This window comes from Leptinotarsa decemlineata, unplaced genomic scaffold, assembly GCF_025532065.1.
Source record: "Leptinotarsa decemlineata unplaced genomic scaffold, Ldec_3_MD MMD2_tig00000505_RagTag_RagTag, whole genome shotgun sequence".
Taxonomy (NCBI): Eukaryota; Metazoa; Arthropoda; class Insecta; order Coleoptera; family Chrysomelidae; genus Leptinotarsa; species Leptinotarsa decemlineata.
The window spans coordinates 18162906-18234994 of record NW_027412549.1 but is presented as its reverse complement, the minus strand read 5'-3'; the positions used below and the strand labels follow the sequence as shown (position 1 = coordinate 18234994).

The following is a 72089-nucleotide window of genomic DNA, read 5'->3' as shown; positions in this document are numbered from 1 at the left end:
CACCAGCCATAATGGTTCCTGTGGGCGTACTGAAACGAAAAGGTTGGTAACAAGTTTAGAAAAATTTTTCACGAATTCCTGTACATTTGATTTGTTTTTACAAGGTTCAAATAAGGCGAAATCAAACAAAAGCGTCATGTTTTGTGATGGTATTCGCCCTGGAAGTGATCTGACGAATCTGGACAATGATTTCAATTATAATAACACAAAAACAAAGAAACTGGAGAAAAATAATTCATCTATTGGAAAAGTCAACATAAATTTGCCCATCATTGATTCAGAAACAAACACATTTATCCCTAAGAGTGAAAACAGCTTACCACCTCTTGTGACAAGATGTAAAACAGGTTAGTAATAGTATGTTTTAATTTAAAAGGAATTTACCTCAATATACATATAGAAAATTATTTAGAAAAGAACCTAATTTCCTAATTGGAGGTATTATGTGGGCTAAAAAATTCGTAGGCTAACACACAGATGACGTTACTAGTATTTAATCCCAATGATTTTCAGTTAACCCTAAACAGCTGTCGGACAGCTGTCGGACTATTAGTTCATGGGATAGAACATTTTTAGTGAAGCAATATTTGTTAGTTTGAAGAATGGGTACAAAGGAATTTTGTGTGTTGATAAAGTATTGCTATTTGGGGAAAAAATAACTTCGGGGGAAGTATCCAAACTGAATGATTCACATTTTACAAAGTTGAAAATACCTAATTCTTTTGTCTTGTGAACATAAAGTAAATTTAGAAATTTTGGAGATTGATTATAAAAATTTCAAATAATAAAGGTCTGAATTCAAAGGCCTGTGAAACTCCGGAAATAATAAAATAGTGAGATTTGTATAATTCATGTACTACTTTCTGACTTAAAAAGTGATAGAACATTTGTAAAAACTGTAATTGGTCAAATAAACGATATATTTGAACCAAAAGCTTTATGAAAATCTAAATAAACATCTAGTTGACTTACTGGAAAAAAGCCATCCTGAAACAGCTACTTTCATATAATCATTAAATTACACAATTATTTGAAACAAATACTTTCATATGAACACTGAATTATACAAAAATTACCTTTCTCTACTCTGTGTCTAAAAGTTACTTCTATGCATGATCTACACATCTATGTATAGTGTTATTTCTTCTAAAATTGATTACTTCCATCCTTTCTTTGGAAGATTCCCATATTTTTTTGTATTGAGATGAAGTAGTAGAAGGCCAAAAACTTTCTTTCCCAAAAAAATAATCACTCCTAAAAATATAACCCTTTCAATTTAATGAATATTTATTGAGATATGGAGCTACAAAAACACATGACATTAAAACGGATTAAACTTTTGACACAACCAATAACAATAATAATATAATATATTAGAGGGTATGCTTTACATTGTTCTGCAACATAAAATGCAACAACGTCAGACAGATTGTACAAACATTAAAAAGAAAAACTATCAGTATACAGTAGGAATAAAAACATCTTAATATAAAATGAAGTTAACTGTAATTCGGATATTCCTGAATTGAATATGGTTCCAAGTTTATAAGGAAATCTTTCACATATTTTTCAAATTGTTTAAAGCTCTCACAGAATTTGATATTTTGTGGTAATTTATTAAAAAACTTGATTGATGCATATGACGGATGCTTTTCTGTTAGTGTTAGTCTAAGAATAGGGAAACATATATTTGCATTCCGCAAAGGGTAAGTATGATTTGATCCTGCTTCCAAGAACTTATATTTCTGTTTGAATAAATACAATATACACTCATAAATGTATAATGCATGTATTGTCATTATATGTTATCCTTGAATTTGCTCCGACAAGATTGGCGGTACAAATAATCCTTATACAGTAGCAGATTTGATTCAATTTTTTTCCTAAATTTATAATGTGGGTATGCCAGAGAAGATGCTCATTGATGTGTATACCTAAAAATTTGGGATGATTTAGTAATTGAATTTCGATAGTTGCAGCTAGGAACCAGTAAAGTTGTGTCATCGGCATAATTAGTCATAAGTTTTTCCAATAAATATGTGTGATTAAGGCAGTCATATGCTTTAGAAAGGTCTAAGAATATTCCAAGAAGTATTTCGTTATTTTCAAATGAAATGACTCAATAATGTTTTCAGTAAACTGTATGATTGCTGTGTCAATTGATCTTCCTTTAATATATCCGTGTTGAGTTGGGTTTAAGAGATTACAATGTTTCATGAAGTTAATTAATCTGTCACACATCGCCATTTCAAAAAGTTTAGAAAACGATGGCAAGACACTTATAGGCCTATAATTTTCAAACAATTCACAATACCCTTTTTTATATTGGAAACTTTCCATATTTAAATGAGTTATTCATTATGTAGCAAATTATTTTGGAAATATTATCTATAAATATTTTTTTCAGACCTATTGGTATTTCGTCATCTCCACATGTGTGTTTGTTTTTTATTTTCCGTCCCAGATTCTTAATTTCTTCTTCAGTGACTGGCCCAAATAAGTTAACATTCTGAAATTATTATTCTCGTCTCCTTCAATCGGGCAAATTTCCTTTATGGATTGTATAGTTTTTTTGCACAGTAATGAATGCCATATCAATTGCTTATTACTTGTGGAATATCTTCGAATGTTGATCATTCATAATGAATAAATTATTGTACTATGTGCTCCACCATATGCACCAGTATTAGAATACGTTCACTGAACTTTGTTTCGTTGCCGAGAAGTATATTTTTTAAAGAGCAAAAAATAGCGCTATCAACTTTTGTTTATATAATGACAACTGCTTTTTCTGATATTAAAATTGAAGATGGTGATTTGTTGGTACGTTAAATAGATCTGAAATTTCAAATTGTTTGCTGAAAGGTGAGACCTTTATTTGAATTGAAGAGGTTATATTTTTTAGGAGTGATTAGTTTTTGGGAAAGAAAGTTTTTGGCTTTCTACTACTCCATCTTGATACAAAAAAGAAGGATGAGGGAGTCTTCCAAAGAAAGGAAGGAAGTAACTCTATACATGGATGTGTAATCATGCAAAGAAGTAACTTTCAGACACAAACTGAAAGAAAGTCCTCCTGAAACAGCTACTTTCATATAAACATTCAATTATACGAAAGAAAAAATTCTTTCGAAACAAATACTTCTATATGAACACTGAATTATACAGAAGATACTTTTCTCTACTCAGTTCGTATTTCAAACATTCATTGTGTTAAATGAATGGTAACAAAAATTGCACTTACATAGAACACTGCCATCCTCACTGGTATACACCGATGTTTCGCCTTAAGACACTTGCCCTAAGGCTCTTCAGTACCAAATTGGATAACATTATAGAAAATACACACACTTCAGTCATGAATTACGATTTTTTATATAAAAGTAGATGTTTCAGGAGGACTTTCTTCCAGTTTGTGTCTGAAAGTTACTTCTTTGCATGATCTACACATCCATGTATAGAGTTACTTCCTTTCTTTCTTTGGAAGACTCCCTCATCCTTCTTTTTTTTGTATCAAGATGGAGTAGTAGAAAGCCAAAAACTTTCTTTCCCAAAAAAGTGAGACCTTTACTTTCACAAGTTTCGAATTCTGAAAGTTGATTGACAAACAAAAACGTTTTCACCCATTCCGTTATGCATTATTATTATCATACAAAATACCTATATTTTTTGCAGACATCACTTATACAGACTGTTCTAACAATTCTGCAACGGTTGATATGCTGAAACAAGGTCAACATACATTCGCAGTCCATCTCAGTTTATATGTACATGCTAAAATAATTGATATGAGCTGCTGCATTAATAAAATGGCCTGGTGTTTTTGTACCGAAGGAATGATAAATGTTGGACAAGATGAAATTGTAATATTATTAGAATACATAGACGAAGAATCATTTGTACCCAAAGATATTTTTTATCATATCAATAATATTTACACTGATGCAGTTAAAGGTTAGTATGGTCATTTGTGTTGTCGCATTTCACAAATTTACATTGTTTCAGGCAGTTCTGTGAAGGAATTGGGATTATCATTACACAATTCTACAAATTTTTTAGATTCTAAAAATCATGCAGGATTCGTCTATATCCGTCCAACTTTTCAATGTGTGGAAAACATCATAAAACCCAAAGATCCGTACTTGATAGGTATTTTAATTCATCGATGGGAAACACCTTGGGCAAAGTTGTTTCCTTTAAGGTTAATTCTCAGATTGGGAGCAGAATATAGGTGAAAATAATGGCAACCAGTCGTTTAATGAATTTATTGCAATAATTTCATTACAGATACTATCCAAGCCCCATCATATCCACGAGACACAGGGACAGTGTTTTTGTGGAAATAGGACACACTATCATCAATTTGCTAGCTGATTTTAGAAATTTTTCTTATACTCTTCCTCAGATCAGAGGGTTAACTATCCATATGGAAGACAAAAATACCACTGTGACCATCCCAGTCAATCGCTATGATCAGGTATGAAAATTACAAATGCATTTTCCCGGATACATTTTCCCCATAAATATTAAACTGATTCGGCTTTTAAATGTCTGGATAGGAACGGTCAAAAGGTGTTTTCTAGGTCTTGCATATAAAGACTTACTCATTCGTCACAATTCTTTTGATAAGAGATGAAATATGTTTAAAGAACCAGCTAGGCTGGTCAAGGGAAAAATTTGTTTTTCCTTGGTAAAAATGTTACTGACCGGATTTGAAGAATATTACGGAAACACAACGTGAAACCAATTATTAGGGCAACAAAAACTATCAGACAAAGCCCATAGTCAGCTAAGGACCCTAGATAACCTTTACGGGTCGGTCTACATTTGAACCACAAAAAAAAGTGTTGGTACCGCCCGAGAATACCTACCACAGAGAAGCGACATTAATGTGGGATCCTTTGATGCTTGGTGTCCCAACTCCGAACCGAGGATTTTGAGTGATAAACAAGCTGGTTCACTGAGAAAAATGACCTCTCAGCGATATACACTAATAAAAATACATACCTACTCTCATATTCTAGTATAGTACGTGGGCACACTGTGAAATATAAAATTATAGTGTGAAGGGAATCTTACTCCATTAAATTTTTATATTGCTAATTGAACAACTTTCGCAGTAATAATAGAGAATATTCAACTATGTTGCAATTTATTATTATTTATGATGAATTGGCTTTTAAGAAATGAATTAAATTACTTTATTTTGTAAATCCAATTCATTAGATAGAAAATTAAAATAAAGTTACGATAATTGAATAATGCTTATATTATATAATTATTTTATATCCTCTGAAATAAATAAGTCCACTAAGGATGAAATGAATAGAAGTGACTTTTGTTATTTTATGTAATCTTAACTTAAACTTTGATTAACAACATCAATACAATCTGAGGGTTCTAATTAAGTGAGGTTCCGAATGAAAAAATAATGAAACAAGATATTTTACCAAAACCTCTTAATTTTAAAATGTGACAAAATCTTAAGTTTCCTTTTTACAGTTTCACCTTTGATATTTTTGATATCTCTATTAGTATATTTGATACTATAAAAAATTTTCATTCTTATGAATAGCTTAATTATGTACATTTTTGTAAAATTTTCACAAGGATGCAGAAAATCTACATCCTTCATTAGGTTGAATAATTGCATTTGCATATGTATTGAAATTTTTTTTTTCTGTTTTAACAGATTTCATTTCACAATATAAAAAGTATACAAACTTTGAACAATAAATAATGAAATTTGGAACAATCATGAAATACAAATCAATTCAAAGAACTAAGATTATAAAAAAAAAGGAAAGAAGAAAAAAAAATCACATCAAAGGTGCTGCTTCGTTCCCTCCTGTTCATAAAAGAGGACATATGCCTCATTGCTCACAAGTGATTTTGGCGAAATTGGGAACACGTGTGAATCGTTGTATTCATGCCACGTGCCACTCTATGGGTGTCTGCAATATGCTGTGTAATGCCCGTTGTAAGTAGTTCCACTGTGATTTGAAAGAGCATATAGATTATAACGACAAGGAGCCACATTGTCTGCTGCATAACTGCTCATATCTAATCCATCTGAAGAAAAGTCAATGGAAACTTTCAATTTGCCTCTGAACCTTTCCGTCGGAGAGAATCTTTTCAAATGAATTACTAAAATACGGGGAAACTTATAGATTGATAAGGACTTTGTACATTTTCTTCTTTGCTTGCACCTCGAACACATTGGTTTTTCATCTCCATCCAGAGTTTCCTCTCTTGTGAAAGAATCCAAGCAATGTGACAAACTCACTGGGCCAGATCTTTTTGGTATGGGAAGGGACAAATCCCAGAAAGGATCAAAGGTTACTGATGAGTGTCCACAGTGTGTGCACTTCATAGTGGATTTTAATTGACCAACGAAATAGTCTACAATCTTGGAGTTGTTCATATTCAAATATATCTGCCAGGACTCTTGTGCTTTTCCGTTATCGCTCAATTTTTCGTCAGTCTCAGTTTAGATCGGTTCAGGTTTCTCAGTAATTTTGTTGAGGTCCTCATGTAAACCTTCTAAAAGATATCGAAGGAATTCGTGGGCGTCTTGATGGGCAAAACCCATCTATCGAGGGGCTAATCTTTGAATCTGATTTTTGAAGTAGACTGTGTTAATTACTCTATCAGATGAATCTTCTGACCATAATTCCTTGATAACTTCTGCGAACGATTTGATTAAAACACCTTTCATACTAGAAATACTAGTATTGATATCTTCCATGTATGCATCCTTTTTTAGGTATTCCAGCAACCATCCCGTGTTTGATAAACATTGGAGTATACTGTTCATGAAACAGGTGTTTCCAAGATTTTTTAAAATATATATTGAATAATATATTCAAAACTGCTCCCCCAGTAGAAATTTCTGTAAATCGATTGTTAAATAAACATTTCAACTGATATATAAAATTAATGAATTCATCTGGTGGTGAGCGCAAATTTCAAAACATGTTTTTTTCCGTAGTATAAGCTTTAAAATAGTTCAACAGACGATTTACATCCAAAGTCCTGCACTTCCTGCTGAAAGAGTAACACACATAACATGTATGAACTTGAAGAGCTTTTTTAAAAATGTATCCACAAACGTAAATGAATGAATTCTGAGTACATACATCTTCATTTTTATAATCATAATCCGGAAGGGCAAGGCTGGAGAAAAGTGATTCTTATCTGATATGAATATATCATTTATTTTTGTGGATTGTATACTGATTAATAAATCATCTAAATCATTCTTACAACTCATATGATTGGAATGAAAATAATTTTGGCAAAACAACTTCCGGAATGCCCTTTGAAATTGTATGAAAGCTTAACTGCAGATGAAAAATATTCAGCTTTTATTTCAACTTTCAGCTATTTCCATAATATATATTTCACTCCAAAAAATGCAAGACCATCTATCAGGTCAACATCACACTGGCTGACACCAGAAATTCATGATGCAAAAAACAGATTAATGTTCCTACACTCTTGGCAGAAACAACATCCAACTTCTGAAAACTCGAAAATATATAATGACTATAAAAAGAATTATTACAAACTGTTGGACAGTACCAAACGTACACTGAACAATAAACGTATCATGGAATCTGACAACAAACAGAAGACAGTCTGGAGTATTGTCAATAAAGAAATTGGCAGAAACAGAAAACATGTAAAACCTGTTAACTTAAGTGAAGATGATTTAAATACCTTTTTCGTTACTTATGCCGAAAGCATTGTCCAAAAATTAGAAAAAATAAATATTCAACCTGAGACTTTGATAAAATTACCCCCATTACAAAATTCATTATTTTTCAAACCAGTCACCCCATCAGATATCAAGTCTGTTATAGTTAACTTCAAAAATAAAAAAAGCGAAGATTTGGATGGTTTTAATATGTTTATCGTTAAAATATGTACTCCTTTTCTAACTGAACCACTAGCCGATGTTATTAACGCGTGCTTGACGGAAGATGTTTTTCCCGAAGGTATGAAAAAAGGCAAGGTGTGCTATAAAAAAGGAGATCCTTCATTGCCAAGTAATTTTAGACAAATTGTTATTCTTCCTGTTTTCTCAAAAATACTAGAAAGAGTAGTTTACAATTCATTAATTAGCTTCCTTAATTTAAATAATATATTAGGTCCTTACCAGTATGGATTCAGAAAAGGTTTGTCTACAACTGATGCCCTAAAATCGTTGACTGAATACATTGAGAACTGTTTTGAGGAGTATAAACACTGTTTGGGAATCTTCACTGACATATCAGCTGCATTTGACTGTGTAGACCACCAGATTTTATTATTAAAACTAAACAGATACGGGATACGTGGTACCTGTCTTAATTTCTTCAAGTCATACTTATCTCATCGTAGCCAAGCAGTAGTTGTTGACAATGTCATGGGTTCGTATATGTCTGTAACGAGAGGGGTGCCCTAGGGTTCTGTACTGGGACCACTCTTATTTTTGATATACATAAATGATATGCCAGATTCCATATCCTGCAATAATTTACTAACAAATATGTTTGCCGACGACACAACTTTCTGTATACAACTTGAAAAGGGGACTGATCATTTACCTATTTATCAAGATACTATGGCACATGCTAAGATTTGGTTCACAGCCAATGATCTTTTTTTGAATGAGACCAAAACCCGCTGTGAAATCTTTAGTGTAAATGGTACAAATAGTTTGGTTGAAAATGAGCACATAAAATTTCTAGGTATAGTTTTAGACCCACAACTGAGGTGGACAGCTCATATAAACTGTTTATGTAACAAGCTGTCGCAAGTGATATTTGCACTAAGAAAAATATGACGTGTCACAAACATGGAAGCAACAGTATCTGCGTATTATGCATTGTTTCATAGTCACTTGATGTATGGAATACAGTGTTACGGTAATGCAGTATCTACACATATTACGAGAATTTTCACATTGCAGAAATCGGCAATAAGATCTATTTTAAATGTACCATGGGATACCAGTTGTAGAGAACTATTTCCTTCATTAAAAATCATGACCATCTACTCACTGCTCATTTATCAAAGTATAATAACAGTTAAGTCAAAGATAAATGAACATACAACACACTCGTCAATTCACCCTCATGATACCAGACACAAACACAATTTGTTGGTGCCATTATGTCGTCTGCAACGAACGCAAAGAGACGACATACGGCTCTTCGACCTTCTTCCCACAGAGTTTAGGAATAGACCCTCGACGCAATTCAAAAATCAATTAAAACAGATAGTATCAAATAACTGTTTCTATAGTATAATCGAATTCGAAACATTCATCAAGAAAAACAGAAATATCTTCATGACCCACAGAAACCTGTAGTTTTATTTATACTGATAGCACAATTCATCATTATCTATATACATACTTTATATATTTATAATATATAATGCCATTGTTTTTATGTATTATTTAGCTTTTCTATTGCATTATACCTTCTATTTTTTATCATTAACCAATTTTAATGTATGACCTTATATAAATTTTTAAATGTATTTTTCTACTGACCTGTCTACGAACTTTATGTTTCTTGAGACCAATAAAAATTATTATTATTATTATTATGGGGGTCGGGTTAACATTATTTCCGCATTGTTGTCTTACAGCACCAAAAAAATTTTCAAGACAATCTGAATTGAGTCGTCTCGTTTTTAAATATTTATAATTTTATTTGGAAAGCTCATCCCATATTTTAATTACACTATTCATGGAAATAATCCAACATTATCTAAATCTGACTCGATTTGTGACATTTTTGTCCTCTGAATTGACAATTTCAGGATTTTTGAAAAACTTCAGAGCCTCTTCAAAAAAATCTAATTGGAATTTCGAACCTTCTAAAACGTTTTTGTATTTATAGGAATGTCGTAAAGAACACGAATTCAACAAATAAAAAAGGTTATTGAATGTCTTTATTACGTGTATTGTACCAAAAGAAGAAGCAGGAAGTAAGTTCATTGCCACGAATGCATTCATTCCACTGGCAACTGTACGGTTTAGAACTTGTGTTGCTAGACTCATTTTCATTTTTTTAAAATTGTTTGGATTGATATGTGATTTGGTAAGATTTGGTGCGAATCTATAAAATTGCCCTATGTCTTGCTCATAAAAAGAGCACACAAAAGACCAAGATGTACTTTTGCCTTCAAAATGAAATGAATGTTTGAAAAATTGTTTCTAGTGGCTTTTATCAAATGACTTGGATCAAAAATATAAACAAGTTTTTACCACCGAGCTCAAATTCAGATTCTTCTGAAGTGACCCTAATAACTTTGACAATTCATAAAAGTTAGAGCCCATGTCACTCACAATGCCATCAATAAGCAGACCTATATTGGATAATTTAGAAATGCACTTATCCAAAATATCACGTAGATTTTTTGCTGGTAGCTGTGATGCAATGAAAAAAAAAGCAGTCGGTTGTTTCCAGGGAGAATAAAGTCCTCTAACCATAATAACGAGAACATTTCTACATATGGAATTCCTCTTATTTGCCTCTCCAATATCTTCGAAACCAATAATTTCATCACATCCTGTATCAAAAAAAAAATGGATTTTAAAGCCATCTCATCTATAGATATCACACATCGCTTGTCCTGTTCGAGCATTGTTTTAATTTTAATTTCTGAATTTTCTACTGTTTCTCTCACGATGTATTCTTCAAAACTAATTATCTCCTGAAAACTCTTGCATAAATAGCATAATTTTAATGCATACTGAATTAGGTAGGTACCTTTTGTAACTAACTACCTATCTCATTATGTTTGCTCAGTGCTCACAAACTAATAAAGACAACTAAGCCCGAGAATGACGTGGAGACAACCAAGTCGACGCATGCGTCTACGAGAAAGGGGCACAAATGGCCGTCTTTGTCGCTTCTCTGTGGTAGGTATTCTCGGGTACCGCTCTCTCTGAACACAAGAGAAATTGTCGACTCGAACAAATCGACAAATCAGATGTAGCGGAACTTCAGTTATCTCATTCGAAGATACAGTAATACTCGACAAAACTCAAAATTACTATCTAGGATATCCTAATATCTATGCACTTATTGAATCTGGACTACGTTATGGAATATCTTCTTGGGGAGCATGCAACTCATCCCTTCTCTCTTTTGTATTGATGTTACGGAAGAGGGCACTAAGATGTCTCTGTAAAGTAAACCCCCGTGCAGGAACTTGTTCACTGCCAATAAAATTTTAACAGTTGTCATACTTTTTATCCTAGAGACTTTTTGCCTTATTTGCCTTATGCTTATTTGAAATCCCTGAAAGAATATGTAAAACATTGAAAAGATTAGCTGAAAAATAACAATTAGGAATTACCAGTTAGGAATTACACGTTAAAAGGTAAGGCCCCGTTAGTCCTTAGCTTTTGACTTTTGAGAGTTGTCATTTAGAGAGGTGCGATAGCTGGTTAACGGAAAAAACAGATTTAAACAGATATTAAGCAAAAAAACTTAAATTACAGTGAAATAAAATACAAGCAACAACCAAAAAATAAAAAAATATATTAAAATTAAAAAAAATTATTAACAAGAAATGAAAATTCAAAATTAAAATATTCCAAACCAAGTTTCTTCACGACGTTTCGATTGTTAGTATCCACAATCGTCTGCGGGTGATAACCCGAATTGTGGATACTAACACTATCATATAAATTCTGTTAAGTAATAAATCAATGGGTCCGAATTAATTTGAAAACTTTTTATCTTCTTTTTAAAGCATGCTAATAAAAAGTTATATTTAAAAATGTGTTTTACTATTGATTGATTATAAGTACTTGTAACTAATACAAGAGTGACAGGTGTGTCTATGGATTTATATTTTGTTTAAGTAAGACCAAATGTTGAATAATACGAACAGACAAATCTTTGTGCAGACGAATCAAAGAGGTCATTCGATACATAAAACACCTTCCAACAATGGAATACATTTGTCTTTGGTTTCAGGTAATAAAGTCTCTCAATAACACAAGTGATCACATATTGGCATTTGCTGGGGTGTTCAGTCAACAAGCTGACTCACATTTGGTCTGTATACAAGATACACAGGGAAATGAAAACTGTTACTCTACACACGCAATCAATATTCACAATAAACCAAGAAAAGGTAAGTGTTTAGGATGAATATATCATTTGAATTAATTGAAGGAGCATTGCCCAAACTACTACAATGGGATTGTTTCATGATTTTTTGTTTATAGTTCACTTGATAGAAATTTTATATTGAAAAACAATGCACTTTGTTTCATCTCTCTAAGTACTGTACTTTTCCCGTAATTAATTATTAAAAATATCAACATTGCCAAATCGTAAAATTTACGAAGCCTATAGTTATCAATTTAATTATGGACGTATATATGAACCTGTTAACGTTTCAATTAATGGAAAATTCTCCACATGTAATGAAATGTACACAAAAAAATCATGTTTGCAAATAAGTTCTATATCTAAAATCAGTACACAAAGTCGATAGATCACAAAATATTTACCTACCTAAACTATGATTTTATGCATTTTTTAATAATGTATAGTTATGAAAAAAAATTAAATATAGCGAACTGGATTAAAAAATCATTTCAAATATTCAATTTATTCTACAATCCTCAATCTGTACAACTGCAATTTATTGAATTTCACTAGTTCAGACTTCCATTGTCTATTATATAAAATAATTTGAAATCCCTGAAACAAATAAAAAAGAAGAATTGAAAATGAATGGCTGAAAATAACAATTATATTAACCAAAATAAACCTGAAATGAAATAATAGTGAAATAAAATACAAGTAAAAATAGAACAATTGAATAAATTAAAATAAAGAAATGAAAAAGGAAATAAAAATAAAAATTGGAGAGATTCCAAGTCACGTTAGTTCACGACGTTTCGGTTGTTAGTATCTACAATCGTCTTCGGGTGATGACTGGACCAGTCATCGCGAGCTGTCAGCTAAGAAAAAGTTGAAACTCAGTGTTGCAAAAACAAGCAGAATCGATCCAATATGACATACATTTTCAATGCCGAATAAACCAATAAATTGTGATATGGGTATTCCATTTTACTGAGAAAATGAACGATCAATTAAAATTTTCTGTAATTATTCATTCATTTTTTTCATGAATAAAGCCAGCAAACAAATAAATATACAATAATAAGATCGCTCGAATCCACGAATTAAGCATAAAAATGGACAATAATATTTGCCTCGATAACTGATATAGTACAAGATATATCTAAATAGTATTAAACCAACTGTATTTTCAAATGGTTTTCGATTGCTCATGAACCCTAATAAAATAAATCAATTATGCATTCATGCCACCCACCAAAAATTAAAAATTCAACGTTACTGGTATATTAGCCATTAGTGTCCGACCGAAAGTTCGGTTTCGGTCGAGTTTCGGCAAAAAAACTTTCGGTTTGGTTTCGGTTTCGGCGGCAAACCTGCCGAAACTACGACCGAAACCGAAACTGCATTCGGGAGTTTCCGCGCTGTGATCGGTCATGTTCGGCTCGTTAAATTTCATACAAGTGATATTAGGTAACAACTCAAATAAGTAATTTTATGTTTAATATTTTTGAAAACCCATTAATAATATTCAAAAGAAGAATCTATGCCTACTCAATAAACACCTCACCTATTTTAATTGTATTTTTGAAGTGTCATTAATATTTGTTTTTCCGTCAAAACATAATCCTTGTAAGGGAGTTTCGGTTTCGAGACCGTTGCCGAAATTCGTTTTCGGTTTTAGTCGTAAAAACCAGTTTCGGTCGGGCACTAGTTCTAACATACAAAACAAGTTGATAAGGCATTTCAAACTAACGTTGCCACGAAAATTATTTCAAGTTTTTTAAAGGAAGCCATTTAAAAAGAACATTACTATGGTTTTTACTTGTTTTCTTATTATCAATACCTCAACATGAAATAAGTTTTGAGTATATTGCAATAAGATTTGAGTGTATTTTATCGAATTTCGGTAACCACATGGTTTTAATTTATTTTAATTTAATTGTTGCAATAAACTTGAAAACAATAACATTTTTGAATAGATAATGACGAGACCTTTCAAATGATATATCTAAAAAAACTGGTGGTTGTACCTGTCATTCGACGGGAGATGAAGGTAGGGGTAGCATTTTTCCGTTGAAGTATGTCAAATTATAATTAAAATTTGACGTGTTTTGGGATTTTGTTAAAATATGTACCGTAATCGAAATAATGAAACTATTCCATTTGGCTTTCACACACTGTGTATGTTTCGTATGTAAGGAATGCTTCAATTTCCCGAATTTGACTAATTTATAACTCCAAAATACCAGTCACTGAATTCCTCAGAAATGACTGACGTTTTTGCCTTAATGTGTCTCTTGAAGTGACGTACTGAAATTATACTGAACAGATGATGAAATATATAGAATCACAATCTGACAGCAATGTTTTTCTTATAATGCAATAATATTTCTGGAGAATTTAATGTCTACTATTATGAAATTGTACAATAGCTACAAATGTGTTGTAAATTTTCAGATACTCACTACATCTATCTGTAAATTATTTCAGTTACTGGTGCGAGTTTCATAGTATTCAATGGTGCCCTGAAATCTTCTAGTGGACTTACTGCAAAATCCAACATAGTGGAAGATGGACTGATGATTCAAGTACCGCCAGAACACATGCAGCAAATCAGGGATAAGTTGAGGGCGATGAAGGACCACACAATAGCTTGCGGCTGTGTAAATGCTGATTCAGATGAAACTATTAATATTGTGTGGGGCGAAAACGATGTGAATTTTAATGTGGGGTATGTATCTTGCTTTGATGGTGAGATTTTTAGATATTTGAACGATAGCATCCAAACGAAAATAAATTCAGAAAGAAAGTAAAAGAATTCCTTGTGGAAAGGCCCTATTATAGTGTGGACGAATTTTACCAAGGCTCTATCGAGTAATTGGCATGTAGCTTTGTATAAACAAGTTATTGAAATCATCACGAAATGGCTACCAATGCATTACATAGCATTATATATTTAAATTCACTCAATGTTATACGAAATGAGTAATATAGTATCATTAAAGAAAGATACAAACAACTGAAATTAATTTATATAGAGAAAGTGAGGCAAGCAAGATACACATTCAATAATAATAGACTGTAGAATTCATCAAATATAACAAAAGAGAGCTGGAAAATAGTGAATGAAAATAGGTGTATCAAATAGTAACACAATCAACCAATTAATTATAGACAATAATACAGTATCTGACCCAACCCAAATCGGAAACATTTTGAGTAATTATTTCACTAATACATCAGGTACTATCCCAGACCGTAGTGGGCTAACGATGTCACCAATGTATGAGCACTCATTCTTTCTAACACCAATAGCACCCTATGAAGTGGAATCAATTATCACAAAAACTACATCGAAACCGTCAGCTGGTATCGACGAAATAGATGGCAAAGTAATTCGTTTTGTGAAAGAGCAAATAAGCAAACCATTAGCACATATAATTAATAAATCGTTCACCTCTGGAAAGTACATTGATTCCTTGAAAATCTCTAAATCGATACCTATCTATAAAAATAAATGGTCGAGAGATGACATGAATAATTATAGAAATATCTGCTTACAGAGTCAGATTGCAAAGATCATAGACATGGCCTTCAACACAAGATTAACAAGTTTCCTTGAATCTCGAAATCTCTTAGGCTCATCTCAACACGGTTTTCGACAAAACAAGTCTACCAGTTCTGCTATGGCAGAATTATGTTTGCAACTATATGATGCTTTGAACTCAAAAAACAGCTCTTTCGTACTATTTTTTGATCTGAGTAAAGCGTTTGATACGGTCGATCACAATCTCCTAGTTGAGAAACTCTATCTCACCCAAATCCTTTCGCATAATTTTCCACGTAGTGGAGTAACAGGGGCCCAATTGCTGCGAACGGCGGCGAATCGACATTTCACGGTCAACACGAACACTGGCTGATACAGCTGCAATATTTTATTCGGTCCTCACTCTACGTATGCGGGTGGGTTGGTGGTTTAATGTCCAATAATGTAAACTGGGTTCGAAATTTAGTCACAAGCTTCCGAATAGCTCCCTCAGTAGGCCGACGAAACTGCCCATGAATTGGAAGAAGTGCACGATGCACTTTCTTCACCAAGCATGAATTTTGATAATAAAATTCAATAACTTGCAAGCATTGTTCATTCGTAAGTCGATTTATGGTTAAATTATAGACCAAACTGAACAAGTATGACAATGATACAAGACACTATTCACGGGTGATCTGTCAAAACAGTATTGTCAAAAAGATACCAGTAAAATATCACTCATTAGTTGAAAAATATATATAAAAGAATCACCAAAAATCTACATTGTACTGCTACCCAGCAGGATCGAGGGAGAGATGCTGAATTCTACAAATGCTCTGCAACCGTTCCTGAAGAGTGATCAATGAATACTGAATACTAATACTTAATAGTTTCTGTTTATGATCTTGACCCCGTCAATATTTATAAAGATTCATATGCTGAGGTTGCGACTTTGCTCGGGTCACAGTACTGAGGTAAAATGCTCGATATGTATCCGTGCGTATTTGGAGACTGTTTTATATTTCTATATCCTGTAATCGTATCAATTTTGATGTCTATGAACTTGGAATATTAAAAGATGGAATTGTAAATACTGAGTGTTTTTGTTTTAGAATATCGAAGTTGAGGTTGAAACATCTTTCAATCCATGTATTTGTTTGAAGAAATTTCAATTATTTCATAGCCATTTTTCATATTTGACAATAGTTATAATGTACCTGTCACTCTTGTCATTGCTCGTATTATTAATCTGTTTTTCTTTTCTAAATGAAAGTAACTATTATAATATTTGTGTAGAGTAACATCAGCCATTGACGGTATGTCATTGAGTGGAATACCATCCATCAGAGTCCATAATGGGAAAAATCATGTCTGCGTTAACGGGAACAGGATCATTAGATGGACAGAAGTTTTCATCATTCAGAACGGAGAGGACAGTCCCAAAAATCAAGACCCAATCGACGTATCTAGATTATCGGAAAGCATTGCAAAAGCAACTTGCGATGCTCTAGTCAAATATCTAGACCTCTTACTGACAAACAATTGCCAGAAGTTGGGCATCAGAGTCACCTTGCAGGAAGACAATGTAATTATTATTTTTATTATTATTTATCTTTGTCATTTTCAGTCATTCTTGATGGTTTTGTGAACATTGTTCTCATTGAGCTAAGGTCATTTAATAGTGGGTTGTTTTTTAGGAAAAACTCTATAAGGATGTTGACTTTTTTGGGAAAGTGTTGAAATTTATGCACAATTATGTTTTCGGTGAAACTATTACATGGGCTGAAAAAATCCTGGGCCAAAGAAAAAAAAAAACGCATTTTTTTTTTGTTAAAACTTGGCTTTATTCATTAACGTAATCTACATCAAGAGTCGCACAATCATTCCAGTGCTGCTCTAACATTTCAATACCACTTTTGTAGAAAGATTTATCTTTTGCCTTGAAATAGGCCCCAGTTTCAGCAATAACCTCTTCATTCAACGAAATTTCTTACCAGTGAGCCAAATTTGGCAAATATGGTGGCCGTGGGAGTAATTCGAAGTTCAATTCATGTAGTTTTGCCATTGTTTTGATTAACTTGTGACACAGTATGTTATCTTGGTGAAACGAAATGTTTTTTCTTTGCCATATGCGGTCGTTTCTTTGCAATTTCGGCCTTCAATTGCTTCAATAACACTATATAATATTCACTGTTGATGATATTTTCTTTCTCAAGATAGTCGATGAATATTAAATCACGCACATCCCAAAATACCGAGACTATAACCTTTCCAGCCGATTGCTGTGCTTTCAGACGATTTGCATGAGGTTCACCAGTTGCTCTCCACTCAGATGACGATCGTTTTGATTCCGGAGTGAAGCGATGGATCCATGTTTCATCCATTGTCTCATATCGATGCTATGTTTAAACATGGGCAAACACTGCTCAGAATCATCAAGACGTTCTTGTTTTTGGTCAACAGGGAGCTCGCGCGGCACCCACTTTGAACAGAGCTTTGTCATAGTCAAATGCTCATGAAATATAAAGCCAACAGGTTCTTTTGATATATTTACAATGTAAACTAACTCACACAACTTCACTTTTCGAACATTCCAACCGATTTTGTGGATTTTTTTATGTTTTCTGGTGTAACTTCCTCATTTGGACGTCCATTGCTTTCTGCGTCATCGGTGTCTCAACGACCACGTTTCAAGTCAGCAAACCAACGTTAAATTGTTGTTTCTGATGGAGCAGAGTCCAGCCATTGCTTCGCTCGAACGAATTGAAACACAAAATTGTTTTTGATCTATAGTTTCAAAAATAACGAAAGTAGTGTCACACTTGGCACAGTAACTCACAAACTCGCAAGAAGAATATCATGAAATTTCAACAGCTGTCTTTTAAAGGTTAGTACTAACAGAAAAAGCTGTGAATGCAATAAGGCTGGCGCCATCTATGTGTTAAGCCCGAGACTTTTTAGCCCAGGTAGTAAATTTTCAAAATCCATGTATTTTGAAATCCGTTTGAAATTTTACTCGAAAATTCCAATGCTTATCACGTGAATGCTTTGATGTCGCATGCTCTCAAACACTGGTTAACTGATAACGTGGCACAAAGTTTTTTCCTAGTCTCATGTGGTATCTCAATTTCATAATTAAGTTACTTACTACACTACACAAGGAAAATAATAAGAAAACGGTACCTCAGTTAGCACTCGTTGAAAAAATGTTGAAATGGGTGCTTCCAATAATCAGTTGTCGTCCCCATACGAATCACAACCTTCAAAAGTTGTGCGAGCTACAGATTAACGAAATCTTAATTGTCTATGTGCGATTCCTAACACGGACTTATGTCTTCATATACTCTTTTTTGAAGTTCATTTTCAAGTAAGTTTTGATAATATATGTTATTTTTTATATCAAACATAATGTTACAAGTTTTCAAAGGTGCAAATTGGTAGTTTGGTGTTGGTTAACGGGGTCTTACCTTTCAACTTGCGATTCCTACTTATCCTAATTTGCATTTCTTTGAAAATCAATTCGATGTAAGTTTTGATAACATTTTCTAATCATTTATGTCAAGAATTATTGTTTTTCAAGTTTTCATGAAAATTGAAATTTTGAAGTTAGAAAGAAATTGAATAACATAACAAGTATTGGGTAACAATAATTTGTACTTGCTTTATTTTAGTTACTATACATAGTTGTTAAATTTCTAAATTCCACAGAGCCACTTCAGAGCAATGAATTCATAGTCCATTTCAACTATTGATGCAGAAATTACTATAAAATGAAGAAGCCTCTGAGACTGTTGATGTTTTGAGAGCAGGTGTTGTCATGCACTTTATTATTTGTTGAACGTCATTTGAGAATTATGTAATTAATTAAACCAAAACTAAATTACACAAAAATAAAGAAAAGTTGCATTTTCTAGAATCTCTTTATGAAAAGTACTTTCATAAAAAATCATCCCTTTTTTTATAAAATATGACAAGTAATCACCACCCGAAATGAACAACTTCATTTGGCATACACCCTGTCTACAGATTGAATTCCATCTACTTGATAAGTTGGAAATAGTGTCACTATTTTTCGGGTTTGAAGGCGGCCGATTTTTGGAATTTCTTCCTGACGGTTCATTGACGCTTGTGGCTAGCTTCCTCAGAGGTTTATACATCCTGAGTTAATATTTCCAATGACTGGATATTACGGCTGCGTAAGGCGTATTTATATTGACTCAGGTTGTTTGGTGTGCTAATACCTTTACCAGGATTAGGTAAATTGTTAATAACATTGGTTGGGGGCAATGAGTTTCGTGTTTTTAAACAGAAATCCGTGGAACTGCATCTTAACCTTTCGCCGGCACGAGTAGCTGGCTTCTTCAGATGTTTATTCATCTTAATGATTCACCGATGACTGGTGATTTCTAGTTCGTAGTTTGTATTTGTGTTGACTCAGGTAGTCCGCCTCTCTTGTTGATGTGTTGGTATTGGCCGGTGTTATTAACTGTTGATGACGTATCTATTCCCGCCGTACCTGTTAGCGGGTTGTTATTGGTTACAGTATTTATACTTGACTAATTAATGAGTGACCTATCGTCTCTAAGAGCCGTAAAATTGCATTGCCCTGTTGCCACTTCGTCATCTTTAAGTATTTATTTTTATTTATAAACATATAATTGGCCAGTAATCAGAATAGATCTGGTGTTATGGCCTACAAAGTATTCTTTGATTAACATAATCTTGTAGTTATTTTTAACAATAACACAATAATAAAAAAAAGTATGTATATAAAGACAAAAATTTGAAAACATAAAGATGGACTTTGAAGGTGATAGAAAATAATAAAATAAAATAAAGTTCCACAACTACATGTTGGTGTAACTATCATTTGATAGCTTCAACATAGTAAAATTATACTCAATCAGCCTACTTTCTAAACAGTTATCAGCATGTTTGAATACAATTTTTTTTAAGCTTTTTTCAATTCAGTCATAGAAGCAACATTTGTGAAGTCTACAGGAAGTTTATTGTATTGCTGGATTCCTCTATATAGATGGGTGAATCCTGATTTTTCTTTGTTCTCATGTATATTTGTTTCAGTCTTACATTTCTTGTATTGTGATTATGTGAATCTCCTACCGTTTCCATGGTGGTATTACATAAGATGTATTCATTCAAGATATAAGTATGGGATTCCAAATCCGGTTAAGCATTACGGCCTCCTCTTTTTTGTTAGAGTTCTCCGTATGTTTATGAATTTCTATGGCTTCCCGTACAAGCCGACTGTGGTATTCATGATCGGGGGCAAGCAGTTTCACATCTGCAAACAGTATCATGTGATCTCCTTCGTTAAGCGCGGATCACGCTCTTGTACGGAAAGCCATAGAAATACGATAGAACTACAACAGGAAAAGAGGAGACAGTAACGTTTAACCGGTTGCGGAAGCCTTATTCAATTTATCAGAATTCTGTGATGTCCTTCACCGAGTGCGTGTTCTGCCATAGCCGATTTTTCCTTTTGGCCTAGTCAGCGATATATGATAGATACGCACGTGCAACCATCTGAGCTTACTTCCCGTTTTGAACCGTGGAACTCTTCAGTGTCATGGCCTTGTTGATCTCGGGTACACTGTATCCATTCGATCTCAAGGCCACTTGAAGACGTTCCTGTTCTTCCTCGAGATGCTCTGGTTCATATATTCTTTGCGCCTGTTCAGTTAGTTTCACACGCATATCTAGCTTCTACCTCTAGGCTAGGGTCACAGAATTGAAAAACTCTTTGGAGAAACACAACATTAAAACGGTTTTCAAACTCACCAAGGAGATACAACAGAGTCTCAGATCGCTGGAAGACAAAAGGGACCCACTATCAGCAGCAGGAGTGTATCACATACTGTGCACTTATGGAAAGGTTTACATCGGAACTACCAAAAGATTATTGGGAACAAGGCTGAAGGGGCATGAAAGAAACTAGGCTAAGCAGACAAGTCGGCTGCGGCGAAACACGCACTCAGGGAAGGAAACCACAGGATTCTGTTCGAAAACACGGAATTCACTGCCCCCCACCAAGGATGTCACAGCCGACTGGTACGGGAGGTAAAAGAGATCCACTAAGAAGTTCAAGAATAGCGAACATCATGACGGCAGATAGAAAAATGTCGACGAATGTTATTGACAATTTATGTAATCCAGGTGCAGGTATTAGCTGAGTCAACAAAATATTTTTTTTATTAAAAATATAACAACAGCGTACAGTTCAACATAGTTAAGACACTATAAATATAAAATATGTTGTTATGCTCTCTAATCAGCAAAAATGCTAGTCTCGGGATTCACAAACATTCAATATGACAAGTGAAACACAAAAACTAGTAAACCACTACAAAGCCCATAGTAGTAACGCATCAGACATGTGACTCGAGGTTCAGATGTTATTTTAAACTATTGATGAATGAACTATAGCCCGGCAACTCACGTATATGGACAGATAATTCATTGAAGACTTTTATAGCCTGTGTAAAAGGATTGTATAATCCTTTGTTCGTTCTTACCATGCTCAGGTGCAAGTCATTTCTACTCCCTCTATTATACTCATAAAACTGGTTGTTGACTAGTAGATCGTTGTTGATTTTGATTCTTTTCTTTTTTATTTTATACATGTTCTTGCATTGCTCAAGTTTAAGTAGATATTTAATTGGGTGTAGTTCAGTCTGTGAGAATAAATCATTTGTGTGGGTTCGAAATGGAATTTGAAATAAAATTTTTATTGATTTATTTTGTAGCGTTTGAATTTTTTAATATGGTTTAAAGATCTAAAAAATGCGCTTTTAAAGAACATCGAACTAAAAAGTGAAAAATTTTTTTTTTAATAAGCTTAAAACAATTACGAATGAAAAATTGTATTGTTGTAAAAAAAGCGACAGGCGCTTGATATACAAAAAATTTGACACAAAGCGCCCACGCTTTTTTCACAATAATATTAGTATTTTTCGTTCGTTATTGTTTTAAGCTTATTTAAAAAAATATATTTTTAACTTTTTAGTTTGATGTTCTTTAAAATCGTGTTTTTTAGTTTTTAAAACTATAATTATTTTTCATTTTTTAGTTTCGTATGCTATAAAAGAGTGTTTTTTAGTCTTTTTAAACTATGTTTCATCTAAACTTTGGGATCAATCAGCCGTTTATTGTTTAGAAAAATTACCATTAATATTTTCTGATTCCGGAGAGGGAGCCTGAAAATCAGTTACCAAGCCCAAGACCGCAGGCGCGCAAAGGAGGGTTACAAATAAGGCAGCGGGCGCGCGTGTTAATAAATAAAATGCTTTTTTCAAATGAAGAAATACATGTAAAATGAATTCGAATTATATCAAAGAGGTTATGTACAGCGCCATCTGCCCGCGATAAGATCAAGCAATAATGACGATATATCAAGAAGTTGCGTACAGCGGCATCTGCCCGCGTACAGATCAAGCAATAATGAGGGTTACAAACATACATACATACATACAGATAAAGCTAAAATAAACACGCTTTATGCAGTCATAATATCCAGTCATCGGATATTAATTAACTCAGGATATATAAACGTCAGGAAGAAATTCCAAAAATCGGCCTTAACCATTTTGTCAGGTTGGAAATATTTTTATTAATTTTTTTTTAGGTTTCATATTTTGCTGGAAGCAATGGAACGAAGTTGCCTCCTATTTATATGAAGAGTCTAGATGATGAACTGATTCCTGTGCTCCACAGAATAACGTCAAATGATCTAAGGGAGAATTCAATAGTATTGGAGTTGATATTTCGAATATTGAATGTATAACAGGAAACACCTTTTTGGGAATTGATCTGTGAAGTTTTCATAATTTGAGACTGAAAGCTCAACATGAATTAATGATGTCAGAAAATGCTGAGTTGAAATAGAACCTTATTAGATATTAGCTACTCATTTTACCTTAAAAAAATTTAAACAAAATTGAAATATATTACCCATTACCAGTATTACATTTTCAAAAAGTATTAGATTATGCAGTAGACTAATCATATTCATGGGAAACTTTATTAGTTTCATAGGTAGGATTATTATTCGAAATATTTTGTACTTACTAATAAGATCTATTTTGATTTCCACTTTATACATTCAACACAACCGCGACATGTGTTTCGATATACTCAAGCAGGAAATCCTGCTTGAGGAAGCTGTTGTATAGCGAAACACGTGTCGCGGTTTTGTAAGCCTTTTATAGAAAAAATCAAAATAAATTTCATTAGTAAGTTTTGATATGAATTTTCATCAAGTATTGGCCAGTTCTATTCAAAATTTTGTACTATCAAAAATATCAGGCAACCTTTCTTTAACATTTGTCTTTGTTCTCTCTCAATAATAAGAGTTCTGAATGTAACTTTTTTGTCACTATATCAGTATTTTCTGGTTATCATAAAATTCTTTGAAGAGTTTGTTGTGAATAATTTTAAACTGTCGTGGGACGAGATGAAGTTTTGTGATAAATCTTATTTTTGGACATCTAGTCGCTTGAATAAGCTTAAATTTGGAACACAAGCGTTCAATATATCAGTAAATAGGGCTTATTGGCAATTAAAAAGATGCCCCTATTGCAGCTGAGACGTTATTTCATAATTATTATATTTCTGCTGTACATTCCAAACAAAAAATATTTCATTAGTTTCATGTTAATGAATAATCTTTATTGATCCAAAAAACAAGAATATTTATAACAGAGATAAAAAATGAATTAATTATTTGAATACGAATTGATCAATAACAACCCTGATATGCTGAAAACTGTTTCATTTGATTGGCTTATAGTTTTGAAGGGAATCTTTTTATTAATATCATTTTATGTATACTTTGTGCACTGTCTAATCATAAGGCTTTATAAATTCATTTTAATACAATCTATAGCTTAGCATAGTGAAATTATATCTTGATCGACTTCTCCGGTAAAACCAATTCATATTATAAAAGGTTTTGGTATTTTATTTATAGAAAAAATAAGTAATCTAACTTATTGTTATTTGTTGAAATGCTGTACATTGAATAATCATTAAATGTAATATAGTACTATATTTCTAGCAAGAATGATTACATTGAATTTACCTATTTTTTGCCTAGGAGAAGTTGAAGGAGACATTTGAAGAGACATTGCAAAAGACGTTTGAAATGATACCAGAGGCCGAACGCATTGCACTGATATGAGTATATAAGATAAGGTAAATAATATCAGGCTGTTTTGTCCATTTGTAATTCCGTCAGAATAAAAATTTTGTGTTCGAGATTCGATGATGTCGACGAAGGCCGTTTTTGCCTGGTCCTGATTGGAAAAGGTTCTACCGGTGGGAAAGTTATCGAAGTGCTTGAAAAGATGGAAGCTGGTTGGCGAGAGGTCTGGCGAGTATGGTGGGTTATGGTTAGTGAATCATACTAGGAGCAACCGACCACCACACAGTAACCATGGTCTTTTTTTGATGGGTTTTTGCCTTTGGAAAGTGTCTGGGTGGCTCATTGCTGTCTAACCACTGTCCTGAACATATCCTGTTGTTATAGATGATGCATTTTTCATCACACGTGGTGATCCGATCCAAAAAAGGATCGTTTTGGTTGCGTGAAGGCAAACAGAACCAATCTCGAAACATGACAATTTCTGACAAAATGGTTTAGACTTTCACGGCTGAGGTTTTCAGTGTCATTGCTTTTCGAGTTTCAATGCCGTGGATTTTTAGAATTTCATCTTTGAAATTCCAAAAATCCACGGCTTTCAAACTCGAAAAGCAATGACATAGATGACAATTTCTGTTGATTGTTCAAATCGTAGGGAACCCACTTTTCGAGCTTATTGACCTTTCGAATACAGTTTAAACCATAAAAAACCGCACGGGAGCCGACGCCCAGTTCTTCCGCTATCCCACGCACTGTTTGTAATGACTCAGTCTCCACTAGGATCCCCAAATCCTCGTCCTGAATTACCGTAGGTCGACCACTTCTGAGCTCATCTTCGAATCAATCTGTTTTAAATGTATTTTTCCGTTTATCAGCTGTCGCCCCCATACGAACGATAACTCTTAGAAGTTGAGAAACTTGTTCGAGCTAAGGACTAACGAGGTCTTACCTTTTAACGTGTGATTCCTAACACGGTCAATTCCTAACATGATCAATCATTTATTTCCCATAATTGACAACATACATGGTATAGGGATAGTCATAGATACTATACACCTATAAAACATAAAAACTAATGGGTGTATCTTACAAATAAATAAATTACGTGCACAAAAATTCGGTCACGGTATAAAAAACTTTTGTGCAATAAAAATACTTCGAGTTCTTTTTTGACTTCTATTTTCCCAGTACAATTTTCTACTGACTCAGGTAATTTGTTGAATAGCCTTGGCCCAATACAGTTTGACGAAGAACCGGTAATATTTAATCTGGCAAAAGGTATACGCAAGTGGTTCTTTTATCTTGTATTAATGTTGTGTGTGTTATAATTCTTCGGGATTCCTTTCCTATTTCTATAGACAAATAAACACATCTCAAAAATAAATAATCCAGTCATAGTTAAAATGTTCAGTTTTTTGAAAAAATCTCTGCAAGAGTGTTGTCTTGATTTTCCTGCTAAGTACCTTACGGTTCTTTTTTGTGTAATGAATGTGTTCCTAGAATGTATGGAGTTGCCCCAGAAATGAATCTCAAACGAGATTCCGCCTGTGCATGGTGGAAGTTCATTAACTGTTCATGAGTTAGAATAGTTTTCATATTATAGATCAAGTAATAGAATGAATTAAGGTTATATATTAATGATTCACTATGTGTTTTGAACTTAAAATTTTTGTCTAGTTTAATACCTAGGAATTTCACAGTATCACTGGTTACAATTTCTTGACTAGATAGTTCAATTTTGAAGTCCTCACTGTGTTATTGGGCTGTCTGAAATTTTATGATAGTTGTTTTGTCTGGATTGGATGATAATTTATTTGACCTGAATCTCTTCATCAAACACTAATATAGATTCGCATTCATTTTGTAAGATGTTGTTAGATTTGTTAAAAATAATCAATGATATATCATCAGCATATAATGTAAATTGTATCCTAGGAAATATTGTACGATTTCATTGATGTAGAGATGAAATAGTATAGGCCCTAAAATAGAGCCTTGCGGGACACCTACATTGACTTCTGAGTTTGAAGATGTACATTTTCTACTTTGATTTTTATACTTTATGCTCACATATTGCACACGATTTCTCAAAAATGATGCTACCCGATCTAGAGAAACAGAAGTCAACCCGTAAGAATGCAGTTTATCTAGTAGCTTTGTATGAGCGACACAGTCGAACGCCTGACTAAGATTATAAAAAATACCCATCGGGCACTCGCCGGCCTCAGTGAATTTCAGTATTTCTGAATGAAAAGACTGTACAGCCGTGTTGGTAGGCATGCCAGGGCGGCTCCCATGTTGTTGTTTGCTTACAATTTTAAATTTCTGTGAGAAGTTCTCTATTAAGAAAAGCATATTCTAAAATCTCTGAAACGTAATTTTGCAAATCAACGTGGAACAGTGTGTTCATTAACAACATCATTGCCAATTACCTGGTTAATTTTTCGGGCTGTTTGACAGTGCTTTGGTTCGATTTGAATTCGACATTATGTAGTAATTAAAATTTGGAAAAAATGAACAGCATCAATGTATAGAGTTCAAAATTCTCTATCGATCAGTATATTCCAGATCTCTTCATATCTGGTTTCATTTTCAGCAATAAGAGGTAACTAAACTAATGTCAATATTCAGCTGTATGAGAGGAAATGAGAAGTAATAGGGACGTAAGTTCAGAACTACGTCTTATTTGGTAATTCTCGATGATATATTTCTCAACTATTTTACAGAGAGTATAACAATTTAACTTCAAAATAGAGCTAGACAAACCTAAAGTTTGGGTAAATAAGTTGCCTAATTAGGCCATTTAATCAGCTCGAACAACAAAAGTTCAAAGAATATGACATCTGGTACAGAATCGTAAATTAACATTAAAAAGTTTCATTCAAATCCGAAACTAAATATTTTGAAATCATTCACTTGGAATATTTGGATAGTTACAGTATCGATAAAACAAAATTCTCAATTAAAATAGACTCGTTTTCTGTGAACAGAACTTCTTGGACAATCTAATACAATTTGTTTTCATCACAGAGTGTTCAATTAAATCATAGTAAACAACGGCAGTGAATAGAAAAACACTGAGCTTTCAAAACTACACAAAATTTGATTTGAGACCATTTATCCACCCCATTGCCCACAAATCTAAAGGGATGATCGAAAGACTCTATTCTACACTTATCGAACACATTATGTCGCAAAAATTGATATTATCTCCATGATACGTCATATTATTTGAAATTGTTGGCATATCCACTGAATAAAAGGTAAATACAAAGAAAATTCAAGGAAATCATACCCCGTCCTTAACAAATAAAGAGAGATATCATCAATAGCATATGTTCAATATTTAAGTCTTCTACTGTAAATCTTGACTCCATTGTGATTAAGAAAAATCAAAGTATATTTAGTTTTACTATTGAAAAACAAAACAGTCCAACAGTTAACTTTGTGAAATAATGAAAAATTGTTACCTACAATAATGAAATTTGGCAGTAAATCAAACACAAACAGGGAGAATTCAAATTTCATTCAATATTCTGATGCAGATCATAAACAAGTACGAAATTATCAATTCAACGTGAGACGTATGAAATTCTTATAGAATTTCAAAATTATGTATCCAAGCATAGTACCAACTACTGACCTATAAATATTAAGAACTGCTGAAAATTCAAAAAGAAAAACGACCTCTTCATGGTGTGGTCATGTTGCAGCATGAACATGCCTAACGAAGCCATTGTATAGTGAAACACGTGTTCTTTGTTTTCCGTATTTATCATTTTTTTATGAATATAGAGAAGCAAATGCCTTTTTTCCCAAAAAAATTAAATATATTTCAACAATTCAGTCGGTTCCCGCCTATAATTTCACTATATCCACCAACCAGAAAACTACCAACATTTGGCATCATATTTGTTATAATCTATTCTGACAGTCATCATCAAAAAACCTTACAATAATCAAACTCATCAATACAGTTTATTATATAATTTTTCACTATAAACTGTACTAATGAGTTATAATATGGTTTTTCATCAAATATCGGCTAGTTCTATTCAATTATTAAAATATTCAGATGGATTTTTCCCGTCAATTGAAAATTTGTATTGACACCAATCAGAAAACGATTCGTAGTGACGTCATTAATAATAAGATTCGCCAGAATGGAACGATTCAATTTGTGTCAAATGTCAAATTTAATAATAAAAACAAACTTTTCGATTTTCTCTAACATCATTTAGAATCGGATTTGTGCTAGTGATAATTTCTCAGCTTTATTTTGTATTGATGTAACGTAACGTCAAATTGCGTTTCAAAATCAACCTCACGCACCGTATAGAAGTAAACACTTCTATACGGTGCCTCACGCTAGTTCTGAATTATCATGAATACGTTTCAAATCATAGTTGATGTGACGTCATCGTTTCAACGACAGAATGAATGTTTTTGAATCACAGACGAAAACTTTTTGAATACGTGAGCGCCCGAAAACGCCTCATAATTATTCTATGTCACTTATTCTACATCACACACTACTAAGCTATGTCAAAAGCTACAGTTCAACTAGCCGAAGAAAGATGTTTGTTCTTGCACTCAACACAAACGAATGTAAATGGTGTACCAAAAAACAGTTTTTTTATGTGTGTCAGGAACTAATGAATAGATCATGCGCAACCAAATATAGTTGATCTTGTTCCATATTGTGCATGTTACTGATTCAATCCTGCTTGAATAGAAAAAATACGGCACTTTTATTTTTGCTTGGGAGCATCATTCAGGCCAATCTTTCGTACCTTGAGAAACGCATTCGTCTCATGTCGAATTTGATTCCGTTTATAATTCTGCCATTCACATAACTATTGGCAGTTTCATATAATTGAGACAGACTGGCAACTGTCAAAGAATCGTATATCTGGCAACACAGCTGAAACTTCAGTCAGTGAATGTTATGTCAAATCGAATTGTTTTTTATTTTATTTTGGATTTGGATATAAGAAATATCTGCTAATGAAGAATTTACTACGAAATTTTATTTAATTTAAGTCGTGTGGTTCTCATATGTTTCATTGTCTCATAATGTTCTAATGAAGATTTTTGGAATCAGTGTTTTGTGTTGCAGCTGCCTCAATGAACTGGCGCCATTTTAGTGATTGTTTATGACCTTTATGATTTTTTCTAATAACTTCTCATTTTCTGATTGAAGTCTTATTTTCCGCAATTGTCATAAAACGTTATCGTCAATAATTTTTTTGATATTTCAAGATGAACAGTACCCCACAGTCATGTACCAAGTCGGGAGATTCAGGATGCTACTTTGATACATCTCATTTGGTATTTGAAAGCACACCGAATTCAAAATCAGAAAATGAATCTACTATTTCGAGAAAGAGAAAAGCATCCTGTTTGTATAACTGTGACGTGAGAAAATTATCAGAAGTTCTGGAGTCATGTCCACCTTCTCCCCAATTTTCTAGTACCTTGAATGATTCTCTGATGAACAATTTGCAAAACTTTCATCTGCAAAATGATATAAGTACTATTTGTCAAGAAGGTACTTTGAATCAATTCAGGTATATAAATCATTATAAAAGATTATTTTTAGGACTCGAAAACTTGGAGCATGAACAATTGGAAAATAACGAGGAAAAATTATTGCCCTTGAAGAAGATATTCAAAAGCAGTGATGGTGTCAGGAAATTCTGGTCTGCCCCTAATACCCCCGAAAAATTATTAGTCAAAACTGTCCCACACAAGGCAAATACTAACAGCATTGTCAAGAATTTCTCTCAAATCAATGTTCACACACAATCACCCCTCAATAAAGATGCCTATGATATACTGTATCCTAATATACCACCACTGGATTTTAAAAAAACTCTCACACCACAAAAATTCAAAACTTGTTTGGACAAGAGCATCACTCCTGCAAAAAAGTGCCTTTTCTCTCTACCAAAAAAGGAATTATTCAGGAAAATCGTTACAAATAACATTATAATGGAACGGATTCTAAGGGAGCTCTCTAACGGAGATCTCTATAGGTTGGGACAAGTTTCTAGAAGCTTGAAGGATGCTATTCTATTGGATCCCAAAGCCTCCAATAGATATATGGGGTATTTGCGGGTTCATCACAATCATAAGGAAAATTATAGGATAACACCACCATCTTCACCAGAGCAAATTATTGACTCCCTTAAGGAGCCTAGTCCAAATTCCAAGAACTTTGTATATTTTTATAAAGTGAGTTTTTCGTTCATCACATGTACACTATTTGAAGATTATATAGGATTATTTTTACATTAAAAAAATAATTTTGTATTGTACAGTATTAGGTGGGACGGTAACCGGTTAGGTTAGCGTGAATGTTTCGTTCTACTCGTACAATCAACCTGTATGTTGAATGATGGATTGAGCCCTACGGTCAGTTGATCAATTCTAAGGGTTATCATTTGTAGGCGACTGACAGCTAGTTAACCGAAAAACAGTTTTCAACAGATTGTTATAAATAATGAATGAATAATAATATAATATGTAGAATGTTAAATATACATATTAACTGGTTGTTGTAAAACAATATTTTTAATATCACTGCTTTATCAGTGCTATTGGTGCAGTAATAACTACATGAGTTAGCTACCAATTATTGTTGTAAATAAGAACTGTAGCACAGTGTGTAATATTCATTTCTACCGAAGAAGCTACTGTGTGAAAATTGTATAATTCAATCATGGATCATGTTAATAATTTTGTATCAAGTAATGTATCAGTCCATCCACAATTTGAAACAATCATTGATTTTTGTGAAAATATTCCTCATTTTCAGATTGCTTGTGAACTCAACAAAAACCAGTCTCTCACCAAATGTCCTAGATGCAATAAGGCTTCTGTTGTGGAAAATTCCATTGGTCAGTGTCAAAATATCAACAGATGTGGCTATATATTCTGTAAGAAGTGCAACAGTTTTTCAAACAACCCGAAAGATTTTAGAGACAAGTGCAACAATGCTCAAATTATGGACCCAACAAAACCAAGGTATTCTTTTTACAGGGTCATCCTATATAGATAACTTAAAAATACATAATTGCGGGTTCTAATAACTCAGAGAATAACACAAGCAAGATATTTATATGTCACTTTAATAAGTGCCACCAGTTGCTTTTGTATATTAGTTGCTACTTTCATGTTCTATTTTCTATTCGGCTATAAATGCTGTGATTTAATGTATCTAATTCTTAGTATCTTTATTTTATTGTTTTGATAGTTTCCTACGCAACTTCGCATTGTCTTTATGGAAATAAAGTATTATTATTAATATAAATATCAGACTCTTGATGCCATATGCTTTTTTTAACTTTATTATTCATAAATATTCTCAAACACTCATACTCACTTCAGATCTACTCCTACCTACTTACTATTCAGTAGAAAAAGGTCCTACTTTCCGATGTTATGTCCTACTTTTCCATCAGTAACTAACAATAAAAAATAGTAACCTAACAACCAACTAAGATACATACACTTGTCCTGACAACTTTATTAAATTACAATGAGCATTGTAACTAACAATAAAAAATAGTAACCTAACAACCAACTAAGATACATACACTTGTCCTGACAACTTTATTAAATTACAATGAGCATTATAATCTGTAAATTTTATAATTTCATGTACCTGAATGCATTCATCACTCAATTTACTCATAAACTTCATACTTCCTATGCCAAAGAGTCCTTTCTCTTTTGTATATTAGGGTGAAAAAAGTATATTACGTAGCAAGCTTTGAAAAATCTCATAATTATTATCATATTTAATTTTGAATTTGAAAACTATGTTTGATTAATGCATACAAATTTGAATTTATTGATTCAAGTTGGAAATAATGATCATGCACGCAGTACGGCTTTATTCAAAAGTTTTCTGATTGATTCGGCCGTTACTTGATGAAGATCCACAGTAATTTCAAAAACTCCACAAATAAGTTTGTGGAGATCAAATCGTTGAGGTCTAGTTTTTGAAATTTATTCAAAAGTCTACTAATTTTACAGAAACTGGGTAATAAGGCATATAGGAAACCTTAAACCAAGAGACTCCTGTAGAACTATCAAAAAACATAATATTCTAACGGTAACTGCATTATTTATACTGGAATCTGTGTGTATAATAAATAAGCATATATTAAATTTTGCTGCATCCTCTTCCCATTATAACACCCAAAACTGCAGACACACTCTGAAACTCACTGTGCCAACTAAAAACATTACCAGAGACTCCATATTTTACAACGGTGGAAAATGTACAATCATTTGCCTATGAACATAAGATCTCTGCCAATATAAATGACTTCCAATTCAGGAAGTTAGTCAAACAATTTCTATCTGATAGAATCTATTATACTTTGGATGAATATTTTTTTATCTTTACTTATTAAGTAGCACTTAAGTTGTTACTTTTTATGTCTACTCTTTTATAAACTTGACTTTTACTCTTTTATATATACATATCTTTTATATCCTCCATTTCAACATAGTTTGTACCCATGCACCATTTATATTTTTATTTTAATTTCAGTTGGTATGTATTGCATTTTTTAAAGTATGTACTACCCAAGCTTTGTCTACAAGATTATGTCTTATGATAATAAAGCATATTATTATTATTATTATTACCCACTAAGTAATTTTGTATCACATAAATAATGATGATAATAAATTGTACACTTTTGCACTCGCCTTCCACAATTTCAATAATTGATAGGGTTTTGTAATGGATCATGAGATATAATGAATATGATAAACCTAACTATTCCCTCAACAAATAGGGTGAAAAAACGTGCACATATGTTCATAATTATCTTTTACATCTAGTTCATGTTTCAATTAAAATATAAAAAAATAATTTGAATTTTTTTTTCGAAAAATACATTCACTTAAATTCGAATGTCTTTCAAATACCTTTTTTTCAGGAATCAACTAGGTGACCTCAGCAACTCATCTGTTACTAGTGATTATATGACGGAATATTCAACATTCTTCTCGTCTTCATTAAACCTCAATTTATCTTCCAAATGCGATTTTTCTGGGCTCATATCAGATCGGCAAATGTCAACTCCAAAGCTTGCAGTGAAGAGGAATTTGTCCAAATCTTTTATGCTATCATCCGATGTAAGTAAAAATAAATATCACAAAGAACAAGTTGGTAACATCTAGAATAAACAGTCATGTGTTATTCAAAATAGTTGTCTTTGAGGGCGATACAAGGATTATAGCGGTCATATAATTTTTCTATACCATTTTTATAGTATAATTTGTCTTTAGTCTTAAAATAGACCTCAGTTTCAGCATATACCTCTTCATTGCCGCTAAATTTCTTTCCAGCAAGCATTTTCTTGAGGTCTGCTGCTGGAGAATACGATGGATACGGAAGCAGTTTGAAGCCCAATTCATTCCATTTTGCCATCGTTTTCATTGCTTTGTGATACGGTGCCCCCTCTTGATGGAAAAAGCACTTTTTTTTTCTTCAACTGCATATTGCATTTAAGCCAAATTGATTCGCATTGAAAAGTTCATGAAGGTTGAAGAAACGACTGAGTTTGATGGCTTTTTTTCATAGACTCAGACTAGAAATAGTGCACCACAATACTGCATCTAACAAATAATAATGTCAAGATTTTCTTTTTCAGGTAAAAAATAAGGTGCTCTCGTCTAACAATAACACAAGAGTGGTAGCGCCTCCCCAGAAATGTCAACGACGAACATCACTTCTTTCTGTGCTTCCCTCAGAAGATACCAACAAGTCCTATGATATCATGGAACCATCTAGTCCACCGAAAGTTAAACTTCATTCTGTGGGTTCGAAACAGAGCAAGAGAAACCTGAAAAGGTTGACTCGTTGATTTTTTAACAGCGAAAGCTCCTTTTGATGAAGAACTGGTTATACAGTTTTAAAATTTCATGAATATGTTTTCTTATTCATTGTACAGTGTTTTTATAATCAGTCGACAATATTGTTTCAAAACATGTAATAATTGTGATATTTACATCATTCCTTACGTTGTAACTGGTCAAGCAAGACATGACAACAATTTTCTTTTCAGAGAATGTGTTCGAACTTGCTGTACTACCCCCAGTAACTGTTTTACTATTATTATTTATTTTTCGATGAGGATACTAGGAATTTCAATGAGAATATTCCTATTCGATGGCAATTTTACTCAGAAAGAAATGGAGGGAATATTTTTTGTATGAGTGCTACTTTCTCCGGAACTATTGTTTCTCTGGAAACATTTTTTATGAATGAAATGTAGTAACTGAAAGATTGTCGAGTTTCCTTCTTGAAAAACTTTTGCCTTTCATTCTGTTAAACTTATTAAGTTGTAGTATCATAGGTTTAGTCAAGTTATACACAGTTTTGTAATAATTTCATTTTACAGTATTGAAAATACATATTGAACATTTTTTCTACTTGGTTTTTCACTTCCATTTGTGTACACACACTAAAAGATACTTGCATCCTGGACGTTGCTAATAAGGCAAAAGAGCAGAAGCAGAAGTAAATAATAACTTTAATAATGATAATAATAATATTTTTATTGCAAAACGATCTTCATAGGACACGGCAAACGTCAGGTACAGGTTTAAAAAAGCAAGTTAAAATGTATTTATGTCTATAAATCGGGGGGGATGAAAATCAGCTGTCATACGACAGTTCCATACGAACGACAACTCTCACAGAAGTTGAGAAACTTGTGTGAGCTTAGGACTAACGAGGTCTTACCTTTTAACGTGTGATTCATAATACGGTTGCAGAATCATCCCAGCTTCAAACAAATAAATTCTGTCGAGAAAAATATCTGGTCGAAGCGGGAATCGAGCCCACGACCTTCCGATCGTGAGTCGGGCGCACTACCACCGCGGCCAATTCCACAACAACATATTGAGGTATAGTACAAATCTTAAAATGTTAACAGTATTCTAATACAAAGACAAGAATGTAAGTATACAGCTGAATTTAAAAATCTGAGAAACACAATTGAAAGAGTATCTAAAACTAATACACTTTATTACATCCAACAATTAAAAGAATAATAGCGTTTCTGCTTCAAGTAACTTATGACAGAACTCCTGAACCTCTTCAGGCCCTTGATATCGTTCAGTACTTTGGGTATTGAGGTGTATGCTTTGCTTGGTAGTGTGTGCCTTTCTCATAAGTTTATTTATGGTAAGGGACAGATAGCTCATTTCGATGTCTAGCGTGGGGGTTCATATTAGTAGAATATTGATCAGCATTTGTAGGAAACAGATGGGGATATTTCTTTACATAGTTGACAAGGCCCAGGAAATACAGTGAAGGCACTGTCAAGGTGTCTAGTTCAGAAAAGTATGTCCTACATGAAGTATTACGACTCAATCCTAGTATACATCTCATAATTTTCTTTTGTGTTATGAATATTCTTTGTGAGCTTGATGAAGAGCCCCAAAATATAATTCCATAGGAAATAATTGACTGAACATGAGCATAGTAATATGTTCGCAAACATCTGACTGATACTTGCCCCGTAGATATCATATAACTCCACAGATGGAGTTCAGCCTACTATTCAAGATGTTTATGTGTGAATCCCAGCTGAGGGTTGGATCTAGTATAACGCCCAGGAATTTTATATGATCTGATATTGGAATCGATTTGCAGTTAAGTTTCACAAGTGGGGATTCTTCAAAGTTATTTCTTTTACTGAATGTTATTAGTCCCGTTTTTCCAACATTCAACTTAAGCGTGTTTCCTTCACACCACATGCTTTGTGCGACAGTTGAACCTTTTGTTGAGAGCTCCAACATATTATTTCCTATAACAACAACCGATGTGTCTTCAGAAGACTGATATATACTACCAAGTTTCAATGCATCATTCACATATAATAAGAAGAGAAGGGGTCCAAGAATTGACCCTTGGGGCACCCTTTGAATGATATTAGCTTTGCTAGACAGGTATTCGTCATGTTCATTTATGATAGCAACAACTTGCGAACGATCTGATAGATAAGACTCAATGAGCTTATGACTTACACCCTTAATACCGTAACCTTCTAGTTTGTTCAAAAGTTTTTTAAGGCTTACTGTGTCAAAAGCTTTTGAGAGATCAAAGTACAAGCCTACCAAAGAGTGTCCCCTATCCACACTTTCAGTGATATGTTTAATTGAATTGAAAATTGCTAGTTCAGTAGACATACCTTTCCTGAAACCAAATTGTTGAGCATTTAAAATATTGTTTCATTTATTATGTTAAAGATTTCTATTCAGCTAACTGGTTTGAGGAACATTGTGTTGTATGCATGAGACACAGTTTCATGAACATTTTGTATATTTCCGCATTGAGTGTAAAAGTTATTGAAAGTGTTTGCTATTTCAAAACAATTCATTATAGTTTGATTTTGGTTTTATTGTTGGCTTGATTGAATATACTCCAAATAGTCTTGGATTTATTTTTTGAAGTTGAAATTCTGGTGTCGTTTTGTGCCTTTTTGTACTCCGATAGATATTTCCTGTATGCCTTCTGTCTTGCTTATATTTAATGAGTATATCTTAACATTTTGTGTCTTTATAAAGTGTGTGTAAGTCACCAATATATTGTAAGTAATTTTAATATCCTGTAAGACAAAATTAGTACATTGTATGAGCTTAGTTCTAAAAGAGCTTAAAAATAAATCTTGAAACAAGTAAAGAGTTTACTAAGAGTAATACATTCATTAATATTTTTATTTTAACATTCAGTAGTTTCCAGAAGGGATATTGGTGATGTTTTGGTGGAGTTTTTCCAGATGAATTGAAGATAGCCATAGTGAAACTACTTCAAGGGATAAGTAGAGCATTTTTAACTTCAGACCAATCAATCTTCTATGTATATCAAAATTTTTTGAGATAGCGATGGTCAATCGATTTGTAAAATTCTTTACGAACTTCAAAACTTTTTCTAATTACCAACTGCTTTGATGTACTTCAGCAACGACGTCCTAGAAACAGTATACGAGAGAGACCTATGCTGTGAAATTTTCATTGCATAGATCATGACATTTTATTATGGAAACTTTATAAATATGGAATTCATGGAAAACTTCACGACAGGTTCAATTCATATTTGAAAAACCGAAAACATATAGTAGAATTCAATCAAAAAGAAAATACGGTAAGATTGGATACTTTTGAGTGTGTCTATGGGAATCCCACTGGGTAGCATTCTCGGTCCAATAATGTTCATTATATTTATCAAAGATATTAATGAAGTTATAGCAGACACAAACACTGCTTACATGATCAACTGTGCTGATGATATCAATTATCTATTAACATGTGCGAACCTATCTAATATAAAAAAGAGTATTAAAATAATAGAACAATCCAAAGATTATTTTCCAGAGAACGATGGAATAACAAATTGTATCATGTTCAAAATCAATAACGGTATAGAAACACCACGAAACATAATTATGGACAATCAAAAAATCCCTTGCAACTTCAGTGAAGTTTCTAGGCATATACATTGATGACACTAAGTTGGACTAGTCAGATAGACATACTTTGCATTAAACTATCATCGGTAACATACGCCATGAGAGTTCCAAAGAAAGTTGATCTTGAAGCACTAATAACAGTATATTATGAGGTTTTTTTTTACTCTGCTATGTAACGAGCTAATCATCTGGGGCTCAAGTCATACGGTGCTCGAGCCAGGATATTTATAATATGCTCGGACTAAGTATTGCGAAAAGTGCGTCCCATGAAGGTCTACGCCTGTATCAAAAATCAAATCTCTGCTTTTGAAAATGACTGAAATACATCAAACTGAAATAGGCCTGCCACACTATTTGATGAAATGCGAGACTGATTTGTTAAAGCAAAGTGGCAGAGTGTAAAATGTGTCAAAATCCGCAAACCAGAAAGCACAATTTTTGCGCCTTGTTGGAAACACTGATGACAACTGATGGGTATGGCGTTCGTGTCTTCTTGAAAATTTTTGGCTATTTCTTAGACCTCAGAGTAATAAAATGATATTTAGTATTTTTTATTACTCTGAGTATTAGACTGTGTATGGCTAAATGCGCCGTACGGAAGCAAAAGTCAAGATAGCCTAAAGAGAGAGAGAGAGATTTAGAGTATTTAGACTGTTATAATTCCAATATTTTCGATAGAGGTCGCCATATAATTAACTTTGAATTTTTGGGTTAGGAGTCAGGATATACTTATTCAAAATATAAGCTAGATTTGATTTTTTTTTAAATTATCTTACATTGCTTCACCTTGCTTGATAAAAAAAAATGAATTTTGAGGATTCTTGTAAAACATCTATTGGACTTGCTCAAAACTCAAGTGTAATAAGTGATGAAGTTTTCAAAAAAATGCTGGAAAACTGTTTTGCAATATTGACTGGAAAGGAAGAAATTCATAGTGAGTATGGCCTTTATATGAAAACGACCAAAGTGCCATCAGATATTTACAATTAAAATTATCATTTTTGATGTACAATATGTACATAAAGTATGGAAATTATTGATAGTTGGTAATTTGCTGCATTTCAGGTATTATGGGCCTTTGTCAGTCCAAACCTGATGTCCTAAAGGAATTTTATGCTGCTCTGCTTTGTGTTTCCGCAGAATTTGCCAGACGAAGATCATCCACAGAAGACATTCTTCGTTTTCTAAATACAGATTGTGGATTACCTTTAAAGAAATCTAACTTATTCACTGAATATTTTGACAAAAACAAGCTAGCCTTAGAAACATCATTACTGAATATAACTGGAGCTCTGCCTCATGTGACTGATGTTAAATGGAAAATCGACTATATTGTGAAGGTAAAATATAAAAATTCACATGTAGTCCAGCTAATCAATAAAACCTTTGTTTTAGTCAAATACAATGGATTCTTCAGAAGGTCCTATATTCAGAATCAATTTAATATCAGAGAAGTTTGACACAGAATCCCAACACAAGAAATTAGAAAATATCATGTTCAATTGTACTTCCCAAGAGCTGCAAGATCTAGTATACAAACTGAAAGATGCAGTAAGACATTGTAGTTCTGTTACTCAGCGACTACTTTGACATATTTCAAATGGAAAATGTATTCAACAAGGAAATATGAATATTGCTGAAAATTCATGCCCTGGAAAAAAAATACTTGTACCTATACAGTATCTACAATTTCAAATTGGTACTACCCTCTATATTTCGGCCTCTATAAAAATCAAAAAACATGCAAAAAGGGTCAAATTTATTTTTGAAGGGGTCATTTTATAGGCTGGTTTTCAATAAAATTACATCCTAGCAGAGGCTAACACAACCCCTAAAATCTTAAATGGGTGCTTGGGTTATACTTCATTTCAAAGGTCGTTCAGCTAACTTTTCAAAATACCAAATACTTGACCTTTCTTTCTAGTACTTTGGGAAAAATCAAGTAAAACCATGAAGGTACTCAAGTATCAAGTGTTTTGCAATACAACATAAAACATTAATGAAAACTAACTTGTCTTATTAAATGTTCGAAATGTGATGAAGTCTGCTCTATAATTCCTCTAACTTTTAAAACTTCTGCCTGAAGTTCTCTACAAGCACTGTGATTATTTTCTTCTAATCTTCCAAATCTCAAGGCTGTATTTTAGGAACAATTGATTTTAAATTACCCATAAAAATAAATCTAGAGCCAATAAGTCAGTTCAATTCAAGTTACTTGGCACATTTGATTACACCAAAAGCTGCTCATCATTTTGAGGTTCAACTTAGTATAATTTAAACTTCACTGCATTCATGTGGAATAAACTTCCTGAGAAAGTTTTTCCAAATTAATTCATGAGAGGTAAGGGGTAATGTATTTTCACCTGATCCTAGAGCATCTAATAAGCATCTGGAGCATCTAATAGGTCCCTAAACAATGGTGACAGCGTTAGTTTGCTGGGAATTATAATTGATGACTCACTGAATGGTCAGTTCACATAGAGCAGCTATGTGCCAAAATCTCAAAATACATTTTTACTTCTCTGTTTGAATGGAGCAAATATTTTTATTTTTCAAGAATTTATTGGTATTGTTTCAGATCGATTCATCTGAATTTCATAAAATGCTATCCTAATGATCACACCGTTGACATCAAAAAGCCATATAAAAATAATTCATAACTTTTTCACAGTAAACGCGAATTTCTAAACTAAAAACAAAAAGATGAATTACATATAGTGTATTACCGATATAAACATAATGATCATAAAATATGGTATTTTTTGTATTCCAGTAATTAAAAATAACAAAAATCTGGTGAAAACAGTTTATTCAATGCACATGTTTATAAAAATTACCCTGTAATGTAACGAAATTTTATATTACAAAAAATATTTCATTAACCGATAGTAACGTTACGTTTGGCCAAGTCATAGTTGATTGACCAAGACCAGCAGCGGCCGGGTTATTTTTCTCAGGGGATAATTTACAACAGTAACTACAGCAAGCGCCAAACGTGATGGCCAGCCTGCCCCACACAAACTCATTTTAAATATAACCCCCACTACAGATCTTGCAAGATATATGCTCTGTTCAGAGGCGTAACATTACTTGTCCTACAATGTTGTTGTCGTTTGGCATTGTCATAATAATTTGTGTTGCTTCTGAAAAAACGTTATCGCCTAACAAAAAATTTTAATGAACTGTACTACTACCTATAGTACTAAATAAATTATGAAAATACATAGTTATAGGTACGACAGTGGCCGGCAAGGGGCTTACTGTAATCCAATGGTAATTTAGTTGAGAGAATCTATACCTGCGCGTACGTCGCCATCACGTTTGGCGCTTGCTATATATAATATAGAAATGTAAATAAAACTATTAATGTTGAACTGCATTGAGGCAATTCAATTTCAAGACAGCTTTTTATTAGTATCCAACTATATTAGGTGATGTAATTTTCTAAAAATAAAAGGAATATTTAGGCTTACTGAACTTTCTTGGTAGGAAATATTGAGAAATTATTGAATGAACAAAAATAAAATTTTGAAATACAAAACCATTTATTTTTATGATGCTTTCAATATTTCTTTTTTTTTTTGAGTGGAATATTTGGTCCAGAACGGTTTTTTTGTTATAAATTTCAACTCATATCCTCATATTTACAACCAGTCAGTCCTATTTACAAGTATATTGATTACACTCATCAGATATGAAAGCATTGCTAAACATAATGGGGAATGTTCCTCCTGACGAAAATCAAGTAGTTTTCATGAAAGAGCTCTAAAACAACGCATTTTAAACTTATCATTTCAACCTTTTTCTTTAAAAAATTATTTGAATACTTAGAAAAGAGGAATGAAATAATGCATTCAACATTTAAAGGGATTCGTTTCTATTTCACCATTTGGCAACATGGGTTATATCTATTAAAGGACAATGAATCTCTTACCTGTATGAGACAAACAAAGATGACATATTTCAGAGGCGTGCTATTATGTTTACTTATGTTCCGAGTTCTGAGACATTCTGTGACATATGACATTTTGTGCACCTAACCTATCTTCCTCTATATAAATAAATAACAAAACAACTGTTGTTTATGTGGCTTGTGAAGGTGGTATTGAACTGTAATTTATATTTTGCCTTAATTGTTGATTTATGAAGATAATGATCCTTTTTTAAAGTAGAATATCTAGGTACGTATAAATTATTTCAACTTGATATAGGCGCTGTTGCCAATATGTGAATCAGAAACAAATCCCTTAAAAAATTAAAACCCAACATTTGAAACATCAATTTGAACACTTTTCGGAGTAAATTTGAAAAACTCATGAATTAAACTCAACTTTATTTTGTTCAAACTTGCATTTGCTGTAATAACCCAAATTGAGGAACATTCATCATTGTATAAGATTGAAATCGTTGAACATTACTGAATCAATATGTTATAAAATGATTTTAAATCCCTGAATGAACCAATACAATTGAAAATTAGAATGAATAGCTGAAAATAACAATTATATTAAGCAAAAAAAAAACCTGAAATGAAATTACAATAAAATGAAATACAAGCAATAAATTGAAAAATCAAACAAAAAAAAAGGAAATGAAAATTAAAAGATTTCAAGCCAAGTTATTTCACGACGTTTCGATTGTCAGTATCCACAATCTTTTTCAAGTGACGCAGGCATCACCTTGAAATCTTTTAGTTTTTATTTCCTTTTTTTGTTTAATTGTTCAATTTCTTGCTTGTAATTTCATTTCAGGTTTCTTTTTTTGCTTAATATAATTTTTATTTTCAGCTATTCATTTTAATTTTCAATTGTATTGGTTCATTAAGGGATTTTAAATCATTTTATATCACATTAGACAATGGAAGTCCTAACTAATAAAAGAAATTTATTGAATAGGCAGTCAAACCTTTACAAATTTGAGACAGAAAACTTTAATGAAAATACTCAATGGTTTATAGTAATTATAAAGCATGTCATAATAATTATAAATAAAGGGCACTGCTTCCCAAAATGAGTAGATAATAGTACCAGGGTTTTTACTAAAAAAGAAAATCAAATATTTCATCCACAATTTTTAAAGTCATTTTTCAAGAGGGACTATCTGTAAAAGGTAATTAATATTAAATATATCCCAAGAATATTTAACAACTTTTATTAAATAAATATATCAAATTCATTTTTTTTCACTTCAAATTATATCTAAATAAATATGATGCACACATAATTTATGGGATGCAATCTGTTCACAAACAAAACATAAAATCAAGAATATATTGCATTACTGAAAATTCCAAAGACCAAAACTGAAACGAATGTGTTTCTTATCTCACTTTCAATAACTACATAATCAAAAAAATATATCACTATTTTTACTTACATCATCTGTTAATAACAGATGGTTTTTCTCGCATTACAAATTATCAAAGCAAATAATGAAGGTCATTATTTCTCAATCAGTGCAGTAAATAATATTTTTTATGATTAAAGCAAAAACTAAAATACATAATAGTGCTACTGTTTTTGTACAAATGATTTATGAGCTGAGCTGAAAACCATGGCTTATTACGATTTAGATCTCTTTGAGTCACTTATTAATATGTTCCTAGAATTTCTTCTCAAATACTCTAGGTAGGTATAGACTAGAAAATATTTGTCGTTTCCACAATCAGTTTTCTCGATATGGCGCAAAATGATGTGCATCAAAGTAGAAATTTTACACTATCCTTGATGATAATCAGGCTTAGCTTGATAAACATTATTAACAAAAAACGAATTTATGCGTCGATATGTGACAATTAAGCATGGCTCCATTATTTCACACCAGAATCAAAGCCAATATCTCCTCAAGAGGTAATAGAAGCATAAGTGAAATTATATCATATATCATAAATAACTCTATGAAATTTGGTGTCTTCCCTTCAAGACTGAAACTATCCCTAGTGAAACCTATTTATAAAAAGGGGGATTCTGAACTTATGGAAAACTCTCGACCTATAAATATTCTACCAAGTTTTGCTAAATTATTTGAGCTAGCTATGTGTAATAACATTACAAATTTTCTATATAAATGTAATATAATTAGCAATAATTACGGATAGTTACAAGAGAGATTAACAAACAGTGCAATATTTCAATTTATTCAAAATATAACAAACTCAATGGAAAGAAAATATTTAGGACTTGGTATGCTCTTAGATCTGTCAAAGGCATTTGACTGCTTGAATCACGAAATACTTATAAAAAAACTAGAACTATATGGTATAAGAGGAAACTAACTGAAATGGATTGAATCTTACCTAACAGATCGTCAACAAATAGTAACTATTAACAAACATGGTCGAACATACAAATCTGAGAATGCGGCAGTGAAAGTAGGAATACCCCAAGGAAGCATTGCGGGTCCCTTATTATTCATTATCTACATAAACGATTTATTGTTATCATTCAAACACACATAATTCAATTACAGTCTTTGCTGATGACACTAATTTATTAATAGGCCGTGAAACACCCTGAAGTAGTAAAAACAGGTATGGAAATGTTTAATGATACAAAAGAATGGTTTACTAGGAATAGGTTAGGTTAGGTTAATTTTGAATGAATCCAAAACTAATCTTATACTTTTTAGAACTAATCAATTACAGATAGAACGAACTCAAAATTTGAATATTGAAAACATTACTAAAATATTCAGAAGACACCAAATTTCTAGGACTTCTTGAAATGGAACAGATTGATTATACAGCTAACAAATTGAGCAAAATTTTGTATGGACTAAGGGTGGTTCACAAATATCTCAACAAAGAATCGGTAAAAATTTTATATTTTTCCAATTTTGGGGAAGCAATAGTAATATAAATAAAGTATTTGTAATTCAGAAAAGAGCAAACAGGATGATGAGTAATTTGAAGTATAATCAATCGTGTAGATATGTCTTCAAGAATAATGGGATAATAACGATATATGCTCTTTATATTTATGAATGCTCAATGTTGGTATTAAAAAATAGGCATCTGTTCTTTAACAATAATAATCAACATTCCTATGGAACAAGAAGAAATTATTTTGTGCTCCCTATACATAGATTAACCATAACAGAAAAAACTCCTCATTACATGTCAATGAAACTGTACAATAAATTGCCTAATCGAATCAAAGATTTGAGGAGCATAAAGGAATCTAAGAAAGAAATAAAATTTATATATTTATGAGTATATGTAGTCTTTTTCTTTTTTTTTTGTTGACATTGTTTCATTCTATGTTGTCTATGTACAAGCTGTAATAGTCGGCATATTTTTGAAATAAAGATTATTATTATTATTATTAAAACGATCGCCATCAGAGTGGACTGCACGTGGTGAACCGATTCCAAAGCGTGCAAAGACGCAACAGTCGGCTGACAAGGTTATGATATCAGTATTTTGGAATGTGCATGGTAAAATATTCATAGACTATCTTGAAAAGAAAAAAACCATTAACAGCGACTAATACATAGCAGAATTGGAGCCTGATTACGAAATCGCCGGAAAACGGCCCCATTCGAAGGAAAAGAAAGTTATGTTTCATTAAAACAATTCACCGTGAAACAAATCAATGAAAACAGTGGCAAAATTGTTTTCAAATCCACCGTATTCTCCAGATCTGGCCCCCAGCAACTTTTTCCTGTTTTCAGACCTCAAGAGAATGCTCGCTGGAAAAAAATTTAGCCCCGATAAAGAGGTAATCGTCGAAACTGAGGACTATTTTGAGACTAAAGACAAATCTTACTATATAAATTGTATCGCAAAATTGTATGAATAATAAAATCAAAATGTATCAGAAACATTTTTTTTTCTACGTTAGCCAACGAACTTTTCAGCCCAACTGTTAAAATACAAATTACTGATGACCTTTTAATGTTTTATAACAGTAACAAAAACAGTCCCAATTTAACCACTGTGATACAATATATTTTCCAACTATTTTTTTTATGTCGGTGAAAATGACTTCTTGATTTTATATTTTACATAGCTGAAGGAGGTAATAATATACACTGAAAGGGTGATATATGCGATAACAAGGAAAACGTCAAGCATTCACAATTCAAAATAGTAGAGCTGTTCAGACAAATTATAAACAAACACCCCAATGAGCTTGTATATTATTTCTATCGTTTCACCTTTCGTGTATTGGATATTGGTAAGGATATTTAAATAATAACTTTCTCAGATAGTAAAATGATTTGAGAATTCCATTTCAGTCAAATAAGTCGGTGGGTTAACAGTTAATTCTTAGAAGCATAATGAAACATTTCAGAACTATATTTGCGTAGTAGACTTCACCTTATGATATTTTCAAGAATGCATTCACCATAGCATAACATCAGGGAAGTACAAGAAAAAAAAATTTTTAATAAAAAACTATATGAAAAGACAAATCTAACAATACAAAAATGAGATGGTTTTCAAATACTGGATTTTTCTGAAAGTAAATGTGAATGCTGAAAGTACAAGACCATTAGAAAAACGAAAACATACATAATTATGCTCTGAAAATATTCATAATCAGAGTTTAGAACTACTTTTAAAACTTTTGTTTAGAAAGTAATAATAAAAAAAACTTGGTTTATTATTTCCTGAATTTTTTTTGTAATTGACAGTTTCAATTCTCTGTGCATTTGACAAGACTTGAATTGAACAGAAACGAATAACATAATAGCTATCGATGTCATCAAATTTGACCTGACTACTGGAAGGTGAAAGATTTCAAACATTCAAGCAAGGAACATACTATCTATCAATAGTCAATAAATAAAAAGAACGATGAGAGACCCTAGGTGACAGTTTAATGAGAATTAAGGCTTTTGCTCAGTTAAAAATATATACATGATGGAACAAGAGACATCAGAAACTTCAACAATGTTTGAGAAAAATGCAAGAACCTGTCAATTCTTGGTAGGAAAACCCCTTTTTCTCGTATTTGTGGCACTTGCACTCTGAAGCATAATAATCGTCCCAAAATGTTTTGGTGACATATGACTTCAACATATACATAGGTGAAGAGGAACAAACACAAGAAGGAACCTTGGAAGAGCGGGTTGTCAATACTATTATATCTACTATAGAAACACCGGACGTCATTTCAATCGTGGATTTATTGAAATTTCTACAATATCCAGCCCTAGTAATTTGAATTTTTCCGAGAATAAATATGCCGGTGATCAAAGATAAAATTGAAATGGAGACAGTCAATGTTTTGATGTACCTCAGATAAACTGATGTTTGTAAAATGGCGAGACACAAAAGAGGTCTTAATGTTGGATAATTGCCATAATGACCATGTCGCCCAGGTCCAAGGTCAAGTTTCCCCCCGGAGCCCGGAGCCATTTTGTAAAAAATGGGAGGGGTTGATGTGGCAAATCAAATGTCCAGACTCTACGACATTGACCGCGAAACAACGAAGTAATGGAGAAAGGTATTCTCCCGTTTGGTGATGATGGCTGCTGTCAGTGCAAGAGTTATCTGTATACAAGTAAACGGCAAGAAAACTCCTTTTTTGGAATGTCTCGTTCCTTTTTAGGGGAATTTCTTTTAGGAGTACCTGACGGGTCTGTTCTTGAACTTTTGACTTTTATACTCTTTGTAAATGATCTTCCAAACCATTTGACCTCTAGAAAAGTCGCCATGTTTGCAAACAATACAACAGTCAAAGAATGTGGAGGAACTCCTGAGAGCTCTACAAGAATATTCACATACCTCTTACCGAAATGGAATTATAGTGTGAAAAAATCTTCGGATTCTAATTGAAGATAAAAGTAATTATTTTAATTTCCACATGACGAAAAAACTCCCAAGTATATTTACATCATCAAGTTTAGCAATGTCAAATTACGTGGTACTTGGATAGATTTTGATCTAATTTTCTTCCCACATAGATTTTGTCTATTAACACCACTCGTCCACGGACATGAACCAGAACCTGTGTACCCACAGTCGATGCTTAGGAGTAGGCAGATTGAGACCCATTGGGGAGGCCAGTAACGAGACACGGGGAGTAGACAGATTGAGACCCCGGCGTCAACTCACAAAACCCTTATCGCGTGTCATTACCCGAGGAGTAGGCAGATTGAGACCTCAGTGTAGTCATACCTTCTTGAAAATAGCTTCAAAGTGGAATAACTAATAACATATATCAATAGTATTTCATCAACATTCCTGCACTATTTACTTGTATATAAACTTATTAATTTTTACTGTAAATCATTATTGTATAGAATATTTTATGACTTGCCATTTGTACAATGTACTCTAATATCTATGGGTAAATAAATACTACTTGTTATTCTTATAAAATATGAGTTAAATATGGTGGCTTAATGCAGTATATTGTAATAACCTGTTGTATTGGGCAGTGTTGAATGTGATGTCACCATAAACGGTTACGACTGTATTACATTTTTTCATATCGGGTTACACTGTTGAGTCAAATCAAGCAGGCAGCTGAACAAATTTATATTTGAAATGCATTTTTTTACAAAACTATTAAGCAGAATTTTAAAATATAACTACAACTATAAATTAATACTAAGAGCTTTGTGACATCCTACAAGACCTCCATTAAAATAGTTTGAGAGTGCAAGTAGAGAACTCACAAACACTGAAAAAAAGTGCTCCGGTTTAATGAAAAAATCAACATGTCATCGTGTTTTTCTAAAATGTTGATGAAGTTTTGTTAATTACATGAATACCTACAAAATTTTACAGATAGATTTCAATATATGAACTAAGAAAGAAATAAATTACTGATTACCACTCGGATTGACTAGTACTCTCAAATCTGAGAAAACACTGGAAACATCTTTAAATTTTTTACCAGAAAAAAGTAATTTGATATAATTTTCACATCTCTACAACTGTTATCAATTAAATACCCTTACAAACTAAAGAATCACAGAATTGTTATACACGGTATACACTGATTATCCACTTGTACTATCAATAAGGTTTACTCTAAATATAATATACAATTGGTGCTGTAAATGCTACCTAGAGTGAAGAGCATCGGAACTTCGACAATGATTGTCGAGCAGTTGTGAGCAGTATCTAGATCTCCAGTAGAGTATGGCCTAGCTATGTTTCTTCGTAGCTTTTTGGACAACTTGGACGACCGAGCTGACAGATGACGCTTATCATACGGCAGGAGAAATTGTGGTTTCTGAGCATAGTTCAACTCGAAAGAGTTCAGGAGTTCAGGCCGTCATAAGTCTGGAAATCTGAAACATATATTTTGAGTAATATCTAAAATATGATAGTGATGACTATATACTGACAAATGATAAATAACCAAACTTTAAATATTCTAATCATAAATTTTCATTCAAGTCACATGTATGTACTCCACCGTTTCATCTGCTTCAAACATAATTAATAATACTAATGGTCTTTATTGGGTGAAATACAATATACCATCCAAAAGGCGAAGTTCAAAACTGCAGTGTAGAACACTAAAGGTTTGTTCTACCACTTAACCTCAGGATCACATAATAATAATAATAATCTCTTTATTTGCTCAGATTGATTTGTATAACCACAAGAGCAGAAGTACAAATGAAAAAGAGGAAAACGTCAATGTACAATATTGAAAAGAAATAAAACTATACGAAATAGATAATGTCAAAAAGTTATAAATTAAAAAATGTGTGAAAAAAATAAAATAAATAAAAAATATATACACACATATATACATATTTATACACACATACACGCATGTATATATACATATGCACACATATATACATACCAAACATATATACAAATACACACATATATACAACATACACAGATGTATATCACATAAATATAATAATACATAATTGTTTCCTATACACACATATAGTATTGGATTACAAATAAAAGTCATCAATACTGTAGCAGTTCTTTGATAGAAGAAGTTGCTTCAGTCTTGATTTAAAAATGTGTACCTTTTCAGAATTTGATATTGTCGGGGAGTTATTTTCAAATTCTGAAAAGTTTCTCTACAAGAATCTCTATAGCCCAACTTAGCAATGATCCTAATTGCATACTTTTGTATACAAAACACACGAGACACGGTAGAGGATGTGCCCCACTTAAGGATGCCATATCTAAGATGCGAATTGAAGTGCACGTAATAGACAGTTAATAAAATACTTGAAGACTGGCAGTAAACAAATCTAAAGAAACGAACTTTAAATGTTCAAGCCAATCTGGGATATACCTACACAGTAGGTTGAATGGACTGACGCCTATGAGAAAACAACTACTCCCCTGGCTAATACCACGAACGGCGTTGAATTATATCCAACAGGCGTCAGTGCAGGAATCTTCACAGAAAATTTCCTGCATATGCAATTGGCAATACAATTGAAAGAGTGGATTTGTTTTTAGGAATTTATGAATCTGACGAAAATTTTGGGAAACTTAACAACTATAGGAATTGTACGACCTCTGAATGTTTTTGGTGTGTGGGGCATACCTTGTTATTTTATAATTGTTCAAGTTGATCACACCATATTGACTATTTTGAGGAATAGTTATCCACAAAATGTAGAAATCAAGTTTTTCAATAAATATATTTTTGGAACTTTGTTATTTGCAAAAAGGGAGATAGAGATACAAAACATTCCTCATTTTGTGGTTGATGTTGAAGCTTGTTTTTTTTAACAAACCATCACTGAGACTATTATTTACCTTTGATGAGATTCTGAGATTTTCAAAATTATTCGAGTAAAGTTTTCAATAAACATTCATCCTACGGATTACATTACCTTGTAGGATCTTCAAAATAGTTCTTCGGAGTCATAAATAGGTGTTTGGGAATGTCATCTCTGAACTCAAAATGCTGGAATGTAATTTTTGCCGTTACAGTTGGCAATATTGGTATTTCCACTTTGACCGGGAATCCGCTGGGTAGTTTGAAAGTAATGAAATCCCTAAGTTTAGAAAAGTGCTTGAATGGTGCTACGACTTCTAAAACATTGAGGAGCATCTCCACTGAAAGCGGAAACTCGGAACTCTACAAAAAATGATGGAAATGAATCATAACATGTTTAAAATAAATCAGTTACTCAGGATTACAAATCTTACCATTGCAATCGTAGCTTTGAAGGCTTTGGATGATTCCTTATACACGAGATCTCTTCCTAATCTAGGATAATTATTCACATCTGATTTTATATATTCCTCCCATGTAACTTTTTTTTCAGGAGGTGGAATTAAACTATTTCTTCTTACAGGCTGAAAAAAATTATGTTGGTGTAAAAGTGAGTTGTTAATGCTTTATGATATTTCTCATTTGTGAAGTTGCATTACTATAAAACAGATGTTTTTATTTTGGTTAATAGTCTACTGATACTCACAGCTCCATTTTGATCAAAGTTTTGAAAGGTTCCTCCCTTCGTAAAACTTTCCAAAATAGCTTTATTCTTTTGAAGATCATCTGAATTGAGGTGTTCTCTTCGTTTACGGCTCTCTAACATTAAACCATGAACAGTGTATAGTTCACTTTCATACTGTCCAGCAACTAATTCCTGAAATGTTTTTTATATGGTATTTATCAAGACAAATATTTGTCACATAATATAATTTTTCAATCGATACAACAATTATATGACACTTGATAAAAATCCATTATAATGTATTAAAAAAACGATTTAATGTGAGATATCCACTTGATAATTTATAAAACCGCAACATGTGTTTCGCTATACAAGAGTATCTTCAGGCATCACACTATTTACGAATATTGTGACGCGAAACACTTATCGCGGTTAAACTGTCAAGTGGAAATCTTACATTAAAATGTTTTTTGAATACAATACAACAATTTCTAACATACAATTTTCATTGCAATAATAATCTTTATTTTCAAATTTGAAACACTTCCAGAGTCAAACTTATTTTCAGATCATTTGATAGAATATTAAATATTGTTTCAGCAATATCCGATGCTCTATATATTTTGTAAATTTGTGAAAATAATTTTTGGACCTTGTGTTCCTGATATTGTTGCAAATTATCTACTTAAGAAAAATAACGCCGGCCGCCTCTGGTCTTGCGCTTCTCGATCATTCTAGATGTCGCGTCGCTTTGAGATACTTCCTTATCGGCTTCCAGATTTCCATAACAATATATAAACACTACCAACAGGCAGATGGGACAAGTCTAGTTGAAAGTGTACGAAATGAGGTGATAGACATTTGAGTATCAGTCTGAAGTTTCAGTTGTATTGTCAGTAAAGCAGTAAAATGAAGTTGTGTTTAATTATAAAATGTAGACAATTGTGGTCAAATTCAGGAGGAAACCATAACACTATGGATAGTAGACCTTACATCGAAATCGTTCATGTTTTTAAAAACAAACACATAAGTCTATTTTATCATGGGGTTACGTGTTTTTTCAGCAGATGTTTGAAACCTGTAGTACACACAACATAGGTATCTATTTGAATTCTATATGAAGTATTTTTCTCATCTACATTTTTGTTAGACCTAATTGTTTGTTTTTCTCATTTGAAAATCTGTTCCACCGTGGACTTTTTGTTAGTTAAAAATATTATGTTCCAATTTGGATTACTGAAAATTATTTTATGCTTACCCTTTAAAAATTAGATATTATGAAATAAAAAAGCTTCTACTTTCTTCCTCTCCATAATCTCCATAACATTTTTTGTTTAAAATTACTATTATATTTCAATTATGTATATATTTATATATGTGTGTATATATGTAAATGTGTATGGGTGTGTATATGTATGTATACAGTGTGTAACAACGAAAACTTAACAGAGCCGTTTTTGAACATAAAAAGTAAGATTTTTAAAAAAGCTCGGACACGTTGATTTCTAATGAAAAGGGGACACCTTTCAGACTAATCAGATTTTTTGTAGTACGCACACCCTCGGAGGGGTGCGTCCGACGACCCTTATTTAGATAGGGAAAGTAGGTCGAGTGGAACCTTGTTGTAAAGGTCTTTCGAATACCTTCACAACTCTGTTAAAAGAAAATTTTTGTAACGATTAGTTTTCGCGATAATTTGAAGTTAAAATTGCCATGTTAATAATACATTAGACAGACCACTCGGTAACTTGTATGCTTAAATAAAAAAAATTTCGAGCAGTTCTTCTTATCAGTTTTTTGTTAAATAAAATCCCTTTTTTAAAATCAATACCCACTCCTCTTCTTCCAGTTTTCATTAGTACATCGTTCGATTGTTTTGTTTAAACAATGTTGTTTAAAAATGCCTTACACTTCTGCTGAAAAGGTTTCAGTTATTGCTTTATTTTTTGGCAATGACCAAAATTCTAATAGAACATCAATTTCATTTAACGAGCAAAACCCTGGTGAACACCTAAGCAGAAATCACGTTCTGGATTTGGTCATAAAATTCAGGGAGACAGGTTCGGTTTTAAATAAGAAAAGAAATGTTCAGAGAAGGGTAGTGAATGACGATAATGCGATTGGAGTGATTGGTCAAGTCATCGACAATCCCAGGTTAAGTACCAGAGATTTATCAGCAATGGCCGGAATAAGCCATATGAGCGCATGGAGAATCCTTAAAAACCACAAATTTCATCCTTACAAAATTAAACTTGTTCGTGAACTCAATGAGGACGATTTTGACCGAAAACGGGAGTTTTGTGAGGGCATGAGTGAGAGATTAATGCAAAATCCCGAGCTGCTTTATAACATCTGTTTTTCGGACGAAAGCTCATTTTATTTAAATGGTTGCGTGAACTGTCACAATTGCCGTTATTGGTCGGATGAAAACCCAAGACAATATGCAGAAATACATACCCAACATCCCCAAAAGTTGAATGTCTGAGCCGGAATATTAGGCAATCATATTATAGGTCCATTTTTCATTGATTGAAATTTAACCGATGATTCTTATTAACAACTTCTTGAAGAGGCAATACAACCTCGTATAGTTAAAATAATTGAACAGGATCCAAGATGTCAAGATGAATTTATCCATTTTCAACAAGACGATGTACCCCATTATGTCCAGCAGGTTCGAAATTTTTTGAATAATCATTTTGAAGGACAATGGATTGGCAGAAGAAGTCCAATTGAATGGCCAGCACGATCACCAGATTTAACAGCACTGGGCTACTTTTTGTGGGGATATTTGAAGTCTAAAGTTTATGCTACACAGCCAGCCAATTTGGATGAATTACGTCGTAGAATTATTGATGAATGCCGAGCTATAACTCCTGAGATGTTGAATAAGGTAAGAGCAAAATTCGAATAAAATCTTTATTGTTGCATGGAGCAAAATGGCGCACATATTGAACATTTACTCTAAATTTTCTATGTGAGTTACCCTTATTAGGTGTTACTTTTTTGTGTGTGCTTCAAAAACAATTATTGGGATTTTTTAACCCTAAAACAGTTTTTTAAACTTGTCTGTGTCATCAGCATTCAAGGAAATCAGCAGATTGTATTCGTTGTGTAGGTAAGTTTTTAGTATGATTCACTTTTTTATCAGAAGCCTAAAATATCCACGTCAAAAGGCAACCTTCATAAGGAGGTGCCACTCAATTTACCTAAAATGTAACGGTGGTAACCAACCCCATCCCCCGAAAAAATCTCCTCGTAATAAACAAATAATTTTTACTTTTTTACGAAATCAAATGGACACGTATTAGCAGGTCGTCATAAAAAGCAAAAATTTTTTTTTTTTTATGAAAGTTCTGAACGTTACAAACTAATCGTTACAAAAATGTTCTTTTAACAGAGATGTAAAGGTATTCGAAAGACCTTTAAAACAAGGTACCACTCGACTTACTTTCCCTATCTAAATAAGGGTCGTCGGACGCACCCCTCCAAGGGGGTGCGTACTACAAAAAATCTGATTAGTCTTAAAGGTGTCCCCCTTTAATTAGAAATCGACGTGTCCGAGCTTTTTTTAAAAAACTTACTTTTTAAGTTTTCGTTGTTACACACTGTATATGTATGTGATGGTATATGCATGTTTGTAATTATGTATATATGTGCTGTACATTTAATTGATGTGTTAGTATTGAAATAATTTATTCAATCAGTATTTTAAATTTTAAAACAACGATAAAAATAAAAACAATGATAAAAATAAAAACAACAATAAAAATTTATTGGCGCTCCGGGGCGACTTCATTGATTCCAAATTTTATCCCTGTTATAAACATTCTTGTTTTTTAAGAATAATAAAGATTATTATTATTATTGATGCATTTTCATTAAATTAGCCTTAAATACCTTTCTATCTTCTCTGAATATCCACCCACTTTGAGCTCTAGAAAATGATATGCTTTTCGTAGAAATTTGAGCTGCCAATATATCAGTTGACATAAGTAGGTCTACTTCATCTTCTATTTCCATTTCACTTTCCTGGAATCAGGTAATACCACTTAAACTCTATGTTGGTAAGAATGGTTTATTAGTACAATAATTATAACATAACGAACTGAATAAAAACAGGATCACTGAGAGCTCAAAGACATAAAATGCATATCAGAACTGCTTCAAGGTTTGGAAATAAACGCTGGCACAAGTGTATTATATTTGAGGGGTACTACTGTGAAGAGGACAAAATAGAAATTAACAGATAAATATTTTTTTATAAAAATTAAAATTCACCTCATTTTTCATTCCTGTGATTGTACTAACCTTGTTAACATAATGTTATCATTTCAATTATCTATTTATCTAATACATTAGTTTATGAAGTTTTGTATCTATTCACTACATTGTTTTCACTCACACCATTTTATGGTTATTAGTTAAATAATAACTTGACAGGTTGAAGATTCATAAATATTACTTCCGGAGTTCCTCAGGACTCCCATCTGGGACTCTTCATCTTCAACATTTATATTAACGATATATCTAGTAGTTTCCCCTACTGCGATTTTTAAATACATGCTGACGACTTGAAAGTATTCCATACTGTGAGATGTGCCAACGATCCACTCCCCATACAAAACAATATTGCTAAACTCTCTACTCTTCAATCTTAAAAAATGCCACTCTATCACGTTTACAAGAAACAAAAATATTTACCACCACACCGATACCACATAAACAGGCAGCAGCTAAGGAAGACACCTAAAGTCAAAGAATCGGGAGTATTATATGACTCCAAACTATTATTTGACTCACATATTGACTATATTGCAAAAAAGCTAACAAAACTCTAGGATTCCTGATTAGGACTTATCACGACTTCAGAAATATTAACTCTGTTTGTACACTTTACATGGTTTATGTAGTCAGCTCATTTTTGCTCCAGTTATATGGAACCCCCTGTATATATCGTATATTGAAAGATTTGAATCTATACAAAGCACATTCGGTCATTTTTCGTCATTCTTTCATAATCTCAAAAATCCATTCCAAATTAAAATACAACTCAATTTGATATCATTGGTATACCTATATATAGACGCCAAATAGCTGATATTAAGTTCCTGTATAAAATAATGAATAATTATGAAAAATGAGAAATAAAACTGTCTATGTTTTTGCTAGTTTTTCTCATTTTTCATGATGATCTACTACATAGTAATGGCTATCAATTTATTAACAAATACTTGTTTCAACAGCAGCTCTATATTGAACCAACTTTCAATTAATGTATCTCTATATAATATCAGAGGAACATATTCATTTCAAACAAATCAAAGTAAAATTAAATAATAATAATAATCATCTTTATTTCAGAATATGTCAACGATACAATAAACATATAATGACAAAATATAATGAAATGACGTCAATGAGGGTTACAAGACACAATAATCTTGCATAAATAGACATATAAGATGCATAAAGATAATTTAAATAATTATGATTAAAATACTCCGCAATATTATAAGGTTCCAGATGTATGAGTACCTTTTTTATTTCTATTTTGAACTTATTTATGCTGACCAATGCTTTTATTCTAACTGGTAATTTATTGAACAATCTAATGCACATGTATTGTGGGCTATTTTCAGTTATCTTGAGTCTGTGAACAGGGTAGTTGATATTTCTAGTCCTAGTTTCATATTTGTGAGGAACGTAATTTATAATAAACAAAGATTAAAAAAAAACAATAAACATTCATAAATATAAATTGCATAATTGGTCAATATATTGCTTAATCGGAAAATACTTCTGCATGATTCCCTATATGGTATATTCAAGATTATTCTTAACGTTCTCTTCTGAATGATAAACACTTTTTCCGTATCAGAACTGCTTCCACAAAACATGATGCCATATTTAGCAGCTGCTTCAAAGTTTGCATGATACATAATTTTCATTGAACTGAAATTTGAAATCTATTCTCATGGCAAACACGACTGAATTTAGTTTCATGCACAATTTTGTTATTTGCTCAGACCAGCCCAAATATTCATTAATGTAAACACCTAAGAATTCAGTACAAGGAGCTATCTCTCTCTTTCTATTTTTCATATTTATGCTTGATGGACGTTCTATCTGTAGCTGTCTGGGACGAAACAGGATCGTATTAGTTTCTGATTCATTAAGAATCAATTTATTACTTTCAAACCAATGTTTGGTACCGTCAAATAGATTACTTGCATTTTGCATAAGATCAGGAAAATTATCACCCCCGCATAAAAGGTTTGTGTCATCAGCATAATTTGTAATAAACTGTCTTCTTCAATACTGGTTGCACATATATCATTCATGAAAATTATGAAAAATATTGGACCGTTAATACTACCCTGTGGTATTCCGATATTTGATGATGATATTTCAGATTTATACATTTTTCCTTGATTCTTAATGCACACTCTGAGTTCGTTCAGTGAGATAAGATTTAGCCCATTTCAGAGCATTCCCTCTAACACCATATCTCTCCTAGTTTAACCATCAACAGGTTTCTATCCACACAATCATAAGCCTTGGAAAGATCCAAAAACATTTCCAAGGCTAGTGACTTTTTTCCAAGAAATATAATATATTTTGAGTGAACTGAAAAATGGCCGACATTGTTGACCTTCCTTGGTACTATTTGAATTCTTCCCTAAATAGGTGTTATAAACTTAAAATTCTATATCCAAATCAATAATACAAACAAAAATACAAACTGAATATTTATCAATGGAACTGTACAATCAAATACCAGTGGAATGGAAGTATTACACAACTGAAAAATTAAAATACCAACTAAAACAATCATTGCTACTGGATCCACTATATGATATAAATGAAATTTTTCTTCATTCATGGGTCTAAATACTTGTCAAGAGTGTGGACTACAGATTTTGTGATTAATGTTTCTGTGTTTTCCATCTGTGTGCCTCTAAAGTTAAAACTGTTCATATATGTATAAGTGTGATTGGTTTTATATATGTAAATATCTAATTTTTGATACACTAACATATTTTTTTATGTTTAAATATTTTTTTTTGAGTTTGAGAATACTCTCTACAATATTGTGACGTACCTAAACAAAAAACTGTTGTGTGACTATTGTAACATACTGTTTTCTGTAAAAAAATGTGAAGGTGAATAAATATCTTATCTTAATAGAAATTAACATCTTTTCTAATTTCCTCTCAACCTTCACCACGTCTCTCGAACATTCATATATTCATCATTTTCATGTCTAACTATTGTAATTTGCACTGCACTTGATTAACAACTTTTCATAAAACGATATTGCATATTATGTAATATAATCAAATTATTTACTGTTATTTTCACCTTATCATTTGTGAATACTCTCTCTGGGTTTGTCCTGTTTTGTATTCCACTGGAAATAAATAAATAGGAAGAAGGATAGATATCAATAACAGTAAAATTAGATATTTTTTGGCACAAGTATCAAAATTAATATACTATAATTGTTTCAGTTCACAATTATGCTCTAATGAATAAAGTTTAGATACTATTCTGGTTTCAAATAGACCAAGAAAAATACATTTTACGAGTGTTCACCTAATTAAAATATATCATTTCTTCACTCTATCTCATTTTAGTGAATACTATTTCATTGAATTAAGAAATAAAACTAATATTTTAAAATTATAAAAATCGTTACCACCAATCAGCTGCAAATATAATATTTTAGGTTCATCATATTCTACCTGTCAAAAAGTATACAACGAACTTTACCTCATGCCTAACTTTCTGATAGACCTTTGAAATATTGTCTAGTACTGTGAGGCTATCTTCTGGTTTGGCATATCCATTGAAAATGAAAGAAATATCTCCTCTTTCCCATCTCATATCAGAAAAATCAACAAGGGTGGTGTCTAACCGGATATTGGCTCCACTTTTATAAATTTTACAAATATCGGAAGGTAGAATTCTTGAAACTAATGGTACTGAAACAAAACATATATAATATAGTTCATGCAGCATCCACTAAAGATCCAATTGTTGCATAAAGTAAATAATTTAGATCAAATATTTATGAATACAAAGATATTAGGTTGTTTTGTCCGTTTTGAAGTCATGTGTTTTTGTGCTCTATACATTGATGCTGGTCATTTATTTTCAAATTTCAATATTTTGCCTCAGCTTATTGCTATATGATGTCAGCCGTTTTTTCTCTATGCATTGAAATTTAATCAAAGCATTGTCAAAACAGTCAGAAAATTAACTCTACGAGCGCCTTCTGCAATATATCTCAGAAATTGATAATAACGAATAATTCAAAAATAAGTTGACCTCGAGAGTTGATATACATCTACAAATCAAAAACCCCTTCATGATATAGTACTTCGGTCAACAGTAAAGTCCCTTCTGATTATAAACCCATTCCATGATATACATTTTCTGAGATATATTGCACTGTCTATGCATGTGTTAATATGAATTGCATGCAGTTCATCAGAACTTCTGTCTGTATTAATACTGCAGAAACGGGCTATCAGGTATATGTGTAAGATTAAACCTCGTGATTCGTGCAGACATAAATTCGTTGAGCAAAAGATTTTAACAGTGATTGCTTTGTTCATTTTGGAATCGGTTTGCCTCATTTACAAAAATATCTCCCTATTTGAGACTTCATGACATTCTCATAGCACCCATTCCACCGCGTTAAAATTGCCTATTTGCTTAACAATTTGGTCAAGAATTTTATTACAATGGGGTCAAGATGTTTAATCACTTGCCCTCAGATATAAGACAGACAAATTTGTAATGTAGTAATGAAAATATTACAAGACTCACCAAAGTTAGTTTAAAATATAAAAAGGCATACAAATCCAAACATAAAAAGATTATGAAAATACAAAAACTTTAGCAGTTGAAAATAATAAAGTCAAAAGGCTATTTCTGGAAATGATTCACATAAGTGAAATTAATAATAACTCAAACGAAAAATCAAAAATACAAAATTCAAGTCAAATCTACAATTATATTTTAACTTTTGATCAACAAAATGAAACAAATAATTTTAATATTGAAAAAAATAAAATCATAGATCACTTACATCATTAAAATCTCACTGTTTTTGCAAATATCTTAATAATCACATTTTCTCTGGTGCTGTGACAAAATTTTCAACGTCACATTTGCATTTGACTTTTCGGCTTTTTTATGTTTGGATTTATATGCCTTTTTATATTTTAAACTAACTTTGGCGAGTCTTTTCATTACTATATAATGTTTGCATCATATTGTTTTTTCTAGATATTCTTGATAAAGGAAAAAATAAATTTCCGGAGGGATTTCATCCCCATAAGGATGAAAATAATCCTTATTGGAAAACGAATCCACATGTTTCTAGAAATGATATGAAATCTAGAAAGGTTGATGCAGTCAAGCTGCTGAAAAATTATTCCATGAAAATCAAAAAATAAACAGATTTTTATCGTTGACAATAGCTGTTTCAGCCTATTGGGCATCGTCAGTACCGGGCAGGCGGTCCTCGATTGAAGACAAAATGAGAAAAAAACAAGAAAGTACTTGATAAAAATAGCTACGTAAACGCAAGCGAAACATAAGTGGAACCACCTACTGGTGTGACACCCAAGGTGTCAAGCTGTTGGAAAATAATTCCATGAAAATCAAAAAATAAATAGATAAGTACTTTCTTGTTTTTTTCTCATTTTGTCTTCAATCGAGGACCGCCTGTTCGGTACTGACGATGCCCAATAGGCTGAAACAGCTGTCTACCGGAGGCTCTTGAATTGAAATCAATATGGGAATGATCAAAAAGTATTTATCTATAAATATATATATACAGGGTCCTGCAACAGTGGCGCGGTGTTCCATATCTCTATATAGGAAGCAGATAGGAATCTAATTTTCTATAATATTACCTTATTGCTCGAGCTCGACAAAATAAAAATATTGGCGGTCACACAGGGTGTTCGATTTTTTCTGGGCGGATCCCAACTGTGTCTTTTTAAATGGCAACCTATATTTTTTATCGCTTTTTCGGTTTCTTCATAGAAAATAAAATAAACTTTATGTATATCTGCACTTCGAAAATATTGACGGTTTTCGAGATATCTAGCATGACAGGTTTTTTTTTCCAATATTCGTCACTCAGAATATTTGAAATTATAAAGTGGTGCCAAGTCCAGTTGAAATTTTTTTTTGGTCGAATATTCTACATTGGTAACTCTCTCAAACGATATATCTGAAATCGACCTGTGATATACAGGGTATGAAAAACCGCTTGCCAAATATTGTAAATGAAAATTTGCAAAATCTTCCTTATATTAAATGGAACACCCTGTATATTATTGATCCATAAGAAGCGCCAACGAAACCTCTACAAATTTCATTAAGTATTACCTATGGCTAAGTTCAATAGTTTTTCTTAAATGAGCATTTCTTTCGAAAAATGGTCATTTTTTCAAAGCGAAATCCATTTGACGACTGATAAAAATATACGAAAGATATCTTGTTTCAATTTTGTACATTAGAAGGTGTCCAAACAAATATTTTTTAACGAAATAAATGTATGTACCTATCACTTTTTGCTAAATGGAAAATTATTTTTTCATTGGATGCAGAATTTCACTCATAAATCGTGCAATATCAAACCAAACAAGTTAAAAGAAAGAAACATTATAAATAACTATTTTTTTCATGTTATTATATTCATTCAGAGCTTGAGTTCTAGATATTCAAATTTGTCAACTGGCAAATTACAAAACTACAAAAGGGAGAGTTTAATTAAGGTTGATAATGAAACTTTTATAAAATATGTTCAACATGTCTTCCATTTTCTTGAATGCAGAGCTGAAGTCTATGTTTGAAAGACTGTTCTACCCTGCGCAAGACAGCTGGTGTAATGCTGCGAAAAGCATTCGTTATTCTAAGTCGCATATTTTCGGGAGAAGTTGGTGGCTCAACGTAAACCATATTTTTTATGTATCCCCATAAGAAAAAATCTAGTTTCGTCAAATCTGGTGATCTAGCGGGCCACCGTACAGGCCCATTCCGTCCTATCCATTTATTGGGAAATACTTCATTTAGATGATCTCTCACTTCTGCCGAATAGTGAGCAGGTGCACCATCATGTTGTAACCACATTCTATTGCGGAGGTCAAGAGGAATATCATCTAACAAACCTGGTAAATCATTTCGTAAGAAATTGAGATACATTGCACCATTCATATGTCCCTCAAAAAAGTATGGACCAATTACATATTCTCCAATGATGCCTCCCCAGACATTTATCGACCACCTATGTTGATAATCCACCTGTCTCAATAAGTGAGGATTTTCTGTCGCATAATAATGGTAATTATGTCGATTTACAAATCCATTTTTATGGAATGTCGATTCATCCGACCATAAAATATTATTGAAAAAATATTCGTTTCGACGAATTTTGTTCATGGCCCAATTGCAAAATCTCACTCTTTTCTCGAAATCAGCATACAGTAGTTCTTGATGTAACTGAACGTGGTATGGATGCAAGCGATGTTTCTTCAATACTCGTTGCACTGATCTCTCACTTATATCCACTATTTCCCCAATTTGTCGTTGACTCCTACTAGGATCTTCTTCAACAGCAAGAAGAACTTGCAATTCATTATCTTCATTAGTAGCTGGCTTGATGCGATCATGTTTGGAATAATTAATAGATCCAGTTTCAACGAATCGTCCCAAGATCTTTCATCTGGATGCCTTCTATCTGGATACCGTTGAGAATAAATTCTACTTGCCAATAAACAATTCCTGTCTGATTCACCTAATATGAAAATCATATCAATCAAATCACTTTTTGATAACAACATTCTGATGAAATTATACCGACAGTTCAACTTCACGATTGACTAAAAATTTCAATATTCATTTGCAGCCAAATATTTTGTTCTGTCATTTGCCAGACTACTTGATTTCCAATAAATATTTCATTCGCTGAAAGGTTGTTTTAGACCGAAAGAATATGGCACAAATTCCGAGATTTTTGAAATTATTGTAACTATTCAAGAACGTCCATTTACAATATTTGGCAAGCGGTTTTTCATATCCTGTATATCACAGGTCGATTTCAGATATATCGTTTGAGAGAGTTACCAATGTAGAATATTCGACCAAAAAAAAAATTTCAACTGGACTTGGCACCACTTTATAATTTCAAATATTCTGAGTGACGAATATTGGAAAAAAAAACCTGTCATGCTAGATATCTCGAAAACCGTCAATATTTTCGAAGTGCAGATATACATAAAGTTTATTTTATTTTCTATGAAGAAACCGAAAAAGCGATAAAAAATATAGGTTGCCATTTAAAAAGACACAGTTGGGATCCGCCCAAAAAAAATCGAACACCCTGTGTGACCGCCAATATTTTTATTTTGTCGAGCTCGAGCAATAAGGTAATATTATAGAAAATTAGATTCCTATCTGCTTCCTATATAGAGATATGGAACACCGCGCCACTGTTGCAGGACCCTGTATATATAAATATATATATATATATATATATATATATATATATATATATATATATATATATATATATATATATATATATACATTTTGAATAATGCAACTAATTTTCCTTTATTTTCAGTATTTTGATATTAAATTTCTCGGCTGGCGTCAATGTTTTGGTTTATTTCCGGTTTTTGACGTGGTCTTCTTTGGTTATAATGTTAGACTTCAACTATTATTCGAATGTCTATCGCGTTACTAGATCGCTTGGCGTACCGCACTGTAGCTTCCACTTGACTGTGTCGATATGTTCGTGACTAGCGTTTATATATCGTTTCGTTATCGAATGCAGTAGACTTTCGCCGAAGTTCCATCAAAATCGGTAGGATTATTCTCGCTACATCTAGAGCGGCAGCAAACATCGTACATCCGCGCGCTCTTACCTACGTCAAGATTGGTTTAAAGCTACCAGTGGCGGCCGGCGTTATTTTATTTCGGGCATGATTTACAACATTATATATAAAATCAGTCCGTTTACTACGTCTGGAATCCGCACGGACCCCGCCAGCAAAGTTGAGGGTTAATGAAAAAATATCTGTTATATAAGTATCCAGTGGATTGAATACATACCCCATGACTGAAAATCCCACTTCAGCTCCATATAAAAGTCATTGATTCTATTCAGAGCCTCAACTAGATTGGGACGTCTGTCTTCCATTTGTTCTCTAGATTGCTGCCTGAACTTCCTTACAAGAGAAGAGACTGAAAATGAGTGGAAACTTATAATAATCTTTATTTGAAATAGGAAAAACCTAATTTACATACATTTCTAATATTTTTCTTACAATTTTGTTACATATTGGAATGATTTAAAAATAAATGACAAACATTAAATCAATACATTCTGAAGTTGATCAATAAGAGAATGAAAGAAAATTGTAGCTACAGATAACAAACAAATAATAAATAATATCATATTTGCACATTGAAAACAAATTTCTTCAGTTCGTGTTCAAACATGTTCAGAGATAGCTATTGTTAATAACATTTGGTAATGTATTGAACCGATATAAACCCTTGAAAAACAAAGAATTCATGATGTTTTATTTCTGCTTATATATAAATTATTATTATTTCGAGTGAAGTGGTGGTGAAATATCATGATGAAAGATAATGTGCTGTTCGAACATGCCATGAAAATATTATTTAGATGTTTCATCAAGAGTTGTAAAAGGACTGGAATGATATCAACAACTACCAGGGCACTGATATTGCTTTTACACAAATTTCGAAAACACGAAGTATTGATTATTCTTTTAAAAAGGTGTATTCGTTTTGCTGTTGCTCCTCTTGTGCATATTCTCAATTTATCACTTATAAAGGGACATTTTTCATCAGATCTTTTTTGCATTGTGTAGTTCAACCTTGTTACAAACAGGTGATCACGAATTATTTGACAACTACAAAGCTATAACCAATTCAGCTTGTTCTCACAAATTTTTAAATTAGCAATGTATGAACATACATGGACTGTTCAAAAAATGAGGTAAATGTTCAAATTTCGCGGACTACGTACATTCGATTAGCGGCTTTACTCAAACAAATAATCACTTATTTTCGTTAAACCTACTTCATCACTAATATTCTTGTGTATGTTTTCGGTTATTACAAATCGCTAGTTTTAGTGCTATACCATTAAATCTATTTTACCTGAATATCTTCAATTAAAGAATGGAGAAATATTTCTGAATATAAAATAGGTTCCATAGTGTAATAACATACTTGTGGGGCGATTTCCATAGCTAACAGCTTCAGCAAGTACCGTCCATCCTAAGCCATTTTTCACTTTTACAGGTGCATCATGTTTCAACAAAAGCTGGACACATTCTTGAAAAAGTAAGTAAGTAAGTAATATGTGAGATTATTTACTATATCTACCCAAAAAAATATTATTTTTGTTCAACACATTAAACACTATGTCAACGTTTACAATCGGGTCTCTGGCGCCAAATGTCTTTTTTGAATATATTGAATAAGGTATTTATCTTTGCTAATCAAATTGTACATCAAGTTTAACTTATTTGAGTCGTGGATAATTTACTAGATGCGCTGAAAAGTTGTTAGGCTAACACACAGTTGGCGCTACTGATATTAAATCTATATGATTTTCAGTTAACCCTAATCTTCAAAACTCACGTGTACAAATTTCCCAGCTGTTGGACTATCAGTTTGTGGGATAGAACATTTTGAGGGAAGCAACTATAAAAATGGTTTTATGACTGCTATAATCTTTGTATCGCCCTCCAAGGCTACTATATTGAATGATGAAATCAAATTTTATTTAAAATGTTTTTTTTCGGTTAGCCACACACACGGTGCTAGATTAGTTTGTGACTCTGTGCCATATATATACTATTCACACCAACAACGTATGTGTATAGTCTATGTAACAAGTTGACAGCATTACAGCACACGAGATTAAGGCTGTCATCTTAATTATGCATCAGATGTACTCTAAACAAGAACTTTTTACATCAGGCAGCTGTGAGTTCAGTTATCAATAAACTGCTGTTAATGTCTGTGAATTAGTAACTGTATATCAAGTACAAAAACATAATCAACAGCTTGAAGCACTAATAGAGGAACGTTTAGGATCAACGGAAGTGAGCGATAAAGAACCGTACCTTGCAGATTAAGATAATGACCCAGATTATATCGAAGAGAGTGGAATTTCCAAGTGATTTGGAACAGCTATCACCAGCAACTAGAATCACATTGAGTATATATTCTACCAATGGAGGTGAAGCAAAAGCAAGTTATTTGCTGGAAGAAGATTCCCATGAACCTGATAATGATGATCCAAAAGTTTGGGGCTACTTGTGAGGAATTTGAAAATCTTTTAATGAACCTGTTGGGGTTCCTGATGATATTGCAGCAAAAAATTTGGGTCAGAGTGTTGAAAGATTTTCAAAATTTTGTAACTGGTGATGTCTTTAAAGAAATTGTTGTGCAAACATTTATGCTGAAAAATTGTAATATAAAAAATTGCTGATGAAATTATTGGTCCAAAATTAAAAATAAATTATTGGACTTCATTACTAGTTGAAATGAAGGAATTTTTAGTAGTTATAATATGGATGGGACTCAACAGTGAACCTTCTCTCGAAGACTTCTGGCGGTAGTCTATTTTCTGCATCAATAAAAGCACGATTCCTTTTTGTGTTGTGGAAAAATTTCATTTTATCAATATCTGAAGGAAAAACGGCATGAATTTGGCTTCAAAGTTTTCAAGATATGTTCAAAGGGTGGTTATACATATCACATAAAAATTTATTGTGGTATGGTGAAAGTCGAAGGCAGTCCAGTAGCTACTGGGTAAGATGATAGGGGGACTTGTTGAATGAAGGCCAGATATTTTCACTGATAACTGGAATAACAGTTTTGATTTAACCCAGGAATTATTGGAATACAGGGCTCATTTGGTTGGCACACTTAGAAAACACAATTGTTTCTTGGCATCGCACTCTTATGCACTATAAGACTGTAGAATGTTACAAAAAAATTGGTTTGGAAGCGCTAACAAGACAACTGTTGTAAACTCATGGATCCCATACAATGCAGCCATTAATATAAATACACCTATTACAATATTTAGGGAAGACCGTTTCAATTGCAATCATTAAAAAACGAAGTCACTCCACAAACAGTTGTTGAAACGAAAACAACAACAAATAAACAGACAAAAAATACAGTGCAAGTATTATAATAATTTTATAATATCACATATTCAATAGCACACAACCCTCAACAGCAAACAAGTTCTATATATTTCTCCAGCTTGTCCAGGTCAATCACCAATTTGTGTTGTTTCATCAATTTTCATACTTCAAAACTGAAATAATACAATTTTGTGATATTTATGAAATTTAATCCTGCACTAAATCTAGAAATGTGCTATAACAAATACACGCTACGTATGCAGATTTAATATACACACGGCATAGAAAAGAAAGATCGATTATGTGTAATATCCATACACTTGGCGCCTTGTATTGACCGATTGTACATAATATTTTTACACACGGCGTTTAATGTGTTAAATACAAACCTTTCCTTCCCAACATTACTGCCAAGTGTAAAGCTGTATTTCCTAAAATAATTCAATAATGAAAAATTTACAGATTATTGCTAGGTTTTTCTTCTTTTACCATGCTTGTCTTTGGTAGAAACATCATGTTTCCTTATCAGTCGGGAGAGGTTTTGTAAATCATTTTCAAAAACAGCCTTATGAAGTGGAAAACGTTCTTTTTCATCTGTCATTTTCACTCCTTTATTCCTTTTCCAGTTATGCCTCCTTTCAGTTATCTATTGAATTTTTTTGAACAGATTGAATGTCTGAAAGATAGGCCCATTTCCCAACTGGGATTCAGGCACATTTACTCCATAATTAACTTATATTACTTCTGACATAGTAGATTATGATGTCTCTTGACATACAATTGAATATTTATCAAGATGAATTGAATATTATCGACGATAAAAGGTACTAAGTGATTTTCTGTTGAAATTAGATGTAGGTAACCCCAAAATGATAATTATAATTATGAAATGTAAACTCACTACACTTCGCCTTCTCAGTAATGGGACTAGAGAGATTTAATCCACTCGAAAACGTATCTAAATGTGAATTATTGAGGTGCCTCGAAATTAAATTACATATTTCACTTCTATTATAATAAAAAATGATCTAGTGTTGACATTGTTGCCAATGAATAGAATAACATTTTTATTTGAAAAGCATATATTATTTTTATGTTGGCCACACAATGTATTTGCCTTCAGTGTTAGTTGTTATATATGGATGAAGTTTCTGTTGTCCATTTATGAGTTTTATTAGGTGGTTGGTTCATTTCAAAAGGATTTTGTTTGCAGCACATGCATTTTTTCTTAGTTGGTCACACTGTGTGTTTTTCAATAATTTAATTCATATCTAGTTGATATTTATACTGCCTATTTTTCAGATTTTATTTAGTTTTCATTATATTTATTTTCTATCAGTTTAGGTAAATTATTTGAGGTGTAGACAATTGGCTTGACATTCAAAATTAGAGACATAAAAACAATATGGTCCTATTTAATAAGAGGAACAATTTATATTATAATATTGGCCACACTTGCTGTTGCAATTATTTTGAATTGTCAAGTATAAGTCAATCATCATACGTCTTTCAAAGAAAGCATTCATCGAAAATTTACAAATTTCAAAATAATTCATCAAATTTGCTCACTACTGCCCTGCTATTTTGAACAAAATAAAGCTGAATTTGATTTTCAATGTTTCTAATTGAAATAGGGCTGTCAACCATATAATACCAAATTCCTCCCCCTTTGTGAAACATAAAATAGCGTATTTCACTAGACAGTATTTCACCCATAAAATTGAAATTGTATGGTAATAACTACATAATTGTACCTCTGGCTAAATGCGCCGTACGCAAATAAAGGCCAGGGAAACGTAGACCTCAGCTAGACAAGGTACCCCCATACGTTGTGAGAGCCATGTTCCAACTGTCACGAGACGTTCGCAACGTAAGTGTTACAATAACAGATATTATATATCGAATACCCCCTAGATACTCCATCTGCCCTGCTAATTACCCCATTAATCACAGATCTGCAGATCGAGTACCTACAACCTTCCAACTCCCACTTGCGAGTACTCAAGGTCCCAGATCAGCCAGCAAAATTAATATTTTCGTAATAAGTGTAATAGTATGTAGGTATGCATACTTGCTAGCCTGAAAGTAGGTTCATTTCACAGATATCAACTGATGTAATTTTAACTTGATAATAATAATGAACGACACCATCATTTCTCTGAAGGAGCATAGGTACCTGTCGAATGATACTTCAGATATGTGATGGAATCGGCAGATATTTGATGAAAGTCCATAACGTATTCAGGCGTGTTTTTACACGTGTTCCCCTTCTGAGAAACTTTTTGGTGAAAATCTCACAATAAAGTGTTTTCTGAATATGATACTTCAGATGCTGATTCATGGGTTGAGCTGACGTCGCTTTTTGTTTAAAAACGAAGACGTGTAGATGTTGTTTGCATTTTCAACTCGGGCTAATCAATTTAATCTTCAGTGACGGTTTTTCCCAATGTCATCATTTCACAGAACGATTTATTTTCGATAAAATTGAAATGAGGGTACGTTTGGAATATTATTATTTCACTGGAAATATTTTCCAACTCTGTAATTTTTCATTTAATATCAACTAGGGCATACCTGAACGACATTGGCATTAGAGATCATTTGTTTTCTAGTTTGTTTGTTGACAGTTGAATTCGTTTTTGAACTTTGCTGTTTTCTATTCGTTCTGTTTCAATTTTAATAATTTAAAATGCTTCCATATAAGTATTTTAGAGTTTAAAAATAATTAAATCATTTTTAAGAAAGAAACAGTTTAATCTCCTTAAACATAAGGTAAGTTGAATTTGTTTAATTTTATTACCAACAACCAGTAGGTACTTGAAATTTGCCAGAATGAAAACCAGTATTATCTTCCATTCAAATTGACTGTTCGACAAACAATTTTGTAATACTCGAATATCTTCATTACGTCACATTTGGCGCTATGGCGATCCCGACTTTTCATTGGTTGCAATAAGACGCCATTTTATATGGACGATTCGTAGCCGTTGAACAGTAGTGAAAATGTTTAGTTTTTGGATGATTTGTGTATTGAGTTAACAAGAATATTCTAATAATACAAGAATTTATGAGAACGTCTTTCGATGTAAGTTGTTTTTAATGTTATTATTAGTAACTATTTTCTTCTGTTCATTGTTCTTATGCCTGTAATGTAGCATGTAATAACTGCAGTCTCATATTTTGGATGCATTTCACTCCAAAGGGTTTGAGTTATCATTAAAAAGCTATGGTAATTTCAACTCTATGCCCCAATCCCTTCATACTTCAATTGCGAAGATTGTGGTTAATAAAAATAACTTTCTATTTTTATTAGAAATGAGTTTGAACTTTCATGACGCCTGCAAAATTATTGTATGCTAATTTATTTTACTTTGATTACAATTATGTTGAAAAATTGGGATTGAAATTGTGGAAAGTAGGTCACTGTCTAGGGACTTTTTAGCCTTTTCCCCACTGAAATTCTCAGCTGTCATTGTTTTGTTGTCAAGCTTTTCTGTTAGATATTATTTCTTTATCTAACAAGTTAACTGAGTTGATGCAGATTTGTACTACCTAACTTAAATTATTATTTACAGACATCTAACGGGGCTTTACTTAATCACTAGTGAAACCAGACAGTTCAATTTTTCCCGGGAAACAATAGAAATGTGTTCTAACCTAATTGTTGTATGGAAAAAATTGTAGGTATCTCCTGAAAGTGAACGAATAAGGAAAAGCTGAAAAATGTCGACGTCAAGTCAAAATAACGGAAGAAAGAGTTCAAACAGCTCTATTGTCAACACACCCTCCAGTACGCCCCTCACAAATGCTGCTAATGGAAATTCGCAAGTTAGCACACAAAGTTCTCCACCACCTAATAACAATGCTCCTAAATATGGTAAGTTTTTTCATCATGGACGACTTCTTACATATCTTGATAGAAATAACATTGTGCCTCCAGGATCAGATGGTATACATATGAAACTTTTAAAATACATAAATTTCAATTCCGTCTCTATGCTATTCTTTGCTCTCAATCTGTCTGTGTACAGGCTGTTTTCCGAATTTTCGGAAGACAAGTTTTCTGATATCCTTCTACTCAAATTTGATAAAGAACTATTGCTTAATTAGAATATTGAATGGCATACAAAATTCTTCGAACCTATTGCTTGTGATTTTTTGACAACTCCATTCAAGATCCTTTCAGACAATGAACAATTGGGATTTTATACATGT

The 72089-nt window shown here is 32.5% G+C and overlaps 5 protein-coding genes across 8 annotated transcripts in view; 4 read left to right on the top strand and 1 right to left on the bottom strand.

The window, feature by feature from the left end:
• The window catches only part of LOC111501938 (Smad anchor for receptor activation), a 41860-nt gene extending 17148 nt beyond the window's left edge, over nucleotides 1–24712 (top strand). Inside the window, exons 5-13 of the mRNA XM_074174111.1 lie at nucleotides 1–42; nucleotides 105–347; nucleotides 3673–3951; nucleotides 4003–4228; nucleotides 4285–4474; nucleotides 11985–12144; nucleotides 14595–14835; nucleotides 16930–17218; nucleotides 23276–24712. The exon at nucleotides 1–42 is cut by the window's left edge and continues 235 nt beyond it. Coding sequence (XP_074030212.1) covers nucleotides 1–42; nucleotides 105–347; nucleotides 3673–3951; nucleotides 4003–4228; nucleotides 4285–4474; nucleotides 11985–12144; nucleotides 14595–14835; nucleotides 16930–17218; nucleotides 23276–23434 — 1829 coding nt within the window. The 3' untranslated portion in view covers nucleotides 23435–24712. The remainder of the gene's footprint in view (nucleotides 43–104; nucleotides 348–3672; nucleotides 3952–4002; nucleotides 4229–4284; nucleotides 4475–11984; nucleotides 12145–14594; nucleotides 14836–16929; nucleotides 17219–23275) is intronic.
• A 4997-nt stretch (nucleotides 24713–29709) lies between these two features.
• Nucleotides 29710–35248, top strand: LOC111501926 (uncharacterized). Its single transcript, XM_023155858.2, has 5 exons — nucleotides 29710–30341; nucleotides 30393–31027; nucleotides 31611–31819; nucleotides 33751–33949; nucleotides 34468–35248. The coding sequence occupies exons 1-5, from the start codon at nucleotides 30053–30055 to the stop codon at nucleotides 34678–34680; spliced, it is 1545 nt and encodes a 514-aa protein (XP_023011626.2). The 5' UTR covers nucleotides 29710–30052; the 3' UTR covers nucleotides 34681–35248.
• A 3626-nt stretch (nucleotides 35249–38874) lies between these two features.
• LOC111501927 (COMM domain-containing protein 3) lies at nucleotides 38875–40330 on the top strand. Its single transcript, XM_023155859.2, has 3 exons — nucleotides 38875–39226; nucleotides 39358–39632; nucleotides 39688–40330. The coding sequence occupies exons 1-3, from the start codon at nucleotides 39097–39099 to the stop codon at nucleotides 39880–39882; spliced, it is 600 nt and encodes a 199-aa protein (XP_023011627.2). The 5' UTR covers nucleotides 38875–39096; the 3' UTR covers nucleotides 39883–40330.
• Nucleotides 40331–48762: 8432 nt separating this feature from the next.
• LOC111501928 (ankyrin repeat domain-containing protein 13C) lies at nucleotides 48763–68929 on the bottom strand. 2 transcript variants are annotated; one of them, XM_023155860.2, is made up of 11 exons: nucleotides 68776–68929; nucleotides 68364–68574; nucleotides 68264–68305; nucleotides 65938–66042; nucleotides 64786–64917; nucleotides 59422–59633; nucleotides 55546–55677; nucleotides 51667–51837; nucleotides 51395–51544; nucleotides 51076–51323; nucleotides 48763–49542 (listed from the first exon to the last, which is right to left on the bottom strand). In XM_023155860.2, the coding sequence occupies exons 2-11, from the start codon at nucleotides 68473–68475 to the stop codon at nucleotides 49527–49529; spliced, it is 1320 nt and encodes a 439-aa protein (XP_023011628.2). In that variant the 5' UTR covers nucleotides 68476–68574; nucleotides 68776–68929; the 3' UTR covers nucleotides 48763–49526. The 2 variants fall into 2 exon arrangements, with proteins under 2 accessions (XP_023011628.2, XP_074030213.1); XM_074174112.1 differs by having other exon boundaries at nucleotides 68364–68912.
• Nucleotides 68930–70475: 1546 nt separating this feature from the next.
• LOC111501929 (uncharacterized) overlaps nucleotides 70476–72089 on the top strand; it is an 18290-nt gene continuing 16676 nt past the window's right edge. The window contains exons 1-2 of one of the 3 annotated variants that reach the window (XM_074174108.1): nucleotides 70476–70646; nucleotides 71559–71751. In XM_074174108.1, coding sequence (XP_074030209.1) covers nucleotides 71598–71751 — 154 coding nt within the window. In that variant the 5' untranslated portion in view covers nucleotides 70476–70646; nucleotides 71559–71597. Of the gene's footprint in view, nucleotides 70647–70805; nucleotides 70960–71449; nucleotides 71752–72089 lie in introns of those variants that run through there. The other 2 variants (XM_074174109.1, XM_074174110.1) reach the window with 2 other exon arrangements.

Excerpts from the sequence above, each read along its gene's own strand:
- LOC111501926 (XM_023155858.2), top strand. The coding sequence starts at position 30,053 with ATGAACAGTACCCCACAGTCATGTACCAAGTCGGGAGATTCAGGATGC. Across the intron at positions 31,820-33,750 it reads ATGGACCCAACAAAACCAAG|GAATCAACTAGGTGACCTCA; the intron begins GTATTCTTTTTA and ends CCTTTTTTTCAG. Across the intron at positions 33,950-34,467 it reads CTTTTATGCTATCATCCGAT|GTAAAAAATAAGGTGCTCTC; the intron begins GTAAGTAAAAAT and ends TTTCTTTTTCAG.
- LOC111501928 (XM_023155860.2), bottom strand. The coding sequence starts at position 68,475 with ATGACAGATGAAAAAGAACGTTTTCCACTTCATAAGGCTGTTTTTGAA. Across the intron at positions 68,306-68,363 it reads TTCTACCAAAGACAAGCATG|GAAATACAGCTTTACACTTG; the intron begins GTAAAAGAAGAA and ends GAATTATTTTAG. Across the intron at positions 51,545-51,666 it reads ACTTTGATCAAAATGGAGCT|CCTGTAAGAAGAAATAGTTT; the intron begins GTGAGTATCAGT and ends AATTTTTTTCAG.
- LOC111501927 (XM_023155859.2), top strand. The coding sequence starts at position 39,097 with ATGAATTTTGAGGATTCTTGTAAAACATCTATTGGACTTGCTCAAAAC. Across the intron at positions 39,227-39,357 it reads TGGAAAGGAAGAAATTCATA|GTATTATGGGCCTTTGTCAG; the intron begins GTGAGTATGGCC and ends GCTGCATTTCAG. Across the intron at positions 39,633-39,687 it reads AAATCGACTATATTGTGAAG|TCAAATACAATGGATTCTTC; the intron begins GTAAAATATAAA and ends CCTTTGTTTTAG.